Below are 72089 nucleotides of genomic sequence, written 5' to 3'. Positions count from 1 at the left end.
CATGTGCAAAACCCATTGGGACTCATTAAAATTAATGCTATAACCTTATAGGTTTGATTGGGCTTATTTCTAGCTAATTAAAAGGCCCAAATAATGTTAATTAGTGGGCTGAAATTGGGCTCTAAAGGACAAAAACGAATTTAATGTTTTTCCTTGTCTAATTAGGATTTCTTTTACCTTGGTGCACTAGGATTCAACTTCCTTTTTAGTTTAGGTTTAGGTTTATTTTGTAGCCTATATAAAGGCTTGTATTCTTCATTATTTTTATCAATCAGAAATCAATATTTTTATGAACAAAAGTTCTTCTTTTCCTTTGGGAATTATTTTCAATCCGGGATTGAATTCTTTATTGTGAGCTTGAGAGACCGGGTCATCATTCTTGCAATATTATCCTGATCGTGAACAAGTATTTTGGTAAGGTACTTGTGAATCGCCAAACACTCAGGTTCCAATTTAATTATTCGAAGGTGTAAGGTCAGATCTCCTTTCATTGTCTTTAATTCTTTGGGATTGGTTTGTTATCACCAATTTATGTTTGTTATTTGATTCTATTAATTCCTTAAGATAGATCGGGAAAACTTGTTGATTTGGTTATTATCTCTTTTTCATAACCAATATCACATCAACTTCCGTTGGTTTGCTTTGACCAACATGTCCATCATTGTTTGGACGCAATGCTGAAGCTTGTATTGTTCGCATGTTTAGAGTAACATACAATGGAATCAAATCGGTCGGATTCATTCGGCAATACTCTATGAATCCCATGACATCTTCATCGTCATCAATATGTGCTATCCCACCACGCAGTTTATTTGGACCATATGTCGCCTGCATGGACATTTGGAGATCATACGAGGTTGAATCAACGCGAAGTGCACCATAAACTTTCTCTTTCAACTTTTGCAAGTCAATCTCTGTTGGCAAAACCAACAACTTCGCTTTACCACCCACGTATGTCATCACAGTTCCCTCTGTGGTCCACAGTCCGTTTCAAGATAAAAAAACACGTACACCTCTCTTTGGTTGACATACTTCTACATTTAGTAAAATGGACACGTGATCAAAACATAATAAAGCCAATTCATATGTAAATGCGACTCAAATGCGACATGCTACACCAAAATGCGACTCAAATGCGACAAGCTATACCAAAATGCGACCGCCAAATGCGACATGCTACATCAAATACGACCGCAAATGCGACGTGGCTCTGAATGCGACAAGCTATATGTGAGTCTTTGTCGCATTTGATTCTCTGTGTCGCATTTGAGCACCAGAATGAGACACATCGGGCGACAATGGCGGAATCGGAAAATGTCAAGATTCAAGCAAATGCATTCGAATACCAACTGTGTATTTCTAGTAATGTGTATGAAAAATGAAGAAATGATACTTACATGAACTTGAATGGGGTATGGATGTGCTTAGATCTTGGGTTGAGTTGATGAATTTTGCTGTGAGAATGTGAAAGTAAATGAAAGGGAAATAGGAGATGGTTGTTATATAAGAATAAGAGTAATTTTGTCCAAAATGGGTTTAAATGTCTAATTTGGTAAAATGGAGGCAATGTGGGTTAGATATGTAAATCGGGGTCCTTGATTGGGTTAGATTAGTAATTATCCATTTTTTTTATAACCAAATGATTAATTGATTACATTTTAAGTAAGTTCAGGAGGCTAACTGAATATTTTATGTAAGTTTAGGAGGTTATCGAGACATTTTGAAAATTAAGGGGGTCAATTGAGCTTTTTGGACAAGTTCAGGAGGTAAATGATGTATTAAGCCTAAGAAATACATATTAGAAATATATTTGATTAGTCTTAATACATTATTTGCTCTCTCAATTTGTCCAAAAAAAAATTTGATTAACCCATGAACTTTTAAAGTATCCTGATTGCCCCTATAAACTTGCATAAAATATTCAGTTAGTTCCATAAATTTACATAAAATGTACTAAATTGATCACTCGGCTACAAAAAGTAAGTTAAATACGGAAGATATATTGTACACGTCTTAAAAAAAAATGAACCGACGCGTCCAATACATCTTTCGTATTTAAACAAGAAATTCCTTTTTAATATATTGTGTGAAATATGTAATAACATTTTAAGACGCGTCTAATACATCTTTCGTATTTAACTTACTTTTTTTTTTTTTGCAACCGAGATTATATTTTATACGAGTTTAAAGGGCTAATTGAATATTTTATACAAGTTTAAGAGACTATCAAGATACTTCAAAAATTCAGGGGCCAATACAACTTTTTTGAATAAGTTCACAGACCAATAATGTATTAAGCCGTTTGATTAACACTCAAAACTCTTCTAATTCTATTCTAACTTCGTGCGAGTATCTCTCGAATCGTTTCTTGGCTTCTTTGATTTTTTTCTATGGTCTGAAATTAAATGGCAACAGCCGCTTTCACTAGTATTCTCTTGGGTCACCGCTTCCATATCTATTTCTCAGAAATCCCAAACCTGGCTTCCTTTTCTCAACGTGAGTGCCTCTCTACTCCTTTATTATTTTATTTTTATCATGTACTGGTTTTGGATTCTGTATTTGTTTTCCTTTTGTGGTTATAGATTCTGGTGTCCGTTTTTTTGTATTCGTATTATTGTTCGATGAAATTCCACAATCAATGATTTTTTGTTGCGGCGGGGCTTTAGCTGTTTTTTGAGTTTATTTGTAGAACAAGTTGATTGGTGCTGATTGATATAAGCTTGAGGCTCTTTAAAATAATGGACTATGGACTGTTTCCCTGCATAGTAATAGAAAACAAGTAATGTTGTTTGCATAATTGGTTTAGTGTTCATCTCAGGCGACATTAATAAGCAATTTTGAACAAAGCAATGTTGTTCATCATGTAATAGAGTAATTACTGATTATCAGATTGTTTTCTGTTCGTTCTTTTTCAATGACATTTTCAATTCTATGATTTGCTAGGTTGAATTGCAGAGAAATTTTGGGGATATGAAACTAAATCGCACCTCTTTAATCAATCTCGGCTCTTTCTTCGTTCCCTCCCAAAAACTTCCTTATTCGAACAAACACCCAATTTTCAACCTCTCTGTATTCTTCAACACCGGAACGCCCGCCAACTGTTCGACAATAATCCCAAACCAAATTGAAAATGTTTTCGAGGAAGATTTAGAGCCGCCGAAGGACTCTGTATTCTTCACCACCGGCACGCGCACCAACTGTTTGACAACAAGCCCAAACCAAATTGAAACGGTTTTCGAGGAAGATTTAGAGCCACCGAAGGACTCTGTGGAAGTTCTTAAAAAATGGGGTTGCAGTGACGATGATTTGCTAAAGATTTTATCTCGAGGACCTTCTCTACGTAATGCTGATATTGCTCCTCTTCAATCTAAGCTAACTTTGCTTCAGGGACTAGGCATTACTTCAACAGACCTTGTAAAGATCATCAATTGTCGCCCAAGATTTCTCAGTTCTCGCATCAATAATTGCTTTGATGAGCGCCTGGAGTATTTCATGACATTGTTTGGATCAAAACAAGTACTAATTAAAGCCATTGTAAGAAACCCTTCACTCTTGACATATGATTTTCATAACAGAATCAAACCTGTTATTGCATTGTATGAACAAATGGGTGTTCATAAACACGATTTGGTTCCATTGCTCTTGTCTCGGCCTACTTTGATTCCTCGAACTTCATTCAACGACGAGAAATTGGAGTACATTACTAAAACTGGGATTCCCAAAAATTCAAAGCTGTATAAATACACAGTTTGCATCATAGGAATCTCCAGAATTGAGACCATCCGTGAAAAAGTTGCAAACTTTGAAAAATTTGGGTTTTTGGAGGATCAAATTTGGGGTTTAATTGGGCGTTGTCCGCTTTTATTGACTCTATCTATTGATAAAGTTCAAAGGAATATGACTTTTGTTGTAGCTACCATGAAGCTACCTGCAAATGTGGTTATTCAGTACCCAAATTTGCTATTGAGTAATCTAGAGGTTGTTTTGAAGCCAAGAATGCATCTAGCTGGGAAAATACAAGACATGAATCTCTCTCCACAAGTTAAAGGACCTCTTATGTTTAGAGCTTTGAGAATGACAGAGAAAAGATTCTTGAATTTCTTTGTTTGGTCTCATCCTGAGAATGTTGCTGAAGAATTGATGGAATTTTATGAAAAAGCTAAGGGCTGCAAGAGATTGGCTGAAAACTCCAAGAGAACTGTTCATAAAGGGTTTCCTTTCTGAACATTTTTGCCTCACAGGTGCATATTTTATAGCTTAATCTATAATTAAACACCGGAGTAAGTTACCAAAATTATCTCAAGGTTTTTGGGAAGTACCAATTTAACCGCAGCGTACGAAATAACACCATTTTAGCCTCAACGTTTGTGAAATGGTATCAATTTCCCATAGGTAACGGAACTTGACAACTCAACATTTGTGAAATGGTACCAATAAAATGGTACTGTTTCACAAACGTTGAGGCTAAAATAGTGTTATTTTATACTTGGGTTTAAATTGGTACTTCCTCAAAAACCTTGAAGTCATTTTGTTACCTTATCCCTTAAACACCTAAACTGGTTTAAGATTTTATTGTATCTTATAATTAGTTGACTACTTCAGCCCACCCCTTTCTTCCGAAGAATTTAATGCTGCTTCTCAATCAATGTCCTTAAACACCCCAAATGTCAGCCTATGCTAATCACATAGTTCATTGTAACAGTGTGCTCTGAAATTTTACTAGATATATGTGAACTTAGCATCCAAATTGCTCATGAAAAGATCTTACTCAATAACTAGAGTTATAATTGTTGAGGCTCTGCTGATTTTCTGGTTGTTGCTTCTCTCTCTGCTTGTCCTTGTCCAAATACTTATAGTTGGTATTCTTACTTTCACTTTTGAGTTTGTTGACATAACAAATATATGGGGTGTTATTTTATGAATCTACATATAGTTAACTAGATTCTAAGCTAGTCATTATATTTTCAGGGTGTTCAATCTTACTAAGTTTTTAAATACTTTCTCTGATTAATCTTTGGAAAAGGTTTTTTAAATTACAGTCGATTCTTAATTTCTTATACATACATGGTAAGAGCCTAATATGGACTCACTTTACTGAAGTATTTGCTCTGATGTCCATATCTTACTTAGGATAGTCCATTTTGCTATTAGCTCTTCATTCGTAAGCTCTGTAGCTGTCTTAGAAAATTGAAGCAGTCTTACATGTTTTTTGTTTTTTTGCTAACTATTTGGATTTTTCAATATATATATATTTTTTTTTGTTTCAGGTCTTAGGTGAGGCAGACAGGTTGCTGAATGAGGATTTTGAGAAAACCCTTGATGAAATTTTAAAGGTATCCCACGGGAACGGAAAACATATTTATTTTCTACAACCATGACAAGGAAGGTATGCTGACCTATGTGGTACTTTGAACATGATCCTCATAAAAACATAATGACAGCTCGAAGTTTTTATTTTTACTTATTTGCATTCGTTCTTGCTCAGTCCTCTTAATTTTTCTGTAAGACACCTAATTGTTGATTAAAAGTCTTCCCAAGTTAGCGTTTATTTTTGTGGTTATCCTTTTGTACATCCTGAATGAGGGTATAACAATACCTAAACTTGTGTGCACTGATATGAATTGGGTTAAATGCACCATTGGTCACTGAACTCACATGATTGTCTCAAAATGGCCACTCAACTTCAATTTGTCTCAATAAAATCACCGAACTTTGAGTTTTGTCTCAGTTAGGCCTCTCCGGCGATTTCAGTGATTAAAAGGGATCAAAATGATGACATGGGTGACGCATCAGCATAAGTCAACTCAGATATCTGACTGAAACGACACATGGAATCCACATATGCGTCACCCTGGCAACCACATATCGGTTAATTTTATGAAAAAAAACACTTAATTTTTTTCATAAAAATAACCAACACGTGGCCGTCCCGTGTCGTTTCAGTCAGAAATCTGAGTTGACTCATGCTATCATGTCGGCCATGGCATTTTTGTGATGTCTTTTAACCACTGAAATTGCCGGAGTGACCTAATTGAAACAAAACTCAAAGTTGAGTGATTTTATTAAGACAAATTGAAGTTGAACGACCATTTTGAGACAACCATGCAAGTTCAGTGGCCAATGGTACATTTAACTCGATATTAATTATAACATCAGTTCAAGTAGTAAAAGTTAGTTCTAATGGAGTTCACAGATATAGAGATAGTGAATCTAAAATGGCCTAGAGTTTTTATGAGAACATTCTCTCTGTCTTTCCAGGTGAAAAAACTCCAGAGCTCTTGTTTAAGAAATCCTGTAAAGGTGTGGTGATATCATTTGTACAAATCTTTTTGTCTCTACGTAATTGTTTGCCTTCATGGTAACTCATTCAAACTCTTTTTCTTTCAGGTAGAAGCAGCATCCAAATATTCCATTGTTGACACATTAAAGCAGGAGTTTTGCTTTATTCCTGCTAAATACAAGGTATGGGCTTTTTCCCTTACTGGATTACTTTCCTGATGCTAAATAATAAGATCCTAATACAAGGTGGAACATTTAACTCTGGTCAAATTGGATCTGGTCAAATTGGATCTTCCATTCTGGAAGCAAGGAGAAAACCATAATAGAGATTCGACTCGTGAATCGAAATCCACATTTTGTGAATCGTGACTCATGAATCGAATCGAATTGTAAGATTCTGTTCAAATTCATAATACTATAAAAACTAAAATATTTATCATGTTGAACTCAAAATATCAAATATTAGTTTGGAAATGTAATTTTAATGTCAAAAAAGAAATCATATCAACCCATTACTTAAAATTTAAATGCAATCCTAATAAAACTAATTCACAAATCGGACTCTGTTTAATAACTTGGTGGAGATAGAGAGTTTGAGTTTCTGACTCCATTTTTTTGTCTTGTTGTTAACTTGATAATGATCGAATGGAACTAGTTTGAGTTGATAACTTGATAAATAACAATCGAACTAGAGGAGACTGAGTTTAGTAGTTAGTGTTGTTGAAGTTTTTGATGGACGGTAAAGAGGATCCGGCTCAAAAGAGAGCTGAATGCAATCGAATCATATGATTTGAATTGCGAATTGTAAGCTTCTGTTATAATTTAGGTTCGCCCTGTATATTCGGCTCGAAAGAGAGCTCAATTGAATTGTACGATTTGAATCGCCAATCATAAGATTCTAATAACAATGCTTGTGAATATAATGTTTGGTGAAATTTATCGGTGTAATTTTCAACAAAATACAGTATTGAGGTCGAGCTGAAGTTTATGAGTTTTCACTGCTTTGACTTGATTCTTGCGTTAGGTCAATCTCATACTTTAGCAATTAGCGAATGGCTAAATCAAGTGGTTATAGGAGCAGTTTTGGTAATAGTTTTTCTGCTTGCGCTATTCTTCAAAATATGAATGAATTAGAGAATTACATTTTGCAGTAGCACACTAATTACTCTTAGACCCTCTTTGGTAAAGAGCTTGTTGGGCTAAAATTAGAGGTATTAGCCATTTTAAGGTTTTGACTAGTCAAACCTCTAATAGTAGTTTTTGGTGAAAAGAGGTTTGAAAGAGCTTATTGAGTCTAAATACTAATTTTGAAAAAGCTGGTTTTAGGTGTTTTTTCAATTAGCATATTGTTCCATCTTTTTTGAAGGACATTTTTACCCCTAATTACTACCCTTTAACCCCAAATAAAGGCTTTACCATGTCCTTATTTGTTATTTTACACAAACAGCTATTAGCAATCAGCTAAGTTTTACTAAACAATTATACACAATCAACTAGTCAAATCAGCTAACCAAACTGGGTTTAGAGTTAATGAATGATTATGTGATAGGTATGCTGTAAGTGTGGACCTTGACAAATTGCATCCTATCTTGAAATTCTTGAGAAGATAAGTATTTCTGCATTGAGTAGATTAAACCTCACATTCTCTAACCATAACATGCATATTGAATTTGAGATGTTCGGATTTATAATTTACATGCTATCCGTCAACATCATGTTTGGCGCTTGAACACTGAATTGTAGTTCTACCATTTCAATTGATATTTAGTAACTGATAGTTGCTTCTACTTTTCATCTGTTGCTTTTATTGACTTGTGCAGATTTTCCGTGTCATGCTTACAGGATTGCTATCTTGTCTATCTTGTGACGGGTAAATTAATACGTGGTGTACAACATTTGTCATTTTTAACACTTTGGTGTACAACATTTGTCATTTTTAACACTTTGGTGTACAACCTTTAATTTTATACACGAAGCTGTACAACTTTTTGGTAACCTCCCACTAAAGTGTACAACCGGTGGTTATGACCGGTCAACGCGCCACGTCAATAATTTGACCTCCCTAAAAATCAAAATTGCTAACAGGATGCGTTGACCGGTCAACTTTCGACTTTTAGGAAGATCAAATTGCTAACATGGTGCTGCACGGTCATAATTACTGGTCCTACATTTTAGTAGGAAGTCACCAAAATGTAGTTGTGCACCAAATTGTGAAATAGAGGAAAGTTTACCATTTATGTAATTTATCCATCTTCTGACTGAAAAGTCTGGAAGTACTACTATGGTTTTCACCCGAACATGTGATGCTACTAACTTTTTGGCTGTGGTCCTTCGAAATCTTGGTCCAAGGGTCATCCTATTAATGGTCATATGACTCAGATAACTAATTTCATCAAATTGTTCTTTGTTTGATTTATTCTACTCATGTGGAATGTCTTTCCATGTTTTTCATCTGTAGAATAAATCAAACAAAGAACAATTTGATAGAGTAGAATAAATCAAACAAAGAACAATTTGATGAAATTAGTTACCTGAGTCATATGACCATTAATAGGATGACCCTTGGACCAAGATTTCGAAGGACCACAACCAAAAAGTTAGTAGCATCGCATGTTCGGGTGAAAACCATAGTAGTACTTCCAGACTTTTCAGTTAGAAAATGGATAAATTACATACATGGTAACCTTTCCTCTATTTCACAATTTGGTGTACATCTACGTTTTGATGACTTCTCACTAAAGTGTACAACCAGTAATTATGACATGACCATGTTAGCAATTTGATCTCCCTAAAAGTCTAAAGTTGACCGGTCAACGTGTCACGTTAGCAATTTTGACTTTTAGGGAGGTCAAATTATTGACGTGGCGCGTTGACCGGTCACAACTACCGGCTGTACACTTTAGTGGGAGGTTGCCAAAAAGTTGTACAGTTTCGTGTACAAAATTGAAGGTCGTACACCAAAGTGTTAAAAATGACAAATATTGTACACCACGTACAAGATAGCAATCCTGTAAGCATGACACAAAATCTGCACAAGTTAATAAAAGCAACAGATGAAAAGTAGAAGCAACTATCAGTTACTAAGTATACTTGGCCCAACGGTAAACGTTGTTGTCGTGTGACCGAGAGATCACGGGTTCGAGTTTTAGGAGCGGTCTCTTGCCAAAAAAAGTGGCAGGGGAAGGCTTGCCCCAGTACACCCTTGTGATGGGACCCTTCCCCAGACCCTCGCTTAGCGGGGACGCGTTTTGCACCGGGCCGCCCTTTAATGAGTTGTTCACGAGCAAAGTCTATGAACTGAATTAATGAGCTAGGCTCGTTAAAAAGCTCGCGAACAGAATGTTGAGATGGAGCTCATCAATTTTCTGACCAGCTGAGCCTGAGTAGGCTAATGCTCATCTCGGTTACAATCCTACCCTGATAATTTTCTTGGTTATTTGTAAGGAGTATCTAAACATTTGTTTTCTGGTTGGGGTAGTAGGAGTTGTACACCATGCAAAATATATTGAGAATGTAGGTGTTAAATCTATTTTGAGTGCAAACTATATTTAAAATTTCTCTATTCTTATTCCACCATGAGAAAGATCCGTCTAGGATGAGATAAGGTGCAAAAATACCCATAGTATTGACAGTCAAGAGAAATTTTATCCCTAATGTTGGCAACCAAGAGCAATGTTACCTCTAACCTAATGTTGGCAACCAAGAGCAATTTTACCTCTAACATTAGCAAGTTATATCAATTGCCTATCCATTGGTTCTAAAAAAAAAGATTTCTCATTTTTTGTGATTTAATAATAGAATTGGTGAGTGAGAGGTCACAGGTTCGAGTCTTAGGAGCGGCCTCTTGCCAAAAAATTGGCAAGGGAAGGCTTGCTCCAGTACATCCTTGTGGTGGGATCCCTCCCTGGACCCTCGCTTAAGTGGGGGCGCGTAGTGTACCGGGCCGCTCAATAATAGAATTGGTGAGTAATATTTTTAAATTAGACTTCTTTTGTCCAACTCCTACAAAATACAGTATAAAATTTGAAACTTTTTTGGAAATAAATTCACGTCTATTCATTTGGTTGTGATATGTTACTAATGAGTGATAAAATGATACACATGTGAAGTGTAGATGACACGATTCATGACTGAAAAAACAGTTTGATGAATTATTTCTTAAAGTGACTCAACTTGTCAACTATAGGGGTAAATTTGTTCTTTGCTCCCAACTTAGAGTTAAAATTGCACAATTTTAGACGTTAGAAGTAAAATTGCTTCTGATTGCAACGTTAGATTTATTTTTGCACCTTATCCCCATCCATCTAGGATACATAATTGAATCACGGAAACTGCTTATAACTGTCTCACTATTTTTGGCGAACATTTTTTGGTTTTTCAACTGAAACAGCTCAAGATTTCCTAAAAGCTCTGAATATGAGTCTTAAGACAGGCTCCACCTAGCCTTTAAAACCCTACTCGGAACAAGCAGCCTCAACAGCATTAATGAGAATATCTGCAATTTTTATATTTATGTTATCGGAGGATTTCTAATTTACATTTGGACATGTGTATTGTAATCCCATTTAATAATTAAAATAGTGGGTTTCTTATAATATGTGTGAGTCCATATTACACGTGCCAAAATATATACAAAAGGTCTTCCATTTGACATGGAGAACTGAGTTCTTCTAATAATTTTCCCAAATGTTGACATAAGCCAAAACTATATTATAGGAATTCTGTTAGAATATATTAGAGGTTTTCAGCATATCCAACTATGAATTTCTTTTCATTTTCTATTCATTTGAATCTGTTGGATTTGGCAGATGTCGTTCTAACTTCTAATGCACCATTTCAACTTTCGAGCACACTGTTTCGAGGATAACTATTGCGTTATTTTTGGGTTAATTAGAGAGTTTAATTATGTGAGCGGCGGCTAGGGATTGGTTTGCCAGAGGAATAGCTAGGCAGATCAGAGGAGGAGCGCGAGCATGACTTAGTGCTAACGGTCAGTGATTTTCTTGAGAACGGAGGCAGCAGCGGCCCTGATTCCTGGTGTAGCTCGGTTCATGATTTTTTCTTTCATTTTCATGTCAATCTTCAGATTTATACTCTAGATTACTTAATGATAATAAAGGTTTTACTTTCATTAAGTTATTTTCATTAACAACATGCATTGATCTGTTTGTTTGTATATTTCCTTTCCATAGCCATCCTATCCTATCTATTTGTACTTGTCTAAAAAGATCAATTGTCTTCAATTTACCCTCTAAGTTTGTTTAAGTAACATATTAACCTTTAAAATTTACATGATGGAGTAAAAAAAGATTTTGAAAAAGCTGAAATGTTACATTTTAAAAAGTTGAAATGTTACATTTTAAGTAAGTTTCAGTGACTTAATGGGTAAATTTCATCAATGGTGTACAACCTTTGTCTCATTTCACACTTTGTTGTACAACCTTCAATTTGTCTCACTAATATGTACGACCTTATAGGTGACCTCCCACTATAGTATACAACAGGTAAAAATGACCGATCAACGCTCAGTCAACGCGCCACCTCAGCTTTGACCGGTCAAAAAGTAAAAAAAAGATTTTAAATTACTTGTATACCCTTATTTAAGATTTCTTTTCTTTATTAATTTTCTTTCGGAAAAGTACAAAAATAAACCTTGTGGTTACATCTGTTTTCGATCAACACCGTGTGGTTTAAAAGTTTGCAAAATGGTACTTTGAGGTTCATTCCGTTAGCAAACACATATCAAATTGACTAACGGTGTTAAAAGTCAAAGGGAAAAGAGTTAATTTGGTCCTTAAAATAAATATCAAAAACACCATCTTCTCCATCTCTCTTTAATTTCTTATTTTTCTTTCTCTTTCTTCTCCATCTCTCTTTAATTTCTTATTTTTCTTTCTCTTTCTTTCTCCCCTCTTTGTTAATTTCTCTCTCTAAAATCAATTGAATTTAAAAATACTGGTTACAATTGATTTAGAAAGAGATGGACTAATTTATAAAATTCATTTGTCTCACAGCCTCTGACTCGGCTTGATTTGAAGCACAACGAACTCACGGGTTCACTGGCGCCGTCTTCTCTCCCCTCTTCGGTTCAATACATGTCCCTTTCATGGAACCGGTTGAGCGGACCCGTGGACCAGCTCCTGAATCGGTTGGCGTCGAGTATACAGATACTGTACTTGCAGCACAATTATCTGACGGGTATGCAGATAAATCCAACGGTTGAGATTCAATGAGCAGTTCATTGCGTTTGCAGTATAATTGTATGGTTCCGCCCGTACAGACTCCTTGCCCCTTGAAGGCTGGAAAGCAGAAGACCAGACCTAGCCAACAGTGCAACGAGTGGAAAGGGTAAAAATGGAATTCATGAATTTGCGTAAATGATATGATATTCATATTTTGGGTACCTTACTTTGATTCATTGATTTATTTGTTGAGTTGGATCCTTAGAATAAAAGATGATTTTGATGAGAAAATTACACTTGTTTCTCAGTCTTATACTATACTATAGGACTCTGTGTTAGCTTCATATTTTGCAAAGTAAATATTAATTATATTTTCTTTATCGGATGTCATGTATTCTTTTTCATATATATTTAAGATGATAATTTTTTTATTATAGGAAATATTGGTTCCAATTGATTTAGAAAGAGATGGATTAATTTGTAAAATTCAATTGATTTTAGAGAGAGAAATTAACAAAGAGGAGAGAGAAGAGAGAGAAAGAAAAAAGAAAAAAAAAAGAAATTAAAAAGAGATGGGGAAAATGGTGTATTTGATATTTATTTTTTATTTTGGGGTTAGTTTTTGATAATTAGATAATAAGGGAAGTTAATTTATAAAATAAATAAATATAAGGATCAAATTAACTCTTTTCCCTTTGACTTTTAACACCGTTAATCAATTTGGTATGTGTTTGCTAACGGAATGAACCTTAAGGTACCATTTTGCAAACTTTTAAACCACATGGGTGTTGATCGAAAACAGGTGTAACCACAAGGTTTATTTTTGTACTTTTCCCTTTTCTTTCTATCTCTTTAAATTTTTCTTTCTCATTCTTACACTCTCTCTCATCTCTTTCTTTCTTTCTCTCTCTAGAATAATAAGCTTGCAAAGCTATGGATTGGGAATTGCAAGGGATTCGATTCGATTTCTTTAGAATCAGAATCATCTAGTGGCTCAAATGCTTCCATTTTGTTAAAGAGAAGAACTAAAATGGGTTGAATCTCATGTGTATTACATTGCAAGCTTCAATCAATAAGTTTGTCAGCTGGGTTAAGAGTAGCAGGTTTGGTTAAATCTCAGATGGACTCATTTGTTTCCAAACTGGGTTTTGTCCGATACCTGCGAGCTCTCCTCTGTTTCCAAACTGGGTTTTGTCTGATACCTGCGAGCTCTCCTCTCCGAACTGTTTCTTCTGTCAGTCGCTGTTTCTGTTTCATGTTCTCCATGTTCTCACTTTCTTCAGTATCAACAGCTGCTATACTAACCAATTAACCCTTCCTATTCAAACACTTAAAGAAGAATGGAGAAGTGAGATTCCACGACAGGACTCTCCGAAAATGAGTTGAAAGACAAATTGAGAGATGTTAGATTAGTGAGAAAAAATTCCAATTCAAGATACTTTAACCAATTAATTAGAAAATTAAATTAATAGATAAGATTTAAAAATATTTCAATATTATATTTTGTAATTTTATTCTTATGATGTTTGCTTGGATATGCAGAGAATATTGCATGTGCTGGAAGTAGACTGACCAATATATTATTGATTTTGCAACAGAAATGGATTTTGATACTTTACATACTCAGAGTTTGAAGATTTTATTTTATTGATCATCCACCTCCTCTTTCGCATTATCATCAATACAATACTGATCCAAGCAAACATCAAAAACAGAAAATGGAGGTCCAAATCATTTGAAAGGAACGATCTTAACTCTTTCACTATAGGTGTAAAGGAACGATCTTTGGGCGATTTTTGAGATCGATTTTGGGGAAAGATTCAATGCAATTAGGATTTTTTGATTCGTTGCAGAGATGGCTAGCAACAATGGTGAATTTGAAGATTTCATTGAGGTTATTCAATGGCGAGGAATTGCAGTATCTTAGAGAGGGATAATGTTGGCAGTTTTTTTTATGATTGTTGTGTTGAAATCTGGAAGGGGTTTTAGGGTTGCGAGATCTTCGACCACAGTTGCAGAAAATGTTGAAGAAACTGAGATTGTGATGATGAGGATGAAAATGAAAGTTTTGGAAATGGAAGCCATGGAGAGATACGCAGTAAGAGAGGAAAGAAAGAGAAAGAAAAACTTAAATAGATAAAAAGAAAATTAATAAAGAAAACAAATTTTAAAGAAGGATATATAAGTAATTTACAAACTTTTTTTGACTTTTTGGCCGGTCAAAGCTGAGGTGGCGCGTTGACTGAACGTTGATCGGTCATTTTTACCTGTTATACACTATAGTGGGAGGTCACCTATAAGGTCGTACATATTAGTGAGACAAATTGAAGGTTGTACACCAAACTGTGAAATGGGACAAATGTTGTACACCATTGATGAAATTTACCCGTTAAATCGAATTTAAAGTTCGAATTTGGGTTTTTTTTTTTTGACCAGTATAAAGATTTAATCCTATATTAAGATTTAAGCCTATATAAAAAACTAATATTCTTTTAATGACTAATGAGAAATCTCAGAGTATCTCCAAATTTATATCCATAATATAACCATTCAATATACAGTAAAATCTCTATAAATGCATATCGTTGGGACCGGAAAAAAATATTCATTAAGCGAGATTATTTATTTATCGATAAATGAATAAATTATTCATTTATCGATAAATTAATAAATTATTCATTTATCGATAAATATTCATTGGATATGTAATTATCTTGTTTAGGAAATATATTATTTGATTGATTTGTAATTATCACATTGACATAATTACAAATCAATCAAATAATTATAGGCATAATTATAAGCACAATTATAGGTCTTGTTTTTTTTGTAAACTCTTGTGTATTTATATTGATGAATATATATATATCTTTTGTATGTAATTTAATAATTATTACTTTATATTTTTATTGGGCCCTTAAGGATTTAAATATTTTTTATTACTTAATGCATTTAGCGAGGTTATTACTTTAGTCCATTGGCCCAAGTCGGGACCGGAAGAATTTATTATATAATTGAGGTTATTACTTTATCGAATATTCATTTATCGAGGTTTAACTGTACATGTCATTTTATATTCATTTAATAAAATTTATTTTATTAACTATTTATGTTAAGTCGTTAATGACACAAAGTCGGTTAAACTAGATCTCAAGTTAGAAATGAGGGTGGTGCGGGACAGACGTCAAACCGAACAATAAGATAAATTATATTCACCGCCTCCAAATTACTTATCATCGCCCCCTCTTGGACATTTTCGCCCTTTTCATTTTTCCATTCAAAAACTAAATATCCTCTCTCTCCCGGGCCAAAAATTGGATTTATGAAAAATGGACCCGAAAACGTCGAGGAAATCGAATAACTACAGTTCCCATTTACACTAATTGAAATTCGTCTCCAAAAACTAACCGGTTTAATCAATATATAAAAAAAATTCATCGAAAATGTACCAAACGGGTGATTCACATCATTCCGCCTACGTTTCTACCTAGGCAAAACGGATCCACCCGTTTTGCCTAGGTAGAAACGGATGAACGATTCGTTTCTGCCTAGGCGAAAACGGGTGGATCACCCGTTTCTGCCTAGGTGAAACGGGTGATCCACCCGTTTTCGCCTAGGTAGAAACGAATCGTTCATCCGTTTCTACCTAGGCGGAATGGTGTGAATCACCCATTTAGTACATTTTCGATGAATTTTTTTCCGAATCCGAAAATGAAACTCGTGTTTTTGATTCAATTTTCAAATAAAAATACTTATCCGAGGAATTATTAATCTTTTTTTTTCACTTTGTTTAAGTTTCATAAATGTTTTTCGGGTTTTTAAATTTTGAAGAATTTGAGAGGATTTCAATTTTTGAGTTTAAAAAATGAAAAAGGGAAAAATGTACCAGAGAAGCGGGTGATAAGTAATTTGAGCAATCCACTAAATTATATATATAAAAAAGAAAAAAAAGTGTGCGCCTGGTTGTACCAGGAAAACATGTGGCAGTTAAATTGAACTCACATTTTTCAGTCTTTGCATTGAAGTACACGTTGAACTTCTCACTGCTGGACCCTGTTTCCGAAGGACCTACGGTTGCTCCCGTTTTACTCCTTCCTCCGTCTTTTCTGACCGGAACAGATTTCTCCGGTGACCGGCGTAAGATAACCGCGGCCGTTGATTATCGGTTACCAGATAAGAAAGGAAACAGCACTGTCATATTGACTTCGTTAATACTATTAGGCCATGATTAACGCGGTAAATTACCATCCTGCCACCCTGCTCTATCCGGTTTTATTTTCGCCGATTGCAAGATTGATGTAAAAGGCTAATTATTAGAATTATTGATTTTTGTTGTTTGTTTCTTTTTTGGTGTGAGAATGGAGCAGCAGTGGAGTACGTCGGGATCTTCTCATAGCCCTAGATCGCCATCATCGGAGCCTTACTTGTCGGTTTCGGTCACTGATCCTGTCAAATTGGGTAACGGCGTCCAGTCGTACATCTCGTATCGCGTCATTACCAAGGTAATCTTATTGATTTCCTGGTTTGAGTTGTGCTTGTGTTTCAGTTTATTGAATTAGAAATGGTATGTGAGATGCGTTGCTTCTGTGAATTATGGATTGATCAGTGCGTATTTATGTTGGGCAGTGTGATATTATGATTTGCGAATTGAAGACACACATTGAATACTTTAGTGGCCTGTTAGTTGAATGAACTAGCTATTTATTCCTCCTGGATGACCAAAATCCCATCCGTGTATAGGATTCCAGCTCATTTCGTCATAATCCTTTGGCTTAAAAGTCTTCTGTCTGTTGCCTTGTTTGTATGAGTTAATGAAAAACATTTGATGAATTGCTGGGTTCTTGTGCTAAGCTTGTTATATAGAATTTTGTGTGAGAAATATTCCCTTAGATTGATCAATCAGGCAAATGAAATTGAGCTTCAAAGTTCTCTCTCTCTATTGGTCTTCTAAGATCACGAGTGTTGAAGTTCCTATGTAGCTGGGAGTGAAAAATGAATATCTAAGGGTTTTATTGTGCATACACTTGAACCTGAGTAGTATCTTGGTTGTGAGAAAGTTTTGGACTTTGTTTGTGACTTGTGCATATGAATAAAGTTTCTAAATTCATCATCAGTTAACTTGTGAACAATCTCTTTGAATGCCTCACTATATTGATTAAAGGGGTCATTTTAGTGGTGAGATGTGTGTCCACGTGATCTTAAGTGTTTTTGGATATCTATATTTATTTTGTATTGAGCGTTGAAGATAGAGGTCTTAATATCTTTCAAATTCTGTCTCAAAATCCATAAGTTTGATGTGGCTTGGACTTTTTGGCAGACAAATTTTTCTGAATATCAAGGGCCTGAAAAGATTGTTATTCGGCGTTACAGTGATTTTGTTTGGTTACGCGATCGTCTCTTTGAAAGGTACAGAGGTGTTTTCATTCCTCCTCTTCCAGAGAAGAGTACTGTAGGTATGAAATAAATTAGTCATTTTTTCTCTTTTAGATTCTTCTTTTAGTTTCTTATCATTTTTTACATTGGAGCAACCATCATCAATATTGATGCCTTCTTTTGCATTAAAATTTTATTGGAATGCTCTAATGGATGCTTCTCGGTCTTGACATCAAATTTACTATAGGAGGTTAGGAACTTCACTTTGTCATACATTACGATTTGGGCAAGTATGGTTACCATGGTAGCAAGAATTAATAGGCCAAGAGCAATAGACATTGAATTGACGAAACCAGCTTTATCTTCAACCCTCAAAACTTGTACAAATTGCAACGTGGATAGAAATAAATGTGCTGCATTCACATCAAACTCTACCCGTTTGAGAATCTTCTCATAACGGACATCATTTTACTCTTGTAGAGATAGAAGGAAAAAAGAGAAACTGATAGAACTGATTTTTTATTTGCCTTCTCAATCAAAAGATGGATTGCTTCTTTACTCAGTGAAGAACAATATTAGGTGCTGTTTGATAAAACTGAAAATTAAGTGCTGAAAAAATAAGTACTGAATTTTAAGTGTTGAATATTATAAGTGCTGAAAATATTGAATGATTTAATTTTTAAAAAAGCATGAGTTGATAATGTTTAACTTAAAATGATAAGTTAAATATTTTGACTTATAAAAATAAGTGGTTTTTAACTTAATTAACTAATTTAAGTGGTGAAAAAGCAACTGTTATCAATCGCACTTAAATTAAATAAGTGCTTAATATTTTAATTTAAGCAATTAAGTGCTTTATCAAACAAGGCCTTAGTGATGAATTATGATTGAGAAGGAAAATTTCCTGGACAGAATTATGGTTAAGGAAAACGTAATTGACCTAAAGTTATGGACATAAGAAAATCATAGATGCACATACACCATGTGCCCATTTACAAGGATTGCCTGCACATGGTTCTTACTTCATGCAATTACATGGTGCGTTTGAAATTCATGCTATATATGTATGATATTTTCTTTCCTGCTATTCTGGGACAGCAGTAAAAAAATGATAGAGAATGCAATACTTCAAATAAGGGACTATCATGTATCTTTGACTTTGTACAATTCATCTACCTCTGGCCTTAGGAAAATTCATGCTGGTAATGTTGCTGCTCTATCAATTCTTATAATTTAATATCCTTCTGCCACAGTGGACCGAAATCAAATTTCTCAGTATATGTGGAAGCCTTCATCTATGACTAAATCCAATTAAGTATGCAACACACACAGCACATGTAATTTAGCATCTGTTTTAGACATAGTCTTCCCTTTCATGTATCAGTAGACTTGATATAGCCTACTTTTTTGTCTGGTTACATGTATCTAATATGACAGAAATGTGGGAAAAATTGATATTGCAGGATTATGTTTGAACGTTTGCAAAATTGTGATTGCTAACCGCTTGCTTTTTAATGCAGAAAAGTTTCGATTCAGTGCTGAATTTATTGAGTTGCGGCGACAAGCATTGGATATATTTGTTAATAGGATAGCCTCACATAATGAGCTTAGACAAAGTGAGGATCTGAGAACCTTTTTGCAGGCAGATGAAGAGGTGACGTATTTATTTGTGGTGCTTACGTACCATTCTTCTCTTGGCGCATTGAACATTTATGCAGAAAATGTTTAAAATCTGCTATCTAGACTTCTGATTATTTATATAATTAGACCGATTTTGACTTCCCCCGCATGGCACACATGCAGACATGTAGACTTGTATTGCCTGTGGTGGTCTTAATGTGGCATCGAATTATTATTTTTCTTAATGAAAATTCAAAATCTCCTTTCACTTTATCTCAAAGTGTTTTTTTAAGGAAAAGAAAGAAAGATGGTGTTAAATCCTTGTGAAAATTGCTTTAGCCCTAAGCATTTTAATTATTTCACTTATTTGTATTATCTCAGTTTAGTTTAGTTTAGTTTTATAAATTAAATAGTTACAGTTTCAGTTTAGAAAGTTCGTTAATCATGACTTTTAGTTTCTTTTCATAATTTCTTACAAGGAGAATCTAAAACACAAAATTAAAAAATTTCAAACTTGAACAGTTCTAAACCTCAATTTTGACCACTCTAGTATTCTTGATTTGAAAAACTTTCCTTGTGATTGAGATGTTTGACCAAGATCTGCGTTTTGTAGCCTAAGAATTTCTATAAGCAGATTTCATTTGTCTTCAGAGTGCATATGTGCTCCATCCCGGAAAGAGCTGCAACACTATGAATTGCCTAGATGCCTTGCTATTAATTATTTGTAATAACCTTTTGAAATGATTATTGGTCCTTGATGTAGCAGACACCTATAGAGAATGACAACCCCTTTGATAACCAGTAGGCAATGTTGGAGACTTGCCCAAACAATGCATGTACAAACATTGTCTGACATGGAGAATGTGTCTAAGTCCAACAGAAAAAAAATGTGTGCTCAATAAATATGCTTTTCTAGATACCTTGTAGACACTCTATTGGGCCACTTCAATTTTTGTGTGCTTATTTATGAGACTGTACATTAAGAATAAATTAAAACTCTATTGATGCTTTAGAATTTAACATTGAACTGAGAGTTTCGTTTATCAACTCTAAATGAAACTTTTAACTATTTCATATTGTAGATTTTTTTTTTCAAAAAAACATAAGTTTTACAACTCACAAGTCAAATTTTGATTTACTTGATGTTGTAAATATACACTGATTTTTAAGCTAATGGAGATTTCATTTATATTTATCACTTATGAATAATGAATTCTTGATTCGTTGCATTCCAATTCTTTACAAATAGCTGTATTCCTTGTATTTATGCATGTGTAACAGGTAGCTATTGATGCTGTGCACTTTTGGTAATTTTAAAATGTGAAATTCATGATTTACGTTCCCCTTTCAAGTAGTTCAGGAAGAAGTTAATATTCCCATTCCCATTTTAATTATTTTCCTTTTTTTAATTGAGAAAAAAGATTCACACCGAGAATTATCAGCATAGCTTGCAATTCCTGCTGTATTATATAAATGATGTTGATAGAGTATGTGATTCTGGTATCTCGATACTAATATAGCACCTATTTTTCAGACAATGGAGAGATTAAGGTCTCAAGAGACTGGTTATTTTAAGAAGAAGCCAGCTGACTTGATGCAAATCTTCAAGGTATCAGTTTTACATTGTCCAGGATAACAGGCATTGTTAGTGACACAAAAATTCAATCTGAGCAATAAACTTCTGCCACAAAAAGCTATGCAACTTTATCATGACGTGCTTTTCAGTAATCAATCAGTGTTTTAAAAGTATTTTGTTGGTTCTTAGATCTGCTTAGAAACCTTAAAGTTTCATAGGCTTTGTGCTTTTGCTGCCTAATCTGTGAAGGCTTTGTGATAAGTTTTTGCTACTTAAAGATCCAATCTTCATGTTGAGAATATGGAATGTTTGTTTTTAAGGAACAGTTTCAAATTGTATACTTAGAATTGGAAAACTTTTGTACTACCTGGTGGTTAAATTAAACACAGTAGACAATCCCAATTCTACTCGTAATTACAACATTGAAACTCACTCTGAATCAGTTTTACCTGGTGGTTAAATTACACATAGTAGACAATCCCAATTCTACTCGTAATTTGTTACAACATTGAAACTCATTCTGGATCAGTTTGATTTGTGCTTTGATCAGGCAATAATGGTCTAAATTTTTGCAGGATGTGCAAACTAAAGTGAGTGATGTGGTTCTTGGGAAGGAAAAACCTGTTGAAGAATCAAATCCTGAATATGAAAAATTAAAACACTACATCTTTGAGCTTGAAAACCACTTGTCTGAGGCTCAGAAGCATGCATATCGTCTTGTAAAGAGACACAGAGGTACCAAGGATATTTATTATTGATGCACTTTCCCATGAATGTTTTTCTTTGTCACCTTTCAATTTTAGTCAATATGGTATGTAACTTGGTATGATTGTTTATTTCCTCAGAGTTGGGACAATCTCTATCAGATTTCGGGAAGGCAGCCAAACTTCTTGGTGAGTGTGAAGGCGATTCCCTCGGGAAGGCATTTTCGGACCTTGGGGCAAAAGCAGAGACATTATCTATTAGGTTGCAGAAGGAGGTACCCTTTAAATGACTTTTGATAGAAGGGATGGTTGAGTTTATGATAAATCATTTGAGCATTTTTTCTTCTCTTTTGTCCGATCAGGCCCATCAACTTCTAATGAACTTCGAAGAACCTTTGAAAGATTATGTTCGTGCTGTGCAATCTATTAAGGTGAGTTTAGCTTTCTCCTACCTCGTCATTTTTCTCTCGTTTTCTTTTCTTTCTTTGTTGTTTTTGTTCCCTCAGTTTCATGACAGCTGATATTGCTTCTGTGGTTGAAAACAGGCCACCATAGGTGAGAGGGCTAATGCCTTCAGGCATCAGTGTGAACTAGCCGAAACAATTAAGTTGAAGGAAATTAATCTGTACGACTCCTATCTCCTTTTTTTCTCGTATTAGGTTAATTAATATCGTTTGGGGGGTGGTATCTTGTAAAACTACGGTTATAAATGAAGATAGAGATAGTCCAGTAAACGATTTAAGGAGCAATTTGGCCCCTGACTTTGGCTAGAAGGATCAATTTAGTCCAAAATCCAGTTTGGGTATCAATTTGGCCCTCTAAGTTGACATTTGGAATCAAATTGGTCCAAAATGACATGTGTCAGCACCAGGATGTGACATGTATCAAATAACTACCAATCATATACCGACACATGTTATTTTGGGCTGCTTTGACCGTACTAGCCAACTTCAGGGCTAAATTGGTCATTTATCCTCCAGTTAACTGACAATTGATGTTGCAGTAGAGAGAAGTGTGTTGTATATGCTGTTTGTGCCCTGTACTTCCATTATGTCCTTGGTGATCTTCATGAACTTATTTATATCTGTTTTCTGCAGTGACAAGCTCATGTTAACGCGTTCGGAGAGAGTGGGAGAGGCTGAGCACGAGTATAAGGAGGCATGTTATCGCACACTTGCGTTCTTCATGTTACATATTAGAAATTTTGTTTATCAAACTAAATTTATTTGCAATGCAGTTGAAGGCAGAGGGTGAGGAAGCAACAAGAAGATTTGAGACCATAGTACGAGTGATGAACGAAGAGATAGTGCGTTTTCAAGATCAGAAAACACAAGATATAGGGATCGCATTCCATGAATTCGCGAAAGGACAGGCTCGTTTAGCGAATAACATTGCAGATGCATGGCGAAGTCTCCTTCCGAAGCTTGAAGCTTGTTCATCATAATTCATAAAAATACCATAAAAATGAGGATTTTCGGGGTTCCAGAGGCAACTTTTGCTTTGTAAAGACTTTGTGACATAGGGTTTAGTTTCCCATCTCCGTGCTGTACGAAATTTGCAAGTTTGTATCACTGTACAAATTCGAAGCTATCGAAAAGGTGTAGTACATTTTTATTCATAGCTCAAGCTTCAATTTTTAGATTTACACTCAGCATTGTCCATAATATTCTTTTCTCTTGTGACTGTATCAATCATTGTATGTTCCCAGTTTTGAATATTTCAGATTGTTGTTCTGCTCTCCTATTAAACAATTTCTTTTAAACCCTTCTTTCAAATAAAAATAAAGTTGTAATTCAGCCAAGCTATTTGCTACTCTAAAAAGTAATACACAGAATTGTGGTTCGCTTAATTTGTGTGTGTATGAACGTATTTATAGGTTTTTTTTTGAATCAATGTATTTATAGGTTTTTTTTTGAATCAATGTATTTATAGGTCTTAGGAGTCTTGGCGCAACGGTAAACGTGGTTGTCGTGTGACCAAGAGGTCACGGATTCGAGTCTTAAGAACGGCCTCTTGCCAAATAAATTGGCAGGGGAAAGCTTGTCCCCAGTACATCCTTGTGGTGGGACCCCTTCCCGGATCTTCGCTCAGCGGGGACCCGTAGTGCACCGAGCTGCTCTTTAATGTATTTATAGGTCTTAAAATCTTATTCTTATATCAGGATTCTGGACTTTCATGTTAAATGGAGGATCTTTAATTCACATTTTGATACGTGTATTGTGATCTACCTTAATTCATATTTTTGATGTGTATTGTGACCTACCTTACAAAATTATAATAGTGTGAATCTGTAGTACACATGTCAATATACATATGTGAATCCGCACGTTAATGTCAATAGTCAATATACATATGTGAGTCTGCATATACTAATGTCAAAATGTATATTGGGATTCCTTCATAACATGAAAGTTCAGTGTCCTAATAATTTTTCCTTAAAAGTATTTTCTTATGATGACCTGGTTGAGGGAGTACGATACATCGGTGTAAAAGATTGAGTGGGATCTATGAGGTTGGTTATAGTAAGAGAAGGAGGGAAGGCGCGCTACAACTAACATAATAGCCAGCTGAAAAACGCTAGCTAGCTAGGCTAGCGCGCAATGGCTTTCTCTGAGAGGGGCTACCTTCTTCAAGCTCCGCCCAATCTATACAAGGCGCTACTCGCTTTCTGTCAGCCACACCCTTAACCCGAAAAACATTAAAATAGGAAATGAGATTCCAAAATATGAATGTATTTCTTTGCTGGCCATTTCGTTGGGTTTGGTTGGCATAGTGACCCTCTTTTGCTAGTGACAAACCCACACTTTGAGGATTCCCAGTGTTAGGGAGAATTAAAAATGGGCTCCAACAGTCTCTTAGTGGCTCCTCAAATCACTAAAAGTCTCTCCATCCTCTCTATTAATAGACGAATTTCTCTCTACCTCTTAGTGCCCCCTAACTTTATTTTTTATTAATAATTTATTATTAAAGAGACTCTCTTCTTTCACTATTGGTAAATATAACCATCATTAATAATTTTAATTATAAAATAATAAATAAGGAGTGAATATAAGGAATATTGTTGGAGATGATATATCTTAGTCACTCTTAAATCACTAAGAGTCAATTATTTATATTATTTTTAGAGAGTGTACTAAGGGTCTCTTGGAGATGCTCTAAATATGTCAAATGATCTATTTGGACCCAGAACTTATTCCGAACCAATTTAAGCTTCATATATAGTATTAATCTCACCTAAGAGTGTCAGCAAGTCGAAGTGAGGCTGATCCTCGGTAGGTTCAGTATTAATTCATTAATATATCAAGTCGAGATTTGACCAAGTTTTTATCGAACTTTAAACAAATTTATCATACATGCATGTAATAAGTAGGGAAAGGAGAAAAAAAAAACTTTATAATATACTCTACGTGAGTTTAATTTTTTTTTATAAAAAATAAGTAATCACATGTCATAGTTAAATTTCAAGAATAGCAGTTGCTACCAGTGATTGGAGAAGCCAAACTCACATAGGCCTTATTGTTCATGTGATTGCATATAGGTGGTAGCTGATGACAGTGCTAATGTTGTGGATGACAAAGTAGAAAGAGAACTTAAAAAGAAGGCTTAATACACCAGCCACTCCCTGTATTTGGCCCAAATGGTAGATTGACTTCCTGAACTTTATCATTGTCTCAATAGCTCCCTGAACTTGCATATTTTGTAATAAATAAATACCTCCGTTCTTCCTTTATGCTGGCTATTCAAGCGTGAAATACAATCGCTGTGACTAGGATGAAACCCTTGCCAAATCAGAAATTTTTTGTTAATTACTTAGTTTGTAATTAGATATACAACGGTAAAAACAAATTGGGATTGACTGATGGAATTCCAAAACCTAATCCTTTCATCTCCTTGAACTCTCTAAGTCTGATTTATCTGTACTCGAAGAAACGTTCTCTCTGTTCTGTCTTTTTCTCTCAAATCGCAAATTCTTTTCTGTCTTTAAGAATCGATTGGTTTTGAAGCAACGGAGGGGAATGCTCTGTAAAGGAGAAGATTAACTTGTTAGCACGATTGTGTAAGGTAAGTGTGGCTCTGTAATTTTTTCCTTTTAGTTCTGTTGCTTTTATACTGGTTACTTTATTTTTTTTTGTAAAAGTAAGTGCTTTCTTGTTTGTTTCCTTTTAGTTCTGTTACTTTTATACTGGTTATTTGTGATTTTGTAAAGGTAAGTTGTTTCTTTGTTATTATGTGTGAAAGGAAGGGCAAATGTGTTCTTTATAGAGTACTATGTGGGGTCTGGTTAATAATAAATAGTCTTGTTATTTTCTTTGCTGTAAGATTCGCATATACTCTGTTTTTTTCTTTGGCTTGTCAGTGAACAGCATGGGTGACATATTGTTTAATATTAGATGGCATCATGGGGGAAATATAAAAAAAGATGGAGGAAGCCTGAAATACATTGGGGGCAGTGTTGAGGTTGTATGTAATTTTGATCTAGACAAACTTAGTAGGTTGGATCTTCTTTGGGTTATCAGAGAAAAGTTCAAATACCAAGTTTGTGGACCTCTTTACTACCAAAAAGATGGTGGTAAAGATTTTATTGAGATTGTGAATGATGTTGGTTTGTGTGAGATGATGAATGGGTTGAAAAATGGGGATACTATTGATGTATTTGTTGAATATGTGACTGAAGAAGGAAGGTACAACTTGGAAGATGGGTCCTACAAGACTGATGACTTGGCAAGTGTTGCAAACATGGTTATTAAGACTGCATCAACTACAACAAGCACTGGAGTAAATAAACAAGTCCAACCAACTGTTGAGGCATTAAATAAAGAAGAAAATGTTCTTGAGGGATTTAATGTAGAAGACATATTTGTTAGGGATATTGGTTATGTTGATATTGATCAGGAGAAGTCAGATGAAGGAGATGTGGATGAGGGGAATGAAGTAGAACAAACAGATGTTGAAGGTGGATCTAACTCAGAATCTGATACAACAGATGATGAACTATATAAGGCTGAACTTGAGGATGCTGATGCTAGTGATAGGGATGAAGAGGTAGAGGAGATTAAAAATACAGTATCAAACTATAGAAGGGGGAGATCTAGGAGGAATAGAGGTGTTGGGCAAAAAGAGATAGAATTGAGGGAAGCAGAGGCTGATATTGGGTTTGATAACTGGTTGAAGGAAGGACATGATTATGAAGGTAAATTGGGGGGGGGGTGATGAAGATTATATAGGGAGTTCAGATGTTGATAGTTTTGCTTCAGGTGATGGGGATGAAGGAGCTGATGGTGAGATAGAATTACCAACCAGAAGGAGAGGCAGAATGGTCCATTATGATCCTAACTGTGAGGAGACATTATGGGAGGTTGGGATGGTATTTAAAAATGCTGAGCAATTTAGAGAAGCGGTTACAAAATATACTGTGAATAAAGGTGTTCAACTCACATTAAGGCCGAATGACAAGACAAGAGTGAGGGTTAGATGTTTAAAATCTTGTACATGGCATTTGTTTGGAAGTTTGGAAAAAAGATCTCATAATTTCCTAGTGAAGACATATTACCCAATGCACACTTGTTACAGGACTAACACAAACAGACACTGCAATACAAAGTTCCTAAGCACATACTTGAAGAAAAAGGTTGTTGAAACTCCTGGTGTCAAAATTTGGCAGTTGCAAGAACATGTGAAGACAAATCTTGAGATATATGTAGGCAAAACTATATGTAGAAAAGCGAAGCTTAATATAATGAAGGAGTTTATGGGTGACTACAGAAAGGAGTTTGAAAGACTATATGACTACAAAGATGAGATTTTGAGGTCTAACCCAGGTTCAACATGTGTTGTGCATGTGGACATGAAAGGAATACCCCCCATATGTATTTTTAGAGGATTTTACGTTTGTTTCGATGCACTGAAGAAAGGATTTACAGAGGGATGTAGAAAATGTATAGGTTTGGATGGAAATTTTCTAAAAGGGATATGCAAAGGACAAATGTTGGTGGCAGTTGGTAAGGATGGAAACCATCAAATATACCCAATTGCTTGGGCAGTTGTGGATTCAGAGACTAAAGCGACATGGAAATGGTTCATACAATTGCTTCAAGAAGACCTGGGGTTAGGCAATGGAGATGGTTATTGTGTAGTTACAGACATGCAAAAGGTAATTGGCTTTTAACGGTGCTATATTAACTGTGTTATTTGTCCGTGTTATATTAATTGTGTTTAGTCTGTGCTATATTAGTCGGTGTTGTATTAGTCTTTGCTATTCTAGTCTTTGTTATTTAGTATGTGCTATATTAGTCCGTGTTATTTAGTCTGTGTAATTAGTCTGTAGTATTTTGCATTATATTAGTCTGTGTTCTTGTTGTATGTACTATAGTCTGTGTTGTATTATTCTATGCCATAATAATTATGCTATATTTACAACTTGAATCTGCTAACATGTGTTATATACCATTCAATAATATTACGAATCATTTAGTTTTCTTAATTAAACAGTTGAAAATTCACTTGAAATGAAATTAAAATTGGCGGACAGCTCTGGTAAAGGGCATTGACAGACAGCTCTGGTGAAATTAAAATTGTGAGCACCCCAAAGCTGCTCATAATTAAATTGATCAGAATTGCAATGCTAAGTCAAGTTATATAATTTAGGTAATTTGTAGAAAATTAAAATTTGAGAAGTATATATTAAATGTGCTATATTAACTGGTGTATATTAAGTGTGCTATATTAACTGTGTTATATTAACTATGTTATATGTCTTTGCTATATTAACCTAGGGTTTAATTCCTGCAATTGAAGAAGATCTTCCTAATGCAGAACATAGAATGTGTGGAAGGCATGTATTGGCAAACTGGGCAAAGAAATAGGGGGGGGGGGTGTAAAACGTAGGCAATGTTTTTGGAGAGTTTGTAAGTCCACCTTTGAAGCAGAGTTGAAGGATAATTTAGCAGCTTTGAGCAAATTAGGTTCAACTATTGTAGAGGAACTTCTATGCTACAATATTGAACGATGGTGTAGGAGTTATATGTCTATGACAACTAGTTGTGATGTAGTTGATAACAATATGTCAGAAACATTTAATGGGTGGATATTGGCAGCAAGACACAAGTCCATAGTTAGCATGTTAGAGGAGATTAGGCTAAAAATGATGATTAGGATAAGTAATATGAGAGCATTCTGTGATAAATGGATATATGATATATCACCAATGGCTATGGACATTTTACAGAAGAATAAATCAAAATCAATGAAATGTACAATCAATTGGAATGAGGATTCTGGGTTTTGAAGTTCAGGAAGGAGAGTACAGACACGTTGTGGATATGAAGAAAAACGTCTGCACTTGTAGAGCATGGGGGCTAAAGGGAATTCCTTGTCCACATGCAATTGCTGCATGTCATAGGCTAGGATTAAACCCTGAGAGCTTTATTGTGCAATGGTACCATAATACAACTTATAGCAAGGCTTATGCACACTTTATTCAGCCTATTCTGAACATGAAAATGTGGCCTCAATCAACGCATCCACTTATTGAGCCACCTGAGGTTAAGCCATTACCAGGCAGGCCTAGGAAAAATAGGAGGAAATCTAAGGACGAGCCCAAAAAGATTGGAAAGGTTCAACAGTATTCTCGAAGAGGGACACCAATGACATGTTCATTTTGCAAATATGAGGGACATAATAAAAAGGGTTGCAGTTTGAGAAAATCAGGAGGAACACATGTCATTTCTAATTTTCATACAAACTAGCTAATTTGTGTATGTTTCAATCAAATGTTTTACTAAATTGTAATTTTTCAACTTTGTAGGTCGAAAAGATCAATTCAAAGAAAAGGAACGCTAGAACTAAAGACAATGAAATTGGATGCAACAATAAGATTGCAGGCGTTGGTGTTTGTATCTCAGAAAGAACAGGTTTTACATCACAACAGGTGTGTTTTAAGTAGTCTATGCAATGTTTTAAATTGTGTGTTGGATGTAGTTTTAAGTAGTCTTTATGTTGTTTTAAATGTTTAGTCTGTGTTGGATGTAGTTTGGTACAAAGAGGGGAATAGTAATTTCAACCGGAGCACGCAATGTTAAAAGTTCTGCAGAGATTACAGGAGATATTGGATTCCACCCTCCAAAACGGAAATGGAAAGGAAAAGAGTCTATAACCTCAACCAAAATGCATAATTTCAGAGCTACTAGAGAGTTGCAATATAGAACTACTAGAGAGTAATATGAAAGAAGAATCAACAGAGATTGAAGAAACATATAAGAACCGGATGTGGAGATCAAAGAGGAAGAAACAAGATCGATGAATTCTAATGGCACAAATTAGGTTTTTTTTTCTGATCGAAGAGGAAAAAACAAGATCGATTAATTCTAATGGCGCAAATTAGGTTTTTTTTTATGGTGTGATTTGGTACTTTAGGGGAAGAGTTCTCAAGAAAAGAGGAGGTTACTGTTGCTTTCTCAAGAAAATAATTTATTCACGCGCCCATCAAGCAGGAATGTACACGCTTCTTGCCATTAGGAGCCAGGTAGGACGAATGTGTTTATTTATTACAAAATATGCAAGTTCAGGGAGCTGTTGAGACAATGATAAAGTTCAGGGAGCCAATATACCATTTGGGCCAAGTACAGGGAGCGGCTGATGTATCAAGCCTAAAAAGAAAGAAACAAATTAGTCGTTACAATTTGTATTTTGACTTTCGAATTCTTAATTTTTGGAGTAGCTTAAACCCAAAATAGTCATTAAGTGTTTTTTAGATGACTTTTTTTTTTTTTGACTAGTTGAGAGTTAGAATCAAGGTCTAATTACAATTTTATTTCTTTGCCCATGGTCATTAATTATTGGGAAAATTACAAAATTGGGTAAAATGGGAGACCCATTTACATATTTAACCCATTTACTCAACCTACTACATATCTAGACTATTTTTGTGTGACTTTCCCATAATACCAATTTAATTCTTCATCTTCCTAATGCTAGAAAACGAAACCATGGTTCTTCATGTTCCTGTTCCTGCTCGTTACTTGGTTTCTTTCTTCTGGTTATCATCAAAGAAATGGTTATTCTATGTTATTTCCATCGTTTTTCCCAGTTTATCATATGTTATTGTCGCTTTTAAGGGTGAAAGGTGCGAAAAATGTAAGTATCTACTGTTTTCTCTGCGTTTTTCCATGAAATCACTTCGCGTAGTCGATGATTTTGCGAAGATCTGCGATGAGAAAGATCCTGAAACGTGACGATCTGCTTCGCTAATCGGTTATTTCGCGAATTCTGCGAGTAGAAAATTTTATGATTTCACTCGCAGACTTTGTGAAAGAATCGATTCGCTAAGTAGATCGTCACGTTTCAGACCTCGCAGACTTCGCGAAAGCATCGATTCGCTAAGAAAAATCATCCTCTTCCCTGCACATTTACATTCGCATGCTTCGCTAATCCTCATTTCGCGAAGCCAAAATCGTCATTTTTCCTGCCTAACACGATTATTTTTTTTTCTGAAGGTGGTTGAATACATAACATCCCTTTCTGGAAGACGGCGTATTGGGCTGCAGAGGAGATGACTTTCCTCCCTGTATAGGGATTAACTTCCCTCAAGATTGGCACATTAACTTTAAAATGATTGGTTAGTAGAGATTGTGCCAATCTTGGTGTGCACCATGGGACACGTCCATCCCAAAAAGTCTGGACTTCCATTTCTCATCCCAAAAGGTCTGGACTTCCTGTAAAATGAGAAATTTCCGTCCAGATTCTCACGTTCACTTTGAAGAGATTTGTTAGGAGTTTATTGTTGCAATCTTGTTGTAAATTTTGATAATGTTATGATTTTAATGTTGTTATTGTGGCAATCTTGTTGTAAATTTTGATAATGTTATGATTTTAATGTTAGAATCCGTTGTTGTTTGGCATTTTTTGTTATATACCACTTAGCGAATTTTGTTAAAATCACAACCAGACTTCGCATATGCTAATTAAAATCATCAACTAAACCAAACATTAGCTTCGCAGGCTTCGTATATTCTGGAATCTGCGAAGTCAGATGGTATGAAGATAGCCGCGCCGTAAATATTGAGGGTATTATGGGAAAGTCACACAAAAACAGTTTAGATATGTAGTAAGGTTGAGTAAACGGGTTAAATATGTAAATGGACCTCCCATTTGATCCAGTTTTGTAATTTTCCCTTAATTATTTTATTTGGAATTAAAAACTAATGAAATATATATAGTAATGAAAAAATAAGTCTTTAATGACTAGCCATCTCGAACATTTAATATTTCAAGATGGAGCAGCCCATTCCAAAAAGCTAGTTTCACTACTGCAAATAGAATAAGGGTCCGTTTGTTGTATCTACTGTTTGTTGTTGCTGTTGCTGTTTGCTGTTTACTGTTACGGTTTGCTGTTACTGTTTACTATTGCTTTTTGCTGTTGCTGTTACGGTTTGCTGTTGGAAAAAGCTGCTTTTCCAAAAAGCAGAGATTCTCTGCTTTTATAAAAAGCTGCTTTTCAGGGGTAAAAGGCAAACAGGAGACTACTAACCAAACACCTAATGATGCTTTTCAATTGTTAAAGGTAAACAGGAGGTCGCTAACCAAACACCTAAAACTCTCCTTTTTGAAGTGAAAAGGTAAAAGGAGCTTGAAAAGGAGCAACCAAACACCCCCTAAGAGCAACTCTAGTGGTGTAAATTAGAACCAATTTGTAATTTTCAAAGACCAACTAACCACTAGAGAGCTTTTGGTGGAAGTCTCCCAAGTCCAGCGAGTCGCTGGTTTCAGCGACTTGTTTGCCTTCAAGAAGGCTGAAACGATGGCCACTCTCAATAGAGAAAGGAGTTTCAACTTGCATGATGTGGCAGATAAAAAAATGATGCGTGTTTTCCACATTCTAAAAATGAATGTCTCATCCTTTTCTTATCTTCTATTTACTGTAGATAGGTGGGACCCTGAATTTTGCACCAAAAAAAAAGATGCCAACCTTGTATATTGTGATCATTTTTTATTTTTTAACCAAAAAATCAAAAAATATACTTTATTTTGGACCCAAAAAATTAGACATACTTTTATTTTCAAACCAAAAATCAAATTATACTTTTTTTCGTAAATTAATTTTCTTTATCATTTTTATTAATAGGAATTGATTAAAATTTTGAAAGAACAGGATCATTAAAAATGGAATCGATTAAAATTCGAAAAAAATAAATTATATTTATCTATTAATTTTTAAATCTAATTAAATAAATTATTCAAATTATATAAATTTATTCGATTAATATTAAATATTGGTAGATTTTTATTTAATTAATATTAATTCATTAATGAATTTTATTATTATTATAAAATAGGTTAATTGATTAAAAGTAATGAAAATTAAATATTATATGAGGTGTTAAAAGACTTTCGGTGGAGTCTGACAATTTGGAGGCTATCAACAGGATTTCGGATAGACATGCTGTTTGTCTTAAGAGTCAGAATCTCATTAAAGCCATCTTGAGGCTTCGTCCTGTCTTCGATTCTCTTACCTTCTCCCATATTTATAGGGAGCAAAACCGCGTGGCGGATCGCTTGGCAGCTGCTGGGCATGGGGGGATGTTAGGTGTTTCTACCCTTTCCGTTCCTCCTTCTTTTCTGTTACCTTCTCTTCTTGAGGATAGGATTGAGGTCAGTCTTCCTAGACTGATCCCGGGTTAGGTTTTTGTTTGTTTGTTTTTCTTCCCTTCTTACCCAAAAAAAAAAAATATTATATGAGGTGTGGGACCCGTGATTGTGATTAACCACTAGAGATGATTTTTTTGGAGTTGTTTTGTTGAGAGGGTTGTTTAAAAATTGGTGAGGTGGAGTGGTTGGAGGGTGTGCAACCCTCCAACCACTAGAGTTGCTCTAAATAGTTTCATCTTATAGAAAGATTTTTGAACCCATACACGAGCTTTCGAGTCGAATTTAAGGAATCTTAACTCAAGTCAAGCCCTATCGAATTGAACTTCGAGAGCTTTTGATTGCCGAGTTTGAATAGTTGCATCATTATCACCCCTAACCTCAATAACTATTGAACTATTTTTTCATCAGTATATAAGCCTAACACATTTTTAGCTCTTTATACTTTGTTAAAAAAATCAATTGTCTCGTATACTTTTAAAATATTAAATATACCTGCTGAACTTGTTTAAAATGATCTATTAACTCCATAAAATTCACCGGCTGGAGTAATGAAAGATTTTGAAAAAGTTGAAATGTGTTAAGTTTAAGCAAGTTAGAGGATAAATAGATCATTTTAAGAAAGTTTAGGAGATTGTTTTTTTAGAAAGTCAATTGGGCATTTTAAAGCGGAGATAAATAGAACTTTATGAAAGTACCAAGGGAAATTGGATTTTTTGGACAAATGAAAGAGGTTAAAGATGTATTAAGCTTAATGCATATTTGTAAGTGGGTTAAAGTGTAAAAATACCCCTAACATTTTGGGCCAGGACAAATTTTACTCCTAATGTCTCAAATGGAACAATTTTATCCCAACATTGGAAGCCAAGAGCAATTTTACTCATAACGTTGATAAATTGGATCAATTTGAGAAATAATTCCTTCTCGGTCATGAATCTTGTCATATATACTTCACAAGTGCGTTATTTTATCAGTAACAAATCACAAATATATGTTGGAATGTGAAAAAAATAAAATAAAAAAATATACCGGCCCTGTTTGGCAAAGAGCGTTTTGGGATAAAAAGAGCGGTTTTGACCAACTTTAAAGGTTTGACCACTGAAACCGCTAATTGGAGTGTTTGGTGGAGAGAGGTTTGGAAGAGAGTTTTAGGATGAAAACGCTAATTTAGAAAAAGCTTTTAAAAGGAGCTTTTTCAATTAGCGTTTTGCAATATTAAAATTAATGGACTTTTTTAACCCTAATAAATAGACTCCCTCTTCTCCTGCGCCAAAATTAATGCCCTTATTCGTCTTTTTGCACAAACCGCTATTATCAATCAGCTAATTTTTACCAAACAGATCTACACAAACAACTAATCAAATAAGCTAGTTAAATAAGCTAATGTAATCAGCTAACAACTAACAGTTAATATAATCAGCTAACAGCTAACATCTAATTCCCAAACAGGGCCACCGTCTTTTTGCATGAATTAAACAAAAAGTTCAAAAAATTTACCGAATTTATAAATATTAATCTCCAATTCTATTATTAAATTATAAAAAATATAAAATCATTTTTTAAACGAATTGTTATGCAATTGATGCAAAATAAGGAACAAAAATATATGTGTTTTATAATAATATCTGAAATTGACCTAATTTATCAATATTAGGTGTAAAATTGCAATTAACTTCTACGGTAAAATTACACCAATTTAGATATTAGGAATAAAATCGCTCTTGAACCGAGGTATTTTTACGCCTTTAACCTTTGTAAGTTATGAAAAATAATATTTTGTGTAATATTACAAAATTTGGAAACTGTTTCCAACCTCAGAAATCTGTCCTTATCCAAAATCCCATATCCCCTGATCACAACTTCATATTTCATCTCTTACATCTTTGCTTGCTTACTGCTTACTAATTCTGAGCCATGGCGAGCGCAATGCGGCAGCTCCTCTATCCTGCACGTGTGGCTTCCCACGTGCAAATCTCTCCTTCTCTCCCTGTTTCCCGCCCATTCCTTATAACAACCTGCGCTGAGAAGAACCGTTTCTCATTTTACCGCGGTCACCAGAATCTGATTCCGGTTGCTAAATTCTCCTCCCAAAATGACGGCATTGCGTCTGCTGATGATGACGACGGTGGAGATGGCGTCTCTTTAGGGACCTTGAAATTGCCTATGAATATCGATATCAAGAGATTTGAGATGTTACTCTTCCAGGTTCGCTTCGTGCTTTATACTTTCCTTTTTCTTCTTCTCTACTGGAGTTTTGTGCTTTGTTTTGGAATTTTGCTTTTTAGGAATAGCTACTGATTGATTGAATGTTGTTCTTATTTATTTATACCAGTGGGGTAACAGTCTTTGCCAAGGAGCTAATCTGCCACTTGCGGAGCCATTGAAGGTGAGCTGAAACAACTTTTTTTTTGTTCTTCAATTCTTAGCTAGATGTTGAAAGTTGAACTGAGAGTCGTTAGACTACTACTGACTTGTCCAATAGCATGTAGGTGTTGTGCACTTATACTCAAATCTAATCTACTGGGCTAAACGGCTTTAAAACATGTATACATATATCTATTAGAAACACAGATTACTAATATACTTCAGTGTCTCTCTTCATTTTCGATGGTTTCCTAAATCCAACCTATTGGGCTTAAAGCTCCTATATATATATATATATTAGAAACACACCTTACTACCATTTTCCGAACATTTCTGATGTGAGAAGGGGCTGAGACAGGGGATCTGGAGGGGAACAGACCCCGGCCGCCAGAACCACCCATATTATAGATGGTTTTGGCCCGAAAATAAAGTTGGGGTGATTAATTAGCTGATTCTGGTGACCGCGGTAAAATGATTTTTTTTTTTTCCAAAATAGAAGTCGTTCTAGTTTTCCAAGTATTTTTAGTTTAGTTTTTCGGTCCAAGCATTGAATTTTTGTCTTGTTTTTTTAATGTATCCTTGTGTTTTTGAACATTTTGTGTGAAACATCCTAGAATGACTTATATAATGGAAGCAAAGAAGTATATGATAGGGGATAAATTTTCGTAAGTTTGTTCAAAATGACCCAATCTTACTTTTGTAGTCAAATCTAGCTTAATTTTGAGAAGTTTTACAATGTTACGGAAAAATTAGTTTTGGACCATTCAGATGAGAGTTCGATTTAGCAATATTTTTTTTTTTTCTTTTTTTTTTTTTTTTTGCGCACGTGTAGAATTGGTCCACTGCATGTGAGATTACAATTCCTTCCTATTACATCTCTAGCTTTTAAGGCCGCTTCTTGCTGAGACGTTCTACCCCGGGGCCACCTCCTTAGTACCAGGTCATTACACAGACCCTAGAACCAAAATGAATGAATAATCAGTTTAAGATCAGAAGTCCTTTTGGCTGCTTTGTTGTGTTTAACTTTAATCTAGTTGCAGCACACTTTGACTGAACAGTAAGAACTGAAGTGAAGACTATGATAATGTTTCTTTTAATGGGCTACATTCATCCACATTTCTATATAACAGGTAGATAAAATACCAGGTGGAGCTAGGTTAGGTTTTGTTACAATTGGAGATGGAACGACTGAGGTCCTAGTTTACATTGATTGCTTGGTTTTTCCAGCAACTAGTGGTTCTGGTCCTATTTTCAGAGCTGTAAGAAATGGCCCCTTAAAGGAAAAGCAACCTCCAGGTGAGCCCAGAATCATGAGAAGTCTTCTGGAAGCCCTCAAGAAGTCAGTTCAAGTTGCTAGAATTTGAATTATTTAAAAGTTGTAAAATTCTACGTTTTATTTTTCCTGTATAGTCTAGTGAGATCGGATGAATAAAATCTTGTTCAACTTTTTCTGGAAAAGTTTGTCATTTTTATTGGCTAGTGCTTTCCTATATACTCAAGTGAACGACAATGTTTTTACATTAAACCGTTACTTGCCTAGCATATTGAACACTCTCATATAATAAGAAGTTGTAAACTTATAAATTATACTAGAACAATTGTATTATACTCTCAATGCTTTCAGTATTAATGATAATCATTTTACTTTAATTTTTCATTGCTTTTTGTTGATTGATGTATAAATTCATCATGTGTCAAAAAAAAAAAAAAAAAGTATAAATTCATCCTTCTATTAGCAACTGGGTATTAGATAGACAATATTAGCAAATGGATTGAGACAATAGTTATAAATTCTGCATTGATATTCTTCTCATTTATATGTTTACTTGTTATCCTAGTTACTATTTTTACCAAATTGCAAAAGAAATGTATTGTGAAAACTTTTTAGACATAGGAATCTAGATTAGGGCAGATCAACGTTGGATTATCTTCTTGGGAACGGTTGGCTAGGTTTCTAATTGATGCATAACTTTGATAGAATTGGTAGGTCTTGATTGAGTTTGGATTTCAACTAATTAATTTCAGTGATCAAATTCAGTTTTACCCTACTTTTTATATAGTCAAGGTGATTGATTAGGTTAGTTTGAAGTGGATTGATCTGGTTTAGATTAAATGTTTTCATGCATAATAAAGAGATCATAGTCATACTGCGATCAATATGTATTTATCAAGAGATTGAATTGGGGAACTAGAAGTGTTTCTCTTTGTTTTAATGACAATACTATAAGGAATTATCTGATCTTCTTTGTTTGAATAACAAGGCTATATCATATAAGACAGTGTGTTACCCCATTTACAGCATGCAGACCTATCTTATCCTTAGTATCTCTAATCTTTTGTGGAAACACCAATAAATGATCCACTCCTACATGAAGGACAAGATGCATACTTCTTTCATGTTGACTCCTTGAAAACTCATGACAAAAGGTACATTATTTTTATGTTATCAATAAATTTGCGTAGTTTATAATTGACTCTAAGACTGAAATTCTCCTCCTCAGCCTTTTACTCCTTTCCTTCCCATATAGAAATTAATCAGACAACAATTCTTGAATAATTTTTCAGGGATTAAAACGGAAAAAGGGCATACAAACATATTTATGAGGGAGGACAGGAAATAGAGAAGATGGTTTTACTGCCATCGCTGTTCGTTCTGGTAAGTTGGCTCTGCTATTACTTCTTGAATGTCCATGGAATAATAAAGGTATATTTACTTGAGAAAAGCAGAAGATAGACAAGCATTTTCCTACTAATACTTTGAAAGTTCACGTCTGCTTTGAGGTTTGAAAAATGAAACTTAGGCATCAGTTTTGGCCCAAAAGGTGCTCTGTTTCAGGTTTGTCTTTGTCGTCCCCACTACCTCCCATTGAAGAAACAAGATAACGGTCTATTGTCTCTTACCATATATTCATGTATCAGCATAACTAACGAATGTAAATGTCCATTCAAATTGTAATAGAATTATTATCACATGATTAGACATCCAAGAAAAGTATTTTTTCCTGTTATTTTTCATAGAGCTTGCTGAATCAATGACATGTATAATATCACAGACATACGAACAAAAAATGACTCTCTAGGAGGAACTTGAAATGGCCAAAGCAGCGGGAAAGGGATTGAGATGTCTGTGAAGCTTCAGCTGCAGCAATGCTGAGCATACAAAGCAGGTTGGTAAAATTTCCAACTGTATGAGTAATGGGAGGAATAATTGAAGGAGATGCTATAGAAACTCTTGAGAATTTGATGAACTCAGTGTGGATTTTGATTTGATAAACATCCATCCGATACATTAAGTTCCAAACCGATGAATAGCTGCTTAATTTGTGGAAATTGCATCTCAAAGTGTCCTTATAATCCCAAAAATTGTACAGATAGAAGTTATTTTCCTTCAGAAATCCAGGCAAGTTTTCTGCTACTTTTGTTATCAAAAGCCTTCAGGATAGTTTATTTTTCATATGTTCATTCCTAGACCATGCACGAGCCCTTGAATAATCATCGCTTGGAAGAACTTCTCATGAGAGGTTTCATCACGTCAGAAGATTCTGCAACTCTGGATTTATCATGGACAGTAACTGTAACAAATCATATTTAATTCATCCAGAGAGAATGTCAGGATGACAGTCTCAACTCTATATCTCAGGTGGTCGAAGTTTCTTTCTGACTCCAGAGACATCATTTATTGCTAAGAATTGTCTAAAGTTACTATTGTTTTTTGTACTCAATAATGTCCTGCATAGGATTCCTGCTTATGTACTTAGCTACTGATGCAATGGTTAGAGATGGGTTTATGCCAACAGAACCCAAACATACAAGGCCTTCATGCACAGAGGCTGTAGTTTTTGGGTCAAAAACCAGACTTTGAGTGGTTACAAATCCCACCTGAAAAATCTGATGATGCATAATCAAGTGACATACTTTGAACCTGAAGAAGCTACAAGGAGAATGCGATAGTGAATGTACTGACGTATTGTGTGTAGGGGAGTTTTCTGCTATCTGTGACACATATCGACAGAAAATGTGATAATGAGTTAGAGGGTGTAATTAGGTACTTCGAAAACATTCTGTTTATCCCCTAACTTGGTTAAAGTGATCTATTGATCCTCTAAAATCCACTTAGTGGAGCAAGGGAGATTTTGGATAAATTGAAGTGCATACACTTTAATTAAGTTCAGAGAACCAATATGTCACCATAATCAAATCTATGCGGCCAATAGGTCATTTTCAGAGAGTCAATAGGTGACTTTAAGCAAGTTCAAAGGGATAAATAGGACATTTCCAAAATATAGGGGGCAATTGACTTTTCTGGACAAGTATGAGGGCTAAAGATGTATTAATCCTAGAAATAATTTTAACTTGAAACGAAATCGGCTTGAAGACACTTTCTCTATTGTAGAGAAAAGAACAGTCAAGTAGAATTCGCTCTTGGATCTGCAGAGCAATCAAGCATCGTATCATGATTGAACGCCTCTTTTTCCATTCCCAACTACAAACACTCTGCTCGATTTCTTAATTCTCTCTCCTCCTTTTAAGTCCTCTAATTCTGTTTCCTCTGCAGTTGGCCATGTCTTGTCCAGGTTTTCATGCCTTGTTTCTATACTCATTCAACGAGTTTTGCATTACTGAAGGACCAGGAAGGCGGGAACTGTTGAGAGATGTGATTTTTCTGTTCAAGATTATATTTATGGCGATGAGAATCAGCACAGACAGCAGAGAATGGCCAGTGGCAGCTTGGCGTGCTATTATAGCTGGTAGGTGAGCAAGTCTTCGTTGTGGATCTGTGGTTGTTCTTTTGCCTTGAAGAACAAATTTCAGCGACCAGGTATAATGAGACTTTATATATTAGAAGAGTTAGGACCCACTTTGTTAATTGCTTCCTTGATTTCACTTTTACGGGCTTAATTCACTGATATTTTATTTAATGAAATTCTAATTGATTGATTCCACAAATTTTATTTTATGAAAGTAAGATAAATTGATGAATTGTTAATTTTCATTGTCTTGCTAAACAAGTTAAATCAAATTTGATTGATGTAATAAAAGGATATACAATGTATAATTATAAGTCAACAACCATGTAGGAGATTTATCCTTTCATGTAGGCCAACTCAACATTAAAGAAAATATCTTTGAATTCATTGAAAAAAAAATCTTTGACTTTAAGCCCCCGCCATTATTACATTGACTTCTTCTCTTTCCATGTTTATAAGTTGCAAAACTTAGAAGACTTTGATTCTTAAATACTTTGTTCTGGGATTAAAAACAAAATGGATGTTCAAGCATATTTAGAAAGGAGGGCTGGAGTCAGAAGAGAAGATTGTTTTGATGCTATTGTTGTAGGTTCTGGATATGGTGGTTCTATTGCTGCATGTCGGATGTCCGTGGCAGGAATAAAGGTTTGTTTACTAGAGAAAGGCAGAAGATGGAATGCTGAGGATTTCCCAACTGATACTTTGAAGATCATGTCAGCTGCGAGGTTGGAAAACCGAAACTTAGGCATCAGTTTTGGCCCCAAAGATGCTCTGTTTCAGGTTTTCTTTGTTATTCTCTCTTCCTTGATCTTGTCATATTGGATGCATTGAAAACCAAGATAACAGGCTATAGTCTCATTTATGTGTTTATGTGTCTCTGCAAGTCTGTTCCTTTTGTATAGTTTGTTTAACTAATGGCACGTATGAAATGGTAGGTATACGAACAGAATGATTCTCTAGCAGTAGTGGCTTGTGGACTAGGTGGTGGCTCACTAATCAATGCAGGGGTGATGCTCCCAACTCCAGTTCGTGCTAGAAGGAATCCGAAGTGGCCAAAGGAATGGGAAAGAGATTGGGATACTTGTGAAGCTTCATCTGCAGCAATGCTGAGAATACAAAGCATTCCAGTGAAATTTCCAATTGCGAGAGTAATGGATGAAATAGTTGAAGGAGACTCAGGAGAAACTCTTGAGAGGTTAATGAAGCTCAGCGTGAATTTTGATGTTGAGGAACTTCCATCCAATTCAATGAAGCTTCAACAGATGAACAGCTGCTTAGCATGTGGAAATTGCATGTCTGGGTGTCCTTACAATGCCAAAAATTCTACTGATAAAAATTATCTTCTCTCAGCAATCCAGGCAAATTTCTCCCACATACTTTTATGAACAATAGCCTCTAACACATTTTATTTTCATAGTTTCATTCAAAGACAAAAAATTGTTGGAAAGATTTTGAGCCAATTAGAGATCCATATATTATTTATGGATGATAACAGATTTAGACAGTAGCAATTTTTCAGTTCCAAACTTAATTTTATGCCATAATTTATAATAATGGTTCTGAAAATATGTTGATATCAGTTAGTCATTAGAGTGGTAAAAAAAGGGCGGCCCGGTGCACTACCCGCTAAGCGAGGGTCCGGGGAGGGGTCCCACCACAAGGGTGTACTGGGGGCAAGCCTTCCCCTGCCAATTAGTCATTAGAGTGGTAATTTAAAAAATTTGACATAAAAATTCCAGAGCTCAACATGCCTTTGCCTTTGGCCATCTGTAAAATAAGTATGTCTTGTTGTGATGCAGGCAGGATGTACCGTAAGAACTGAGTGTCAAGCTCAGTATGTGGTGGAGAACACCCTTGAAACTTTCCAACAAGCGAGAATCAATGGAAAACAAAAAAGGTGGCGTGTTTACTTAAATGAAACAGATTATATAACATCTGACTTTGTAATCTTATCAGGTAAGGAAAAATGCAGCTATATGCTCAATATCTTACTTGAAAACTTCTAACAAGCTCCCTGACCTGTATCTTGCAGCTGGAGTTTTTGGCACAAATGAGATACTTTTCCAGTCACAAATGAGAGGACTGAGGCTTTCAGAAGCCCTTGGCTCCGGGTTCAGCTGTAATGGTAATACAGTTGCTTATCTTGCTGGAAGTGCTGCGCCCTTGAATGGTTATGGAATAGACAGAGAACAAGTGCCAATTATACCTTTCCAAGAACGGCCAGGGCCATCCATCTCATCATCTTACACTTCTTCATTGGGTTTCACAATTCAGGTCGAGAACTTCTATGCTTGCTTAACTTGATTTTCTTTTTAGATTCTAGTTAATGTTGCTTTACAGTCGTGTCGTTTGACTTATGTAACTACAATTTGTCACGCTACTATAATATTAAAGAACATGAATTTTAGTAATCATAAAGGTGAATATGATAACAACAAGATGCAATATAACAGCTTTAGACTGAGTACAAACTAACTATATGTTCATTTGCCTTTAAGCTCGATTTAAGCATGCTTTCTTTTTTGATTGTTCATGATTGTGCCTGGCTGATCCCGATCAAAGACATCCTATGTGAAATAGGTTGCACCAATGCTTTAAAAAGTTAAAAGGATCACATGCACAAATGTATGAGCGAATCATTAAGAAGATATCTTTATTATATTAGACTGATCTTTTATTACTTCGATGCAGAGTGCTGTGCTTCCAAGGGCTTACCCGTACCTGCTGTTTAAAGGGATTACTACTTATGGATGGCCAACTGGTTATGCGTTTTTTCATGGAATTATTGACAAGCTGGGACATAGTATAGGTCTTAAATCAAGCCAAGCAATTATCCTCAATGCAATGGGATATGATGATGGTGATGGAAAAATTACGTTAGACAAAGAAACAAATAAGATCTGCTTTAGTCCACCACATGATCCTTTGCTCCCACGAAAAGTTGAAGCCTTTCAAAAACTCACCAAGAAATTGGGGGGAATCTTGTTCATGTCCAAGTACAGGAGCACATCGGTTCATCTTTTAGGGGGATGCAATGCATCATCAGATTCTTCAGGTGGGGTTTGTAACCATAATGGCCAGGTCTTTGACCCCCAAACTCCAGCCTCTGTGCATGCAGGCCTCTATGTTTGTGATGCTTCTTTAATCCCATGTTCTGTTGGTATAAATCCATCTCTAACTATTGCAACAGTTGCTGAGCATGTTAGTAGGAGCCTTGTGCAGGATGCTCTCAAGTTCAAAAATGAAACAAGTGCCAATTTAGACGGTTTAAACATTGATCAGAACCCGTGTTCGGTTACTGATAAAAAGTTAGATAAGGACCATAATTCAGCTGTTGAGATCAAAGAAACCATGAGAGGCTATGTGGGTGGTATGCCATGTACTGCTTATCTAAAAATGAAAATGAATACACAGAATCAAAAAGTATTCAATGAACGGAATCTGATTACTCGAGGATCTCATCCGCTTCTTAGAGGAAAGGTCGGTGGGTATTTGGTGTTCAAAGCTCTTGAGAAGGATAAACTACACATCATAGATGGGGAAGTAGATATGTGTGTCATAGATGGCAGAACTCCCTACACACAATATATGCGCTACCGTCTTCTACTTGTGGCTTCTTCTGGTTCAAAGTACGTTAACCTTTGAAGTTAAGTTCTTTCACTGTCCCGAAGAAAACTATTTTCATTATTTGATAGTTGATACTCTTCAATTATTATGTGGTGCAGATATATTCTCGACGGAAAGAAGATAATGAATCCACATCTTTTTGCATTATATGCTTGGAAAGAGACAACAACACTATATGTAACATTTAAAAAGTTAGGTATCAACAGTTCAAGCGACACTATGGTTAACTTAAGAGGGGAGCTTCGAGTTTCATTTGTAGAGCTTGTCAAGAGCTTCATAAGCCTGAGAGGAAAAAATGCTGGAAGGTTTCTAAATATCCTCCTACAGACTTTTGTAACAACGTATGTGTTACGAATCCCACGTGGATGTCTGAAGCACTTCATCCAAAATGATTCTTGCCATAAACATTACCCGGATAGCAATCTACATCAAATAAAAACTGGTAATCTGGAGGCTAAAACTCTTTTAATTTTTTTTTTTCATGATCTTCATATTAGGACCCTTTTTGTAATTATGTCATTGGCTTTGACATTCAAATTTTATCCAGAAGATGGATGTTTTATCAGTTGCAGGCAGTGGAAATGCACTCGAAATCAGTGGCAGATTAAAGGAGAGAAGCAACCTAATCCAGTTCTGCTTCTCAATGGTTATTCTACAGAGAGTTATGCACTGCCAACAGAACCACACGACGTAGTCAGAACTTTACTGGAAGAAGGGCATGAAATTTGGTTACTGCAACCAAGGTTGCATCCCTTGAATCCTGCAAATAACTTCACAATTGATGACATTGGAAAATATGATATACCAGCTGGTAAATAGCAATGAAAATGAACATCTCATGATTTAGATTTTTAATTAATTCCTTAGTTTTGCAATTTCTGTGACCCCAATTTTTCTTTTATAGCAATCAATAAGATCCTTGAATTGCATGGAGTGAGCACCAAGATTCATATAATTGCACATTGTGTTGGAGGCTTAGCCATTCATATAGCTCTCATGGGAGGGTATGTGAAGGCATCTAGTATAGCTTCTCTGACTTGCACTAATTCCTCAATGTTCTTCAAACTTACTACTCTACCTAGAGTCAAAATGTGGCTTTCTCTTGTTCCTGTAAGTTCTCCCTCTCTCCACACACACACACACACACATATATATATATATATATATTCTCTCTTTAAACTTATTATTAACATTTAGACATTTTTCTCGGTATTTCTGTTTATTGTTGAAAGAAATGTCTGCTGCATCAATAGGGTAAAATACACCCATGACCCCTCAACTTTTCTTTACTTTCTTTATGGCCCCTGAACTTCAAAATTATACATAAAAGTCTGTTGACCTTTGACCACTCTATTAGCAGGTAATTCTCATTATAAAGCCGATGAAAAATGATATTTTAAGCAACTTCAATTCTTGAATTTTCACTTAGGTGTTGTTTTGTTAGGAGAGAGAAAGTGATTCTTTAGAGAAAATGATTTTGGAAAATAAAAAATGTGGCTCCGTGGGAAATGTGGTTCTAAACAACTTTAATTCTTCGACTTTTCCATTTTGAGATCGCCATTTGTCATTTTGAAGTTGTTTACTTTCATAAGGGACTTCTATGCAAGATTGAGGGATTCCTCGCAAAGAAAGTGAGGTCAAAGTTGAGGGGCAATGTATGGCGTAATCAAGTCGAGCCGAGCTTTGGCCTGCTCATGCTCGGCTCATTAGAAAATTGACGAGCTCGACATATTGTTTGCGAACATTTTTGTTAATTTTGTTCATGAACTTCGCTCGCGAACAACTCGTTATGTTCATTTGAATTTTTTTTAACACAAATTTTGAAACATATGAAACTAAAGTTTACACAAAACTACATTATTTTACATTTCACTTTCATAGAAATCCTATTATTTAAAAAAAAAAAAAAATCGAACCAAGCTTGTTCATGAGTGTGTTCACGAACATTATAACCGAGCTTGTTCATGAACCTATAGTCGAGCTGCTCGCGAGCTTTCGAGCTGAGTTTCCGTGCTCAAGCTCGACTCGTTTATAAATCGAACCGCACACGGTTAAACTTTTATTGAGATGAATGCCGAGCCGCTCATGAGCGGCGCCGCTGATTTACAGCCCTAGGGCAATGAGTGTAATTTACCCTGCATCAATAGAATTACTATATGATGATATCATTAAGATTTTTCTTGCATATCATTTTGATTTGTCTCAATTAGCATAATTAATGTTGAAAAACCCAGGCTAGCTCCTTGTCTCAAACAAAGCCTTGTTACTCTTCTTCTCCACATCACAAACAACACATATTGTTTCAGACTGCAATTATTTTTATTTTTTTAGCAAGAGAGAAAAAATTATAAGTATATATAATGTTCTGATTATTGTGGGAATTATATTGGTTCGGAAATAGTTAACTAACTTAGCACTCTGTTTGTTTGTTGGAAAATATTGAGTAAGGGGAATTTTTTGTTGGAAAATAAAATATTTTCCCGTGTTTGGCTACAACATCAAAAAAACGAGAAGATATAGTGGGTGGCTACTATTTTCAAAAGGTAAGAAGGAATGGAGTAGGTTCCAAAAGCTTAGAAAATTATTCTAATCTTTTCAAAAGAGTAAAATTACTTATTTTCTAAGTAAACAAACACGAGAAAACCAGGAAAATATTTTTTTACATAATATTTTTCGGGTTTAAGTTTCCTTTGGCTTATGGCTCACACTTTACTTTCTCTCAATGCGAGAGTGCAGATAACAATGGCTATACTAGGCAAGAAAACTATCCTGCCTATTTTAGGAGCATCATCAAAGACAAGTTTTCGTCACAAGCTCTTAAAACACATTGCCTGTCACATACCACGATATGAGAGATGCAACTGCAACGAATGCGAGGTATTTTCAGGTATTTTCGGGAACGCATTCTGGCACGAAAATGTCAGCCCCGCAATGCACCAGTGGCTATACGAGCACAGCTTCACAGAGCTTCCAATGGGAGGATTTCATCACCTCAGAAAAATCTGCAAGTCAGGATTTATAGTAGACAGCAAAGGTAACAACTCATATATGATCCATCCCGAGAGGATGGCTGTTTCGACATTGTATATATCAGGCGGACGGGAGCTGCTTGTAACGCGAGAGACATCATTTCTTGCTAACAAATTCATGATGCTGCATCAACCTGGGTTTAGACATGAAAGAGTGGTTATAGAAGGGTTTGGACATTCGGATTTGTTAATCGGAGAGGCGTCTTATGAGGAGGTGTTTCCTCACATTTTATTGCATATAAGAAGAGCTGAAGTAGAAGGGAATATTGAGAGAAAAAGGTATAGTAAGGAGGTTTTGGATTGGAGAACTGATGATGCTGATGGAGGAGGATATGCAGGTTTTGGAAGTTGCTTCTCTCTTTTCTTGGTTTTGTGTTTATGCTGGTTTTTAGTTACTGCCTTTATAGATATTTGATAGCAAGAAATTAGAAATGGAATAATAATATGGATTCTATGTGAAATACGAGATAGAGGCCTTTAATAAAAAAAAAACTGTACATGAAAATTTAAAATATATTCTAATAAATAATAAACAAAAAATTATTTCATTGTACGGTAAGTATTATTACGTTCATCAAATACTATGTTTATCTAAAATCAAAAAGATCTTTCATAATTTTCTTAAATTAACTTTCAACTTGTATTTAAAAAATCAAGCGGGTCTCTTTTAAGTATAAAATATCAATTTTTTTGGTCTTTTAAACTTAAATGATATTAATATATATATAATTTGTTTACTCTTTATATATTTATAAAACTAATAATTTTTTGGCTTCCCTCTAGTCTTGGGCCATAGACTGGCGCACTCCTGGCTTAGGTTCAAGGCCGGTGCACTCCTAGTACAGGTTCAGGCTGACCCTCATAATGGCTAAATACCCATAATTAAGAACTTGAACTTTTCTAACCAGTTTTAAAGATCAAGTCTTGGTAATTTATTTTTCCAGATTATGCTGATTTATTTTTCACACATTAAGCCTTCTCACTGATGGCTTTATTAACTAAGCTATTAGTGAAGATGAATGTGAAAATAAAAAATTAAAGACTAAATCCTTAAAATTTTAGAAGCTCATAGGCTTAATATAATAACAAAAATGAACATGAATTAGAGAGGACTGAGGTTTCGTATTTTTAATAATGCTAGTATGATATATTTTTTTAGTAAACCACAAAAAGCTAACCTACACATTTAACCTCTCTAATTCATGTTCATTCTTGTTATTATATTAGAGAGGTTAAATGTGTAGGTTAATAGGTTAAATGTGTAGGTTAGCTTTAAATGTGTAGGCTTAATAGATTAGCTAGTATGATATATTTTTTTATTACTCATTTTTTATATGCATTAGTTTAGAAGTGCAATCTCACATTAAATTAAATTAATTTAAATTGTATTGTTTAAAGTTAGAAATACTTATTGATCTTTAATTTTATATGCATTGGATTTTTCACTAATGGTTTAGATAACAGAATCGTTAGTGAGGATTCAATGTGTGTGAAAATTATAGATTAGGAATTTAATCCTTAAAACTATTAAATTTTTGGAGATTTAATTTAGAAAAATAAATGATCAAAAGTCCAATCTTTATTGTTCAAAAAAAAGTCCAATCTTTAAAACCGGGAAAGTTTAAGAGATTAATTATGATTTTATTCAATAATAATTTATCTATTTTTGTCTTATGAAGAAATTTTATTCTACGCATGATATATCGTGTTATTATATTTTAATAAATAAAATATTAACATTGTGTAATTAATTAACTGAGAATTGAGAGTTTTATGATTAACTTTAAGGTTATATGGCAAACTCGATTTTATTGAAAATATGCATTACATATTTGTATGAAATTATGTAAGTGGAATATTAGAATTTTGAGTTTGGCCCTGTTTTTTTTATCACTTAATTTCAGTAATAATCAGTTCAGTTCAGTTCAATTGAGCATTCAGTTTCAGCATCCAGTTTCAGTATTCAGTAATTTATCATTATTTATTATATTATAATTATTTATATATAATTTATTATAATAATTATTATTATTTATCTATAATTTATCATTATTTATTATTATTATTATTATTATTATTTATAGTTTATCATTATCTATAAATTAGATAAAAGTCAAGAAATGATAGTTTATTAAAGTATATATCGTTTAATAAAAAAATTAAAACTAAAGTATGTATCCATATTTAAAAATTAGGAATTGCATCCATATTATGAATTATTTCTCAAATTTACCGAATTTATCAATGTTATGGATAAAATTGCACCATTTTAGACGTTAGAGGTAAAATTACTCCTGACCCAAAACGTTATTTTTGCACTTTAACCCTTGATTAAAATAAAAAGTTAAGAGTTTGTATTCATATGAAGATTTGTATTTAATTTCATAGGCTTTAAATTATATGTAAATTTGTGTTTGTATGTAATTTGTATTTTTAATTTAAATTAGACTCATTTTTATTTAATTTCATATGCTTTTATCGAGCCAAGATTTTATCAACCCGGGCTTTTATTTGATATTCAATTAGTTTTATCTTTAATAATATATTTATTTATTATTGATATTATTAAATTTATTAGAACCATTATTATTATTATTATTATAAGTTCATTAATGTCCAATATTATCATGAAAATTATTTTAAAGTCTAATATCATCATTATTGTTAAGTTCGGTAGCATTCAGTTAAGTTCAGTAACATTCAGTTAAATTCAGTAGCATTCAGTCCAGTTCAGTATTCAGTAGCATTCAGTTCAATTCAGTTTAGCTCAGTTCAATTCAATTCAGTTCAATTCAGTTCAGTTCAGTTCAGTTCAGCGATAAAGAACAGAGCCTTTGTATCTTTCATGAATAATTCTTTATATCAAAATGGTAATAATAAGAGTTTGAGTTCCGCATGTGATTTATAAATATATGACACAAGTATCCTCCTATATTGATAAGAGTTTGTTAAATCTATATTATACATTAGAGGTGGTAAAAGTATATACGATCTGATTGCATGACATCAAATATTTAAAAACAGTCCTATATCCTTCTATATTTTTAAAAGTCACAATTAATATATGTACATAATAAAATTATATATAGTAAAATTATATGTGATTCGAAAATAGAAATCGACATTGACCCGAGCAATATGGATCAATAGCTCCCTTCTGGTCTCTCCCAGCCGAATGCACTTCCCTCCACCTCATTTATCTTGGATACGACTTCTTTTTTCCATCTCATAACCCTAATCCTAGCATCTTCTCCTCCCTAACTTCCACTACCTACATTCCTAGCCCCTCCGATTTTTACCTCAACTTTAATACTTCTATCCCACCAATATACTAAATCACCCCACTTCCTTATACCACCTCTCATCTTATTCCATGCAACACTGGGCATTTTCCATGCACCCTATCTAAAATGACTCCTCCTCCATGCATACTCATATCCTCTTATGTCGAGATGACTTCTCCTTCCGACATCAACTACGATCATGGTAAACCTCAAACTTATCGTTGCTTATTACTTGTCTTAGCATACACATATTGAGTCTTTAATCATGTATATGGAAGCCTTTGATCATGTTAGTGGTGGATACACTATACTAGAGTCATATTTGACTGAATCTATGCTTGCCTCTGACCCCAAACTCAAAAATTATGATAATCCACTTAGGAGAGAATGGATTTGTGATGATGAGTCAGTTAAAACATGGTTATATACATCCATTCTCTAGAAGTATTCCATGTCACTTCTAATTAAACTATTGCTCGAGATATTTGGGTAGTTTTAGGAAAGGCTTTTGGAATGCTAAATGAAAACAAACACGTGAATTTGTTAATAGAATTTCAGAATCTTAAGCAAAATGATATGATAGTGTTTGGATTTCTATCGAAAGAAAAAGCCATTATAGATGAATTAGAAATTTCAGGTAAACCTTCACTTAAATTCCATTATCTTCGAAAACACCAGTTCTGATTATCACCTGACCATGACAACACTAATCTTGTGCCTAGGTGACCCCCAAAAGATTATGAATTGTACTCTCCATTACGTAAACAAGAATCTCTACAAAAGTACTCGACCCATTCAAATGGCCAGTGTTGCTACTACTAAGACTAGATATCCGAATAAGAAATGATATGGGTGTTATATTTGTGGTTATAATAGTCACTAGGCCAACAGATGCACCAAACAATCCAATAACAGAAGAGGTTTTCGCTCAAATAGACAACCAAACTTCAATCCCCATGCGAAATCACTTCTTTCCGTTCATAGCCATTTTTTGATAAAGGATCATAGGAGTAGGGGAATCTTGTTAAGAGGATCTAGTAGAGATGAACTTTATGTGATGCCTGCCAATCTTAATATTTAGTGGCATTCTCGACTTGGACATTGTCACTCTCGGACTATTAACCTTAATATTGATCAACAATATATTTCAACTTCTAAGTCTAATAAAGAATATATTGCCTATCCTATGGACAAATTAGCCAAATTTCACTTAAACTCTATTTCTAGAAGTAGTATTTTTCCTTTGCAAACATTACATCCAGATGTTTGGAATCTTTCCCTGTTTCGTCTCATTATGGCCATCATTACTTTTTAGTATTGCTTGATGACTTTACTCGTTATTGTTGGGTTTACTACTTAAAACAGAAAAGTGATGCTTATAACACCTTTATTAATTTCTATGCCATGATCACACGCCAATATCAAGTTAAAGTTCAACATTTTCGGTCTCATTTTGGTGACGAGTTTCAAAAATTACAACCTTTATTCAAACAATATGGCACTATCCATAAACTAACATGTTCTCACACACATGAGAATAATAGTATTTCTGAACGAAAAATTAAACACATTGTGGATATCAGTCTTACCCTTCTTACTCATGCCTCCCTCCTCAACTATCGAAAAATTTGTTGTTCAACATAGTGCCAAACTCATAATGTTACAAATAAAACTGGTTCATACAAACATTGATTACACCAAACTGCGAGTCTTTAGTTGTGGGATCTTTCCTCTCCTACTACCATATAATAAACATAAGTTTGACTTTAGATCCAAATTATGTGTTTATCTCGGACCTTCACCTAATAACTCAGGAGATATATATCTTGATATGAATAAAAACTGCGTTTACATTTGTAAATATGTTGTCTTTCAAGAATAGAACTTTCCTGTTTGTAACATATCATTGCCAATTCCTGCCACTGAGCAAGTTTCTGTATTTTTAACGTTGCTTCACAACCACAATGTCATTCTCTACTCAGAACTCCAATAGGTATTTCACCACTCTCATTTTGCATCTGTTTCAACATGCTCACTTTCTCAATCTATAAGTCATGTCATCTCCCCCTCTCCTCACGTACACAACTACAACATCTTCCACCTTCATTCTACTTTGATCTCTTCAGTCTCCTTACCACCACAAACCCTACTTCAAACCATCACCATCCACACCATCATATATTTCCATGCCCCCGTCTCCACCACTATAACCTCCGAACCTAGACCCTCAGCAACAACCAATCCATATATCACTATCAATCCATATTCTCTTACCCTCCCTACATCTCCCACCATACCCACTCTTGCACCCACAACTACAGACTCTAACTCTCTAATCTCCCCAACATAAATCATATACCTCAAGATACCTCTCGTATTCATCATATGACATTTTGACCTTATACTCTTAATTCTAGAAAACATTTTGCAACCCTCGTTACCACTACAACTAGTCCTCCAATTGAAGCCTCATCTTTCACTAAAGCTCATAAATACCAGAAGGTAAACATGTTATGTCACTTGAGATCAAAGCCCTTATTGATAATAATACATGGACTCTTGTTCATCACCTTTGTACTCATAATATTATCAGTTGTCATTGGTTGTTTCATATTAAACGAAAGGCAAATGGTTCGGTTGGACGTTATAAAGCTCGTCTTATTGTACATGGCTTCACCCAACAATTTGGTTTGAATTATAAAGAAAATTTCAATCTGTTCGTCAAAGCTACCACCATTAGGACAATCTTTACCTTGGTGGCTGCTAATAACCGGTATATCAATTAACTTAGTATCTCAAATGCCTTTACTTGTGAAAACTTCATTCAAACTAGTTTTATGGACAAATCTCACTGATTGGTTGGTTGTTTGTGATAAACAAAACCGTGTGTGCCTCCTAAAAAAATCTTTATATGATCTAAAATAGGCGTTCCGTGAATATTTTTATTTTTTTCCGCATAGCCTTTCAGGTCTTTTTTTTATCCCCATTTTTTGGTAGAATATTTTTAACTTAATACAAATAATATTTCTATTATATTTTTATGCATTCGGCTTCAAGAATCAAGAGGCGGTTTCACCTAGGGGTAAGTACACTTGGGTACAAGTTTGGGATTTGAAATCTCCATAATCATATCTATAAAATCAACGGTATAATTCGATTTGATACTAAAAAAAAGTCGACATTTCAATTTGTGTTCTAGATTTTTTTTCGGAATATTTTAGAATATTAAGAATTTGAAAATATTCAGAATTAACAATACTATTTGGTTCAATACAAAAGAGGGAAAATTACAAAACTAGGTCAAATGGGAGGCTCATTTACATATTTAACCCATTTACTCAACCTACTACATATCTAGACTGATTTTGTGTGACTTTTCCATAATACCCCTAACCTTCCCACTTTCCACAACGCGAACGGCCGCTCCCCCTCATCTCCTTGGTTACGTAAAAAGTTGGCTCCTCCATTAATAATTTCAAGACTTTTGATCTTCCTATCTTCCTTTAAATTGCACGAAATCTGCACCATTTCGCCAAATCACAATGAATTTCTCTTTTTCCTCTCTTCATCTCTTGATTCTACAACTTCCTAATCCTAGAAAACGAAGCCATGGTTCTTCATCTGCCTGTTCCTGCTCGTTACTTGGTTTCTTTCTTCTTGCTACCATCAAATATTCTACGTTATTTCCTTCGTTTCCCCAGTTTATCATATTGTTATTGTCGCTTTTAAGGGTGAAAGGCGCGAAAAATGTAAGTATCTGTTGTTTTTTCTGTGTTTTTTCATGAATACACTTCGCGTAGTCGATGATTTCGCGAAGATTTGCGAAGAGAAAGAGCCTGAAACGTGATGATCTACTTCGTGAATCGATGATTTCGTGAAGATCTGTGAAGAGAAAGGGCCTGAAACGTGACGATCTACTTTGCGAATCGATTAGTTCGCCAAGTCTGCGAGTAGAAAAGTTCATGATTTGACTCGCAGACTTCGCGAAAGCATTGATATGCGACATAGATCGTCACGTTTCAGACCTCGCATACCTCGCGAAAACATCGATTAGCGAAGTAAAATCACCTCTTTCCCTGCACATTTACATTCGCATGCTTCGCTACACGATTAATTTTTTCTGAAGGTGGTTGATTACATAACATCCCTTTCTAGAAGGCGGCATCCTCGGATGCAGGGGAGATAACTTTCCTTCCTATACAGGGAGAAATTTCCCTCAAGATTGGCACATTCACTCCTAAAATGCTTGGTTAGGAGAGATTGTGCCAATAATCCGGTACCAATTTTGAAGCGGATGAGTAATCTTGGTGTGCACCATGGGACACATCCATCCCAAAAGGTCTGGACTTCCTGTAGAGAAGTCCAGACCTTCAGACCTTTTGGGATGAGAAATGGAAGTCCAGATCTTTTGGGATGGATGTGTTTCACGGTGCACACCAAGATTACTCATTCGCTTCAAAATTGGTACCGGATTATTGGCACAATCTCTACTAACCAACCATTTTAGGAGTGAATGTGTTTTGTTAGGAGTTTATTGTGGCAATCTTGTTGTAAATTTTGATGTTGTTATTGTGACAATCTTATTGTAAATTTTGATAATGTTATGATTTTAATGTTAGAATCCGTTGTTGTTTGCCATTTTTTGTTATATACCACTTCGCGAATTAGCTTCAAAACACATCCAGGCTTCGCATATGTGAATTAAATTCATCAAGTAAACCAAACTTTAGTTTCGCAGGCTTCGCATATGCTAATGAAATTTATCAAGTAGACTTCGCATGCTTCACATATGCTAATTAAATTCATCAAGTAAACTCAAAAATTAGTTTCGCAGGCTTCGCATAATGTGGAATCTACGAAGTAATATTGAGGGTATTATGGGAAAGTCATACAAAATCAGCCTAGATATATAGTAGGTTGAGTAAATGGGTTAATATGTAAATTGGCCTCCCATTTGACCCATTTTTGTAATTAACCCTGCAAAAGAAATAGTATGAAAAAGTATAGTTGAATTCAGTTCTAAATGTTTTTATCATCAATCCAGTCAAGAATCTACAAGATGAACACTCGTCCCTATTTACACCATTGTAGACAAAAAGAACAAGATTCAAGTAGAGTTTTCCTCCGTTCTTCGATCTACAAAGCAATGAAGCATTTGAAATTTAGAACAAAGTAATATACTTCCTCTCTCCACTCTCTTACTTTCAAATCCTAAACGCTTTCTGTTTCCATTCCCATTCCCAATTCCAAACACTCTGCTCAATTTCGAATCCTATCTCCTTCTCCTCCAATGCCGTCCCCTCCGCTGTCGGCGATGTCTTTTCCAGGTATTCATGCATTGTTTCTATACTCTTTCAGTAATGTTAGCATCACATAAGGACCCGGAACTGATCAGGATTTTTTTCCCGGATGCAATTGCAGAGAGTAGACGAAATATGACTTTTCTGGTCATGGAAGAGGCTTATGATTATCGCAATCAGCACAGCAAATACATGAATCGAGTCAGGGACAATTGCAGCGTGGTGTGCTATATTTTATCTACCAGGTATGATGAGACTGTATACATTAGGGCCCACTTCATTGACTTCATGTGAACTTGAGTAACTTCAAACAGAATTCATTTATTGATGTCTGTCAACGTTGTTGCTTCATTGATTTCATTGTTATGGGCTTGATAAAATATTACTTTTTGTGCTAAAATTTCAAATTCATCGTATCCTCCATATTTTGATTTTGCAACTGGTGAAACGATTGTTTATTAAGTTTTGTTGTCTTATGTATTTGAACTTTTATTGATGGTATCAACAAATATGTATTCATAGCTATAGTATTAATTAAGTAAATAACTTAATCTGAATTTGCTAATAATTTATCTAGAGAATAAAGTTGAATTGAATCTTTCAATTTATAATTTATTCATTCCAATAAATGGATTGATTCTATCTATAGAAATGGTTCTCTTTGTTGTAATGTTAATTGTATAATAACAATTTCAATTCTTGTTGGTTTGAATAAGGTTTATATAGGACAATATCTTCCTCATTCAGTTTATATGTCTTATCTGAATATATTCATTGTTTTATTGGAAACACCAAAGCAATTATTCACTCCTTGTACTCAATGCACAGGGTGCATTTTTGTTTCATGTAGATTACCCCACATTAAGAAAATATATTTTACTTAGTCCCACCATGTTTATAAGATTCATAACTTAAGTAGAAGATATTCATTCTTGAATACTTGTTCTAGAATTAAAAACCGAAATGGATGCACAAACATATACAGAAGGGAGGATTGGAGACACAGAAGAAAGTTGTTTCGATGCTGTTGTTGTAGGTTCTGGATATGGTGGCTCTATAGCGGCATGTCGGATGTCCATGGCAGGAATAAAGGTCTGTTTACTAGAGAAAGGCCGAAGATGGAATGCTGAGGATTTTCCAACGGATACTTTGAAGATCATGTCAGCTGTGAGATTGGAAAACCGTAACTTAGGCATCAGTTTTGGCCCCAAAGATGCTCTATTTCAGGTTTTCTTTGTCATCCTTTCTTTCTTCATGTTACTATCATATTGGATACATTAACAGGCTACACCTCATATCATGAACCGATGTGCTCTGACTCCGCATAACAAAAGCAAGTTAAAGTCACTTCAAATTGATGTAGAATTATTGTCACATGATTGCACGTCCAAGAAATGCATTTTTCCTGTTCTTTTTCATATTGAATTAATGGCACATGTGAAATTGTAGGTATATGAAGAGAATGATTCTCTAGCAGCAGTGGCTTGTGGACTAGGTGGTGGCTCACTAGTCAATGCAGGGGTGATGCTCCCAACTCCAGTTCGTGCTAGAAGGAATCCCAAGTGGCCAAAGGAATGGGAAAAGGATTGGGATGCTTGTGAAGCTTCATCTGCAGCAATGCTGAGAATACAAAGCATTCCAGTGAAATTTCCAATTGCGAGAGTAATGGATGAAATAGTTGAAGCAGACGCAGGAGAAACTCTTAAGAGGTTAATGAAGCTCAGCGTGAATTTTGATGTTGAGGAACTTCCATCCAATTCAACGAAGCTTCAACAGATGAACAGCTGCTTAGCATGTGGAAATTGCATGTCTGGGTGTCCTTACAACGCCAAAAATTCTACTGATAAAAATTATCTTCTTTCAGCAGTCCAGGCAAATTTTCTACTATATATTTCTATCATCAATAACATCTAAGATGTTTTGTTTTCATATTTTGATTCAAAAACACATTGTTTACAAGATTTTAAGCTGAGAAATCCATATATTATATGTGATGGTAACAGATTTAGACAGTAGCAATTTATTGGTCCCATTCTTCATTGTATTTCATTATAATGATTGTTCTGAAATTATGTAGCGTGGTACTAATTTTTTTACATAAAATCAAGTTACATAGAAGTCTGGAGTCCAACATGCCTTGGCTGTACATAAAATAAGAATGTTTTGTGATGCAGGCAGGATGTACAGTAAGAACTGAGTGTCAAGTTCAGTATGTAGTGGAGAACGCCTGTGAAGTCCAACAAGACAGAATCAGTGGAAAAAGAAAAAGATGGCGTGTTTACTTGAATGAAATAGATTATATAACATCTGACTTTGTGATCTTATCAGGTAAGAAAAATTTCAGGTATATGCAATATAATATTTTGCTTGACAACTTCTGACTAGTTTTTAACCTGCATCTCACAGCTGGAGTTTTTGGCACAAATGAGATACTTTTCCAGTCACAAATGAGAGGACTGAGGCTTTCAGAAGCACTTGGCTCTGGATTCAGCTGTAATGGTAATACAGTTGCTTATCTTGCTGGAAGTGCGGCACCCTTGAATGGTTATGGATTAGATAGAGAACAAGTGTCAACTATACCTTTTCAGGAACGACCAGGGCCATCCATATCATCATCTTACACTTCTTCATTGGGTTTCACCATTCAGGTTGAGGACTTCTATGCTTGCTTCTTTTTAGGAAATGGTTTTAGTTAACTTACTTGATAGTGGTGCGTTGGACTTATTTCACTACAGTTCATGCCATTATATGTTAAAAAAAATGCATTTTAGTGATCTTTGAAGCTCAACAAGATGCATTTTAATAATGATGCCAACAAGATGCAGTGTAACAGCTTTAGGCTGACCACAAACTATAATTTATGTCTTTTTTGCCTTGAAGCTCAATCTTGTTAGCTTTTTAGAGAAGATACCTAAAGTTTACAACAATCTAGCAGATTTCATTGATGCAATATAATTCAATAACAAAGACTCTCTTATATAGAGAGTTATAGGTAATGACAACCATACCATGCAACCTAATTAATGATTAGATTTTCTGATTACACAACATATTTTACGCTAAAAAAGGTACTTCTCCAGCTACAAGAAATCTCTACAATTCGGATTTTCCAGCAATAGTATCATTGTTTAACAAATCTGAGTACGCTTTCTTCTAGGATTTGAATTGTTCAAGATTGTGACTGGCTAGTCATGAGAAAAAACTGCTTATGAATGAATAAGCAAGAAGATTAGCTCGAACTATTATATGAACTGATCTTTTTTCCTTTTTTCTTTTTTTCCTTTTGATGTAGAGTGCTGTGCTTCCAAGGGCTTATCCTTATATGCTGTTTAAATGCATTAATACTTATAGATGGCCTACTGGTTGCGCATTCTTTCATGGGATTAGTGACAAGCTGAGATATAGTATAGGTCTTAAATCAACCCAAGCAATTGTCCTCAATGCAATGGGATATGATGATGGTGATGGGAAAATTATGTTAGACAAAGGAACAAATAAAATCTGCTTTAGTCCACCACATGATCCTTTGCTCTCACGAAAAATTGAAGCCTTTCAAAAACTCACCAAGAAACTGGGAGGAATCTTGTTCATGTCCAAGTACAGGAGCACATCGGTTCATCTTTTAGGGGGATGCAATGCATCGTCAGATTCTTCAGGTGGGGTTTGTAATCACAGTGGCCAGGTTTTTGACCCCCAAACTCCAGCCTCTGTACATGAAGGTCTTTATGTTTGTGATGCTTCTTTAATCCCATGTTCTGTTGGTATAAACCCATCTCTAACTATTGCAACAATGGCTGAGCATGTAAGTAGGAGCCTTGTGCAGGATGTTCTCAAGTACAAAAGCGAAACAAGTGCGAATTTAGACAGTTTAAGCGTTGATCAGAATCCATCTCTGGTTACTGATAACAATTTAGACAAGGACCATAATTCATTTGTTCAGATCAAAGAAACCCTGAGAGGCTATTTAGGTGGTATGCCATGCACTGCTTATCTAAAAATGAAAATGAATTCTAAGAATCTGGAAGTATTCAATGAACGAAATCTGCTTAATGGAGGATCTCATCCACTTCTGAGAGGAAAGGTCGGTGGATATTTGGTGTTCAAAGCTCTTGAGAAGGATAAATTACATATCATAGATGGGGATGCAGACATGTGCGTTGTAGATGAAAGAACTCCATACACGCAGTATATGCACTATCATCTTCTACTTGTAGCTTCCTCCGGTTCAAAGTATGCGAACCTTTAAATTTAAGTTCTTTCCACTTTCCTGAAGATAAACAATTTTCATTATTTAAATGGAATCTTTGAATTTTATTTGTGCAGATATATTCTTCGAGGAAAGAAGATTATGAATCCATGTCTTTTTGCATTATATGCTTGGAAAGAGACAACAACTCTGCATGTAACATTTGAAAAAATAGCTCTCAGCAGTGCAAGTGACAGTAAGGTAAACTTAAGAGGGGAGCTCCGAGTTTCATTCATAGAACTTTTGAAGAGCATCATGAGCCTCAAAGGCAAAAATGCTGGAAGGTTCATAAATATCCTACTACAGACCTTTGTAAAAACGTATGTGTTACGAATCCCACGTGGATGTTATCAGGACTTGATCGAAAATGATTCTTGCCATAAACATTATCCAGATAGCTATCTGCATAAAGTAAAAACTGGTAATCTTGAGGCTGTAACTCTTAATTTTTTTCACTCTTCATATCAGGACTTTCTTTTTTCATTGGCATTTGACTTTCAATTTTCAAATGTTATCCAGAAGATGGATATGTGATCAGTTGCAGGCAGTGGAAATGCACTCGAAATCAGTGGCAGATTAAAGGAGAGAAGCAACCTAATCCAGTTCTGCTTCTCAATGGTTATTCTACAGAGAATTATGCCTTGCCAACAGAAAGGCATGATGTAGTCCGAACTTTACTAGAAGAAGGGCATGAAATTTGGCTCCTACAACCAAGGTTGCATCCCTTGAATCCTGCAAACAGTTTCACTATTGATGACATTGGAAAGCATGATATACCAGCTGGTAAATAGTAATGCAAATGAACATCTCATGATTTAGAATTTTATTAATTCTTTAGTTTTTCTATTTCCGTGACCCCAGTTTATCTTCTGCAGCGATCGGTAAGATCCTTGAATTGCATGGACTGAGCACAAAGGTTCATGTAATTGCACATTGTGTTGGAGGCTTGGCTATTCATATAGCTCTCATGGGAGGGCATGTGAAGGCATCCAGTATAGCTTCATTGACCTGCACGAATTCCTCAATGTTCTTCAAACTTACTACACTACCCAGAGTCAAAATGTGGCTTCCTCTAGTTCCCGTAAGTTCTTCCACCCCTCTTTTTCTCCGTGTGGATTTGCGAGATGTTTTATTGAACCTATTTTCTGGATCTGCACATGTTCTCGGTATAGTTGTTCGTTGCAGAAAGAAATGTCTTGCTAACAAGAGTCACTATATTTATATGGACAAAGAAAAGATGCATACTGTTGATACCATTGAAATTTTTCTTGCTTATAATTTTGATTTTAATTTAATAATCTGAGAATCTAATCCGTAATTTATAATGGTCGAACTATATTTTTAGTAAGCCTTGCCAATGTCAGAATTTAAACCTTTGTGAACATGTTTTTTTGACCAAGAAAAATCTCAAAGCGTACTTTTCGTTTGTATGTTAGAAGAATGTCTATGTGTATTTGTTGTGTGTGTATATAATAGAAAAACAAGCTTATCAACCCTCTGTTTGGATAGGACCTTATCAAAATAAGGTAATGTATGTGGGATTTGCATTCTGTATGTCCAAGTGAACATCATAGTTCATGTTGGCAGTGATTGAGATTATCTCAACACGACTTATCATTTAGTCATGTTTACTTAAACACGAGAGAATTTAATCCGTAATAAGGAAGTACTTTATTTTGTTCGGGAATAATTTTAGCATATTTGGTTTATTTTTTGAAAGACATCCCCCCTCCTGGAAATACACTGGTTAGCCTATATCCTTTATTAACACTTCTCCTGGAATTTGTGAATCCATAATCCAATAAAAGGAGAAGTTCAGTTTTAAGTGTTGTCTAAATACTTTCCTCATTTTAAGCCATTTTGTGCTCGACGAAGCCAATGGCGAATACAGGACTATTCCGCTGGAGGGCTAATATATATATATATATATATATATATATATATATATATATATATACACCCTTTATTGACTCCAATCGAACTCCCAGCCCTTAGTTCACCCCTTCCGTGCTCCTAGGTTGACTACCCTATCCATCTGACGAAGTTAGAGAATGATCATGCCTTAGCTTACCAGTCTAGAAGTAGAAGAAAGAAGGCAATGGCTATAAGAAAGAGGGCAATGGCAATTAAGCCTTGTAAGCTAACTAAGGCCTTGTTATATATATATATATATATTTTGCATGATACGAAATCTAACTATACCTTTCCAGGCATTTTTTTTAAAAAATCCCATTTTACCCCTTTCAGAACCAAAATTTTCTCAGCAGATAGATTTGGGGGGGCCATCTTGCACCCCCAACCCTTAATCTGCTGAAAATAGGGGGGCTGGAACCACTCTTGGTAGGGGTGGTTCCGGAGAGCAGGGTCCGAAGACCCCTGGCTCCCCCTGTCTCTGCCCTTGGACGGAGCTTTACCATCTTTCTCGGTTAGCAAGATTGCCCGTTGGACCTAGCTTGGAATCTCAAACAAAGATTGTTTGTAAAGCTGACTACTCTTCTCCACATTAGAACATATATTCATTATTCTTTTAGACTGCAGTTTTTTTGTTTTCGTGTTTCAGTCAATTAGAAATACTCAAGTTACCATAGTTCTGTTCGGCTTACGAATCGTATTTTAATTCAACTCAATTTGGGAGTGAATGCAGATAACAATGGCTATACTAGGCAAGAAGACTATCCTGCCTGTTTTAGGAGCATCAAAGACCAGTTTCCGTCACCGACTCATGAAAGCCATTGCCCGTTGCATACCGCGATATGAGTTATGCAGCTGCAAGGAATGTGAGATATTTTCAGGAATTTTCGGGAATACATTCTGGCATGAAAACGTGAGCCCTGCCATGCACCAGTGGTTATATAAGCATAGCTTCACCGAGCTTCCAATGGGCGGATTTCATCACCTCAGGAAAATCTGCAACTCTGGATTTATAGTGGACAGCAAGGGTAACAACTCGTATATGATCCATCCAGAGAGGATGGCGGTTTCCACGCTGTATATATCAGGCGGGCGGGAGCTGCTTGTAACTCGAGAGACATCATTTCTTGCTAACAAATTCATGATGCTGCATCAACCTGGTTTTAGACATGAAAGGGTGGTTATAGAAGGGTTTGGACATTCGGATTTGTTAATCGGAGAGACATCTTACGAGGAGGTTTTCCCTCGTATTTTATCGCATATGAGAAGAGCTGAACTCGAAGGGAATGGCGTCGCGGGTTTTGAGAGAAAAAGGTATAGTAAGGAGGTATTGGATTGGGGTGCTGATCCTTATGGAGGATATGGAGGTTTTGGGTTTTCTGTTTTAGCTGTTATGTTTCTTCTGCTGGTGTTAGTTTCTTTTTTTATTTGCTATATGTGAGTTATCAACGTTCAAAGTTAAGAGTAATTTCAATATTAACCTAATTTTACCTTTAATGTTAGGCATCAAAAAGAAAATTTACCCATAACATAGATAAGTTGGGCTAATTTAAGAAAGGCCTAATACACAAATAATCCCCTGAATTTGTCCAAATATTGCAACTGCCCTCTCCAACTTTCAATTGTAACAACTTACCCCTTAAACTTGTCCAATTGTAAAACATAACCCTAAATTGGAAATTTTTTTACTCCGTGCTTGAATCAACCGTAAAAACGTTTCCCCGGATTTGTATCACGTCAAAGATCTGATTATCACACTCCACGAGTGTTGCAGCTTTTGTATTTCACGTGTTTCTTCAATTGTAGCTCATGTCAGCAATTTGGGGTTATGTTTTACAATTGGACAAGTTTGAGAGGAAAGTTTGGGGGGCAGTTGCAACATTTGGACAAGATCAGGGAGTTAGAATAATTTATCAAATTGTGTTTTTAGTCACGAATTTTGTCATCTATTTCCAATGTGCATCATTTTATCACTTATTAGTAAATGATCCCAAATATGAATCGACCTGAAAAAATAAAATAAAAAATCATACTATATTTTGTACAAGTTGGATAAAAAAATCCAAATATTTTACCGAATTTAAAAATATTAAACTCTAATTCTATTATTATATCATAAAAATTCAATTATTACATCACAAAAAGTGTGATTTTTTTAAGAACTAAGTGATATGTAATTTTTGCATAATAAGAAATAAAATAATTGTGTTTGTTAATGAGGTATAAAATTGACTAAATTTGTCAATGTTATGAGTAAAATTGCTTTTGGTTTCTGTCTAACAATTTTTTTTTTTTTTTTTTTTTGCACCTTATCATTTTGGAAAACTCTTCTCTTCTTCGATAGCTTGAAAGCGCTGAACCCGATCCAATTTGTTTCGTATCGTAACTTATTGGCCTGAGATTCTCTATTGAGTGGTTCGTACTTACGACTTGGATTATCAGTTTCGTGGCTCACAAGAAATCGTTATATTCCTGTGATCATTCCTCATCTTATCTGGCATCGGCCTACCGTTGATTCAATAGTGGCAGTATAGTCATGAATTAAACGAAAGTCGCCCCTTTTTAAGGAGTGGATGGATCGGGCAGCCGTGCTGGACTTCGGGATAGAGCACCAAGAAAGGTAGGAGAGGCATATGGGGGATGGATCAGTAGAAGCCTAAGGCAGCCGGATCTCCTAGGGGTATGGTTCGCCGAATAGCAAAACGAAATGTATGCTGTTTAAGTATGGATTATAAAGAGAGGCAAAAGGAAAGTATTTTTTGGCATCCTTAGCAAAGAGAAGATTATAGCAAAATTAGAGTTTTTGACCACTTTTAAAGGTTTGATTAGTCAAAACTTATAATAATGGTGTTCATAATCCGACTCATCAGACACAATTATTCATTACCTGTTCTAAGTGACACAATTATACTCATAAGCCATCCTCAGCAATGCAATTATATTTATAAGCCGTTTCATCGGACACAATTATTCGTAAGCTGTCTCAAACGACATAATCATTATTCACGACCCATCCCAAGCGATACAATCATTATATTAATAAGCCATCCCGTATGGCGCAATCATCATTCTCATAACCTGTCCTCAACGACGTAATTATATTCATAAGCCGTCCTAAGCGACGCAATTATATTCATAATCCGTCCCATACGACTCAATTATACTCATAAGCTGTCCTCGACGATGCAATTATATTTATAAGCCGTCTCATCGGACATAATTATTCATAAGCCATCTCAAGCGACACAATAATTATTCACGACCCTTCCCAAGCGACACATTCATTATATTAATAAGCCGTCCCCATATGACGCAATCATCATTCTCATAAGTGTCGTAATTATATTTATAAGTCGTCCTAAGCGACACAATTATAATCATAAGTCGTCCTAAGCGATGTAATTATATTCATAATCCATCCCATCGAAACAGTTATACTCATAAGCCGTCCTCAACGATGCAATTATATTTATAAGTTGTCTAATCAGATGCAATTATTCGTAAGCCGTCTCAAGCGATGCAATCATTATTCACGACTCGTCCAAAACGACGCAATCATTATATTAATAAGATGTCCCCATATGATGCAATCATCATTCTCATAAGCCATCCTAAGCAATGCAATTATACTCATAATTCGTCTTAAGCGTCGCAATTATACTCATAAGTCGTCCTAAGCGACACAATTATATTCATAATCCGTCCCATACGACAATTATACTCATAAGTCATCCTAAGAGACACAATTATACTGATAAGCCGTCCTTAGAGATGCAATTATATTCACAAGTCGTCCTAAGTGACGTAATTATACTCATAAGCCATCCTTAGCGACGCAATTACGTTCATAATCCGTCCCATGCAACGCGATTATACTCATAAGTCGTCCTTAGCGACACAATTATATTCATAAACCATCCTCAGCGACGCAATTATATTCATAAGTCGTCCTAAGCGACATAATTATACTCATAAGACGTCCTCGATGATGCAATTATATTCATAATCCGTCTCATACGACGAAATTTATACTCATAAGTCGTCCTAAGCGACGCAATTATATTCATAATGCAGAAGTTGTGGAGAACTTATTATTGTCACGCCATAAGACAATTTCATATTCTTACACCTCATATGAATACTCAAAGGACCTCCAAAGGGGAGACTTCTGTTGAGGAAGGTGGATCAAGACCCACATTCCTGCCAAATAGGCCCACAAAGCCTAAAGATTCAAGGACTCTAACCCTAGCACATTCTTTATATACCCCTACAATGAACAGGTGAAAGGATCTCTTCCTCTATTTTATCTCTTTACTCTTATACTCCTACTAACTTTAACATTAGAGTATACACAAGGGGCCGCTCCTGAAGCAGGTCCGACGACTGGAATGGCAACTCTTCCCTTCTTAAGTACTCAGCCAACCCTACAAATCCACACTCCCATCAAGTTTTAGATAAACATCTAATCAAATCTATTAATAAAAAAAGAGTAATAAGTTAACTGATAAATCATAACAAGTTAACTAATAAACCCTAAATTCTATTTGATAAATAAGGCCATAATTTTTTTTACAACAAGAAATAAAACATTATAGGAATAAGAGCTAAATTTGACGTAATCTTTTTGAGAAAGTGCAGATTTAGCCATAAGATACAAAATAGCGTATATTTAACCGTAACGTTTTCAAATAAGATCAATTTTAACCATGTGTTAGTAAAATTCTAAAAATACTTGTTTGACTGTTATTTAACTGTTACATCGAAATTTTCAAATATCAATCATATATAAATTATTTAATGTGTTACTAACACAGTTGTAAAAATCTGTTAAAATGCTAACAACTATATGTGCTAAATATAAGTTTATCACAATTTGTTGCGAAAGTATCTAAAATGTTTATTGTGTTACTAATATAGTTAAAAATAACTGATAAAAATCTACAAAATTGTTTTAGTTTTCGATAAACTCGTTTGGAATGTCTAATATGATATTTAAATAACAGTCAAACTAGTTTTTTTCAAACTTTCGGTAACGTTTACAAGTAAAATCAGTTTTAGCCACAAGTACCGAAATTTTGAAAATGCTTATTTGACTGTTATTTAAGAGTCACGTCGGATTTTCGAAACATCAATTACATATAAAAAAATTAATATATTACTAACGCAATTACAAAAAACCATGTTAAAATGCTAACAACTATATCTGCTACATATAAATTTATCACAAATTTTGTTGTCAAAGTATCTAAATTTTTTTATTGTTTTACTAATATAGTTACAAATAACGAACAAAAAATGTACAAAATTATTTCAGTTTTTCAACAAACTTGTTTAGAATGTCTAATATGACAGTTAAATTAGTTTTTTCAAATTTTCTGTAATGCAAGAATAAAATTGATATTACTTATAAACATTAGGAACAAATTTATATATTTTAATACCATAAAACTAAATCTGCACTTTTTCGAGAACAGTAGGGTCAAATTTGAGATGTATCCTAACATTCTATTGTAAATTGATGAAACTTTTTTCTTTTTTTTTGCAAAAAACATCATTAGGCCATTGATATTTTATTTAGATATATTAAGTGTGTGATCTTTTATTTTTGACCACATTAAACCCTTGATGATAAAAAAAAAATCAATTTTGAACAGAAAATTCGGTTAACAAAGTGTTGTACATGCATTCCAAATTTGTACTTTTTTACTGTTTAAAAGCAGTTTTGGATGTGTATTATGGTGAAAACTGTAAAAATATTAATTTAAAATGTAATTTTTTATATATATAATTTTAAATACATATGAAATCAATAACGTCTTTTTAACAGAATTAGATGTTTACAACTTACTAATTTAGTAAGCAAAGACTTAAATGATCAACGGATTAATGTATCAAAATAAAAGATCAAGATCTTAATAAATAAATAAAATGAAAGATCAATAGATGATTGGTTGGTTGGGGGACTGATTTTACACGTGCGTGTGTAATTTTTTTTTGCTAAATCAAACTTGTTCAAAATAATTTTGTATATATATGTGCTATAATCTGAGTGGTCAAGAACCAGTTTTTAAGTACTAATGTAAAACTTCTCAAAATTAAGCTACATTGTGTTTAAGATTTTTAATATGTAAAAAAAAATTGTGGCTACTAAAAAAAATTGATTTAGGGAGGTCTAGTAGGCTAAACAATTTTAGAAATTTAGATTTAAAAATGACCTAACAGCCAACAAATTTAGAAATTTGGATTTAAAAGAAGATCTAACAGGTCAAAAAATTACAATTTTGGATTTAATGAGAGTATTCAAGAGTTATTCAAGCCTTTAAATATTTTCCAGGATCTCTTTTATTATTTCTTGTTAATCCATGGACCTATTATGTTATTGTTAATTTTACAGTTGTTTAATTTTGTCTCAATGACACGTGTTGTCATTTGAGGATGTTAGTTTTGCTTTTTTGTCTGTTGTTGGTTTGGTGCCTTTATAGGCCCTGTCTCTGTGTTTTCTCATTATGATGAATAAAGGAATTCTGCAATTCTCTTCTTTCTATATCATTCCTTTATTGCTTATATTTCACTCTTTATGGTATCAGAGACAGGGGCAATATGAAAAGGAATAAGAGTGTTTTGTATTGATCCTTTCATCATCATTATCTTTCTCACCATCTCTCTGTTTTTCCCTTCTTTCTATTGATCTTCTTCCTTCCTTCTCAATCTAACCTCAAATCTCTTTCTTGTTTGCAAACTTTGTCTTAAATGGCAAATACTAAAATCACCTACCAAGATATGCTGAATCCCTTTTTCTTACATCCTTCTGATGGTGCCAACTCCATTATAGTGGATAAACTACTTGGATCTGCTGATTACAGAGCATGGAGGAGAACCATGGAGATAAATCTGGCTTCAAAACGGAAACTTGGCTTTGTTAGTGGATCTGTGAAGAAAGAAGTAGAAGATGAAACCAAATCGGAGATGTGGGACACCTGCAACAACATGGTAATAGCCTGGCTTACACATAATGTATCTCCTACTATTAGAAAATCCATTATGTTTATGATTTCTGCAAGTGAAATATGGCTTAATTTAGAAAAAAGATTTTCTTTAACAAATGGATCTAGGAAATACAAGATAAGCAAGGAACTGTTTGAAGAGAAACAAAATAATATGAGTATAAATGAGTATTATACTGCCATGAAAACTCTGTGGGAAGAGTTGGAATCTATGAATCTTTTACCTGCTCTGACAGAAACATCTGCTGAAATCAAAGCTATTCTTTCTGCTATTGATCTCCAACGAGAGGAAGCTAAATTGTTTCAGTTTCTAAATGGCCTTAATGACTCTTTTAATGCTCAAAGAAGCCATCTTTTGATGCAATCTCCTCTTCCCACTGTGGAAACTGCCTCAGCTACTTTGCAGCAAGAGGAAGCTCAGAGAGAGGTTCTGAACTATACCAGATTTGACTCTAATGCCTCAGTAATGTATAGTAGAAATGTGTCTGAAAAACAGCAGCAGGTATGCACTGCCTGTGGTGGCAAAGGGCACACTACTGATAGATGCTGGACCATTGTTGGGTATCCCATATGGCATTCAAAGCACAAAAATAAGTCAAAAACTGGGACAGGATATTCCACTTCATCTGCTCAATCATTTGTCACATTACCTAAGTGGAATCCTAATCCTTCAATTCCTAAACACAGTGAACCTAACTCTCTTAGAATGGCTGCAACTGCTCAATCTAGCAATCTCTCTGATCAATCAGGACTGCTCTTCACTCCTCAGCAACTGGATCAATTGACAAAACTTATGCCTCATCTTCATATGCAGCAATACAAGGGGTCTGAGACAGATGAAGAATTAGATAATCATTTCTCTGGAATGATTTCTTGCCACTATGCTGTTGAACCAACTCATGAATGGATCATTGACTCAGGAGCATCCGACCATATGACCCCACATTTGCAATACATGATGAGTCCTATCCTGGTCAGAAATGCACCAAAAATCAATCTTCCAAATGGCCAGACAGCAACCATCTCTCACAAGGGAAGTGTGAAGATCACTACAAATTTGACTTTACATAATGTGCTATGTGTGCCACTGTTCAAACACAACTTGTTGTCAGTGCAAAAGCTGATCAAAGATGCCAAATGTGAGGTAACATTTCATCCCAATTATTGTCTGATTACTGATTCTGTTAGAAAGCAAATCTTAGGAATGGGAAAAGCTAAGAATGGTCGGTATTATCTGTTGAATTGCTTTGCTAATTCTAGTGCATCAAGTGAAATGACTCAGTATGATTAGCTTGCTTGCATGACCACTAAATCAAAAAGCTTTATGTCTGATACTCTTGATCTTTGGCATCATCGACTAGGGCATGCTCCTATGGTCAAACTCAAATATATTCCATGTGTGCAACCCTATCTAAAACATCAACCAAAACTGTGCCTTACATGTCCTTTAGCCAAATTCACCAAGCTGTCATTCAATGTGAGCTCCTCCCATGCCTCAACCATTTTTGAACTTATACACATTGACATCTAGGGTCCTTACAAGGTCCAGACCAGAGGAAAGTATAGATACTTCCTGACCATAGTTGATGATCACTCCAGATACACCTGGATTTGCTTGCTACAATACAAGTCTGAGTCCTTGTCTGTTCTGGAAACGTTTGCTCAATATGCTAAAAAACAATATCATACCAGTATCAAGCACATAAGGTCTGACAATGCTTTGGAGTTTGATGATACTCAATGCAATACTTTTTTTCTCTAAACATGGAATTCTGCATCAAACCTCATGTGTAAGAAGACCTCAGCAGAATGCAAGAGTTGAGAGAAAACACAGGCACATCTTAGAGATAGCCAGAGCATTGAGGTTTCAAGCTGGTCTTCCTCTCCAATATTGGGGAGAATGTGCTCTCACTACTGTTCACTTAATCAATAGGCTTCCCACTCTTATTCTCCAAAATAAAACACCTTATGAGGTACTTAATCACAAATCTCGAACCTACTCTCACCTCAAGGTCTTTGGATGCTTGGCATTTGCCTCGAACCCTATTCTTTCAGCAGACAAACTCTCTCCTAGGGGAGTTCCTTCTGTCTTTCTTGGTTATCCTTCCTTTCAAAAAGGTTATAGACTCTTGAACCTTCTTAATTCTCAATCCTTTGTATCTCGAGATGTCATATTCCATAAAAATATTTTTTCCTTCCAATCAAACTCATCCCAAGCCTATATGCAACCTATTCCAATTACTCCACACACCATTAACTCTCCCAATCTATTTGATGACCTTTATCTTAACTCTACGGATGAAATTACCCATACTAGTCCTGCTTTATCTCTTTCTCCTATACCTACACCCAATTCTCATCTTCCTGTTGTGTCTGACCCTCAATCTCCCATATATGAACATCCCCAGGTACCATCTCCTCCCCCTATTCGAAGATCGTCTAGACCCCACACTACTCCTTCTTGGCTTAAGGACTATAATACACCTCATATAACTAACCTTGCCACTACTGACACATATCCTACATTCTCATGCTTCATGTCAGCTCTCACCCAAACTAGTGACCCTATTTTCTTCAAAGATGCCATTTCTCATCAACACTGGATTGATGCCATGAATGTTGAACTGGAAGCATTAGAAGCCAATGGGACTTGGGAAGTTGTTGAACTGCCTGCACACAAAACAACTATTGGCTGTAAGTGGTTATTCAAGACAAAGTACCATCCAGATGGCAAAATTGAAAGATACAAAGCAAGGTTGGTTGTTCTGGGATGCAGACAAAGATATGGAGTGGACTATGAAGAAACTTTTGCACCAGTTGCCAAAATGACCATAGTGAGAGCCTTACTTGCAGTTGCTGCAATTGGAAACTGGCATGCCATTCAAATGGACGTGACAAATGCATTTTTGCATGGAGATTTATCTGAAAACATATATATGCACATGCCATGGGGTTATACACATTTTGGTTGCAGAATCAATTTTCAATCTAGTCTTACCTCAGCTTCAAAGGTCAAATCTTCCCTGACTTGCAAACTCAAAAAGTCACTATATGGACTCAAGCAAGCTCCAAGACAGTGGTTTTTTTAAGCTTTCCACCACTCTCATTTCTTTGGGGTACTGCCAATCAAAGTCAGATTACAGTTTATTCATTCAACAAACTGCAACTGCTATTACAATCATTCTGGTCTATGTCGATGATT

General features: G+C 35.0%; 5 protein-coding genes across 8 annotated transcripts; all 5 read left to right on the top strand.

Moving 5' to 3' along the window:
- Positions 1-2328: 2328 nt before the first annotated feature.
- LOC136208719 (uncharacterized) lies at positions 2329-5388 on the top strand. The gene is made up of 3 exons (XM_065999841.1): positions 2329-2496; positions 2944-4241; positions 5268-5388. Exon 2 carries the CDS (start codon positions 2971-2973, stop codon positions 4222-4224), a length of 1254 nt encoding a protein of 417 aa, XP_065855913.1. The 5' UTR covers positions 2329-2496; positions 2944-2970; the 3' UTR covers positions 4225-4241; positions 5268-5388.
- Positions 5389-16440: 11052 nt separating this feature from the next.
- On the top strand, positions 16441-23379 carry LOC136208917 (sorting nexin 1). The gene is made up of 11 exons (XM_066000208.1): positions 16441-16697; positions 16829-16963; positions 17779-17914; positions 19355-19488; positions 20989-21063; positions 21606-21765; positions 21876-22009; positions 22097-22165; positions 22280-22359; positions 22832-22892; positions 22972-23379. The coding sequence occupies exons 1-11, from the start codon at positions 16686-16688 to the stop codon at positions 23176-23178; spliced, it is 1203 nt and encodes a 400-aa protein (XP_065856280.1). The 5' UTR covers positions 16441-16685; the 3' UTR covers positions 23179-23379.
- An 11856-nt stretch (positions 23380-35235) lies between these two features.
- LOC136209865 (uncharacterized) lies at positions 35236-37196 on the top strand. Its single transcript, XM_066001472.1, has 3 exons — positions 35236-35579; positions 35707-35760; positions 36869-37196. The coding sequence occupies exons 1-3, from the start codon at positions 35289-35291 to the stop codon at positions 37100-37102; spliced, it is 579 nt and encodes a 192-aa protein (XP_065857544.1). The 5' UTR covers positions 35236-35288; the 3' UTR covers positions 37103-37196.
- Positions 37197-40606: 3410 nt separating this feature from the next.
- On the top strand, positions 40607-47706 carry LOC136209864 (uncharacterized). Of its 4 annotated transcripts, XR_010677714.1 has the most exons (10): positions 40607-41266; positions 41422-41844; positions 42286-42442; positions 42519-42760; positions 43178-44115; positions 44212-44555; positions 44661-44924; positions 45018-45223; positions 46558-46656; positions 46850-46987. XR_010677714.1 is itself a non-coding variant. In XM_066001471.1 (9 exons), the coding sequence occupies exons 1-9, from the start codon at positions 41003-41005 to the stop codon at positions 47555-47557; spliced, it is 3543 nt and encodes a 1180-aa protein (XP_065857543.1). In that variant the 5' UTR covers positions 40611-41002; the 3' UTR covers positions 47558-47706. The 4 variants fall into 4 exon arrangements, 2 of the variants coding, with proteins under 2 accessions (XP_065857543.1, XP_065857542.1); XR_010677713.1 differs by having other exon boundaries at positions 45018-46656; XM_066001471.1 differs by lacking the exon at positions 46558-46656 and having other exon boundaries at positions 40611-41266; positions 44664-44924; positions 46850-47706.
- A 7779-nt stretch (positions 47707-55485) lies between these two features.
- LOC136208195 (uncharacterized) lies at positions 55486-63363 on the top strand. Its single transcript, XM_065998998.1, has 10 exons — positions 55486-55971; positions 56676-56953; positions 57176-57598; positions 57901-58054; positions 58133-58374; positions 59019-59956; positions 60050-60393; positions 60492-60755; positions 60848-61053; positions 62617-63363. Exons 2-10 carry the CDS (start codon positions 56690-56692, stop codon positions 63322-63324), a joined length of 3543 nt encoding a protein of 1180 aa, XP_065855070.1. The 5' UTR covers positions 55486-55971; positions 56676-56689; the 3' UTR covers positions 63325-63363.
- Positions 63364-72089: the final 8726 nt, after the last annotated feature.

Source organism: Euphorbia lathyris, chromosome 10 (assembly GCF_963576675.1).
Source record: "Euphorbia lathyris chromosome 10, ddEupLath1.1, whole genome shotgun sequence".
NCBI lineage: Eukaryota > Viridiplantae > Streptophyta > Magnoliopsida > Malpighiales > Euphorbiaceae > Euphorbia > Euphorbia lathyris.
The sequence above is the reverse complement of the archived record's forward strand: the minus strand, read 5'-3'. Positions and strand labels throughout refer to the sequence as shown.

Excerpts from the sequence above, each read along its gene's own strand:
- LOC136208719 (XM_065999841.1), top strand. The coding sequence starts at position 2,971 with ATGAAACTAAATCGCACCTCTTTAATCAATCTCGGCTCTTTCTTCGTT.
- LOC136208917 (XM_066000208.1), top strand. Across the intron at positions 16,964-17,778 it reads CGTATCGCGTCATTACCAAG|ACAAATTTTTCTGAATATCA; the intron begins GTAATCTTATTG and ends ACTTTTTGGCAG. Across the intron at positions 21,064-21,605 it reads ACTTGATGCAAATCTTCAAG|GATGTGCAAACTAAAGTGAG; the intron begins GTATCAGTTTTA and ends AAATTTTTGCAG.
- LOC136209865 (XM_066001472.1), top strand. The coding sequence starts at position 35,289 with ATGGCGAGCGCAATGCGGCAGCTCCTCTATCCTGCACGTGTGGCTTCC. Across the intron at positions 35,580-35,706 it reads TTGAGATGTTACTCTTCCAG|TGGGGTAACAGTCTTTGCCA; the intron begins GTTCGCTTCGTG and ends TATTTATACCAG. Across the intron at positions 35,761-36,868 it reads CACTTGCGGAGCCATTGAAG|GTAGATAAAATACCAGGTGG; the intron begins GTGAGCTGAAAC and ends TCTATATAACAG.
- LOC136209864 (XM_066001470.1), top strand. The coding sequence starts at position 41,003 with ATGGATGTTCAAGCATATTTAGAAAGGAGGGCTGGAGTCAGAAGAGAA. Across the intron at positions 41,845-42,285 it reads ATCTTCTCTCAGCAATCCAG|GCAGGATGTACCGTAAGAAC; the intron begins GCAAATTTCTCC and ends GTTGTGATGCAG. Across the intron at positions 45,224-46,849 it reads TGTGGCTTTCTCTTGTTCCT|ATAACAATGGCTATACTAGG; the intron begins GTAAGTTCTCCC and ends GCGAGAGTGCAG.
- LOC136208195 (XM_065998998.1), top strand. The coding sequence starts at position 56,690 with ATGGATGCACAAACATATACAGAAGGGAGGATTGGAGACACAGAAGAA. Across the intron at positions 56,954-57,175 it reads CCAAAGATGCTCTATTTCAG|GTATATGAAGAGAATGATTC; the intron begins GTTTTCTTTGTC and ends GTGAAATTGTAG. Across the intron at positions 60,756-60,847 it reads AAAGCATGATATACCAGCTG|CGATCGGTAAGATCCTTGAA; the intron begins GTAAATAGTAAT and ends TATCTTCTGCAG.